A 72,089-nucleotide genomic window follows, 5' to 3' on the forward strand; every position below is an offset into this window, starting at 1 on the left:
TATATCCTTTTTTCTTTTGCTTTTTTATTTGTTTTATATAGAATTTTTTTATCAACAAAAATTAAATTTTATACTTTTAGATTATAAAAATTTTTGTTCCGTTCGTGTGTCACCGAGGTAAAAGGACTCCTTTTTGCAACTGCTCAATTTTGACGGAGAGCTATGTGTTGTCCTAGGAGAAGAATGGAACACCTCAGTAGTACAAAACACAACAGCAGAAGCACCTGCAAAAAGTACTCCAACGCTCAAGTCAGAATTAGATGTTAAGAAAGCAATGTAAAAAAAAATAAAGCATGTTGTGTGACATGTTTTCTCCGAGCTGATTGGTTCCTTTATATAAATGAGTGAAGTGTTAGCTTCCTTTTGTTTGTTTCGATCTTTTAGTAATATTGTGGGTGTCGTTATTAATGGTAACGAACTGTGGAGGATGTTTGACTAATTTAAAACTGTAACCGAGTTGCGTGATTGGATTTTCCTGCATTATGATCTCCGAATTGTTTGGTTGGTTTTGATTTTGATCCTATTTCCGAGTTTATAGGGTACACGTCAATTTTAATATATATAAATTTTAAAAAAAATTAAATTAACAAAAAATGATTTGAAATATTATATTTATGAGATTTTTTTATAATAGCAAATATGTGTTTAACTCAAGGTTCTGAAAATCGGACTGGATCGGCCGGTTCATTTGGATAAACTGAGAACTGGTCATCTGGCCGGTCCAATCTACCTGTAAAACCGTCTTGTAAAAAATTGATTAAAAAATCGGTCAAATCGGTGCTTAACTACCGAACCGACCAAGTTTTATCAAGCTCCGATTTTCCACCCAACCACCAAAACGGCATCTTTTGACGCCTTTAAAAAAAGAAAGGGGCTGAAATGAAATTGAAGCTGCTGACTCTGAGTGAGCCACCTTCTCCTCTTCGAAGAGTCCCAAGTCACAACCCTAATTTCCTCTTCGAAGATAGTCACTTCCAAAGCTCCAACAAACGCCACCGTCACCTCCAACAAACGCCGGATCGAAGCGTCACCGTCGCAGACGAGGCATTGTTTGGTCGTCGGCCTGTCATCCTGGTCGTCGACATCGTTTGGTAGTTGTCGGGCATCTGGTCATCATCGTTTGGCCGTGCTCTTCTGCGGTGAGTACTCTAAGTCTCTAACATAACATCTTTGTTTTTTAATAAATTTTGTCTATTTGGTTTGGATTGCTGACTTGCTGAATTTTATTTATCTGTATGAATTGGGTTGTTGACTTGCTGATGTTATTGAGTTCATGGGTTTTTTTTGTTTTTATTTTCAATTAATTTTTTATTTAGTGAGAAATTTAGGGTAGATTCCAGTTTAGAGTTTCAGATGGCAGATGCAGAATTTTTTAGTTTTTCTTTTGAGTTCTTGTTTTGCTTTTCAAATTCTTCTTTATTTTGTTAATTATATGGATTAAAGATTCTGTAATTTTGAATAAATTTGATGTAAATTCAATTTTAGAATTCTGAATTTTGAATTTTGCTATATAAATTCAATTTTTCTGTATTGAATTCTGCTATATATTGAGTTTTGGTGAATTAACTGATGAATTACTGAATTTAATTATGTTGAATGCCATATGAATTATATGAATTGATATATTTATCTGGAAATCTGAATTTCTGTCATTCTAAATTTAGATGGAACAACCACAAAATTTTATTTTATATTCTACATTTTTTATAATTTTATTCTATATTTAATTAAATCGGTTCAACTATAGTTTAATCCCAGTGGAATCATTAAATTATTAAATCAGTTACTCAACCGATTCAATAATCGATCTGATTCTTGCAATCTTGGTTTAATATATATGTGTGTGTAGAGAGTATAAATTTTATGATTTATAACCATTAATTGACTATTATTAGTATTTTTAATAATTTATTAATATGAAATTATATCTAATATTTTTATATCATTAGATCTAATGGTATAAGAATATTTATTTTTCTTTTACTAATTAAGTACCGACTAAATTTTAATAAAAATATCGACTTTTAAATTTTTATATAAATATATATATGTTTTTCACGTTGATCTTTCAGTCTGACATAAAAAAATTTGTCAGCTAACCAATTTCTTACTACATACACAAAATAAAATTTAAATCTTCAATCTAATTTAAACAAATTAATAAATTATTTATTACACCAACCCAATTTTATATATATACACGCTGCGCTCTTCTACAAATTAGATCATTCAAAACCAAACTTAAACTATGGACAAGACTAAATTTCAAACTTATTAAAACACTCCGAACTTCCCTTCATATTCCTAATTATTGACGAGGATTTGACGAGATGAAAATGATGATGAGTCATGTGGAATGTGTAATTACGCGAACAACTTCTTTAGCTGGCTTCATTGATTTGGAGGATATCACAGCCATGGCAACGGGGGCTGAATAAAGAAGATAAGAGAGGATCCTTCCAAGCGTCAAGACAATCAAAATATGTGAAATAACGAATGTACGTGTGTTATTTATTTGGCGGCAACTTCATAAGATGTGGATGCCCGTTGATGCATGATGCGTAGAATAGGTAGAAGATTAGAGATTTTTATTAGAGAAATTAAAAAATTCTAAACAGTCATTCACAATTATTCTAAAAAAAAAATTATTTAGATTTTTGAATTTTATTTATGTGAGATTAATTAATTCTTTTATTAATTTTTTTGGATTAATAAAATATGTCTACTTAATACGTCAAACTTATTGATTTATCCGTCAAGTATCATCAATCAAGATTAACAGATTTTTTTTATTAGAGATTTTATTGTCTTTTAGAAATAATTATCACGTGTCGTTTAAGATTTTTATTTTTTTATATAGATTAGTTAAATTTACGGGGTAAAAATTAAGAAATATTAGTAATTCAAGGAAGACCTCTCTTGTTTGAATTGGCTCAACCAACAACCACCTTGTTCTGTTATTTATGTCGCCTTCGGTAGCTTGGCGATTTTCGACCCTTGGCAACTCAAGGAACTGGCCCTTGGACTAGAACTTGCCAATATTATTTTATATCATCACACATGCCACGCTATTATTCCACTTCTATATTTTCGCTTGCAAAACGCTATTGATTAATATACCTATATCATGAGTAGTTAGAAGATATATGCATGCATGTTTACTTAAAAGAGTTGAAATTAATTATAATTCGTTACTTGTTTGATGATGTGATAAGTTACTTTTATTTCTAGTATGAGAATCAATGTATCTGTAGCATAAAATATATTCTAGTGTGATGCTCGGCTTAAAGTGAACAGAAAGTAGACATTGAAATAGATCAACCAAATTTCTATATATCTTCATTCTAAAATAAACACCAATATCTCATTAATTACAGAACCTTATCGAAAAAGTAAATACTCATTTCGGCTCCAGATAATTCTTTTCAAAGATATTAATAAAAATATATTAATAAAAGTGGAATAATAGCATTAAAAGAGAAATATTACGAGATTAATATTTTTAATAAAAAATGAAAAATTAATTAATATTAAAGTAAATATAAAATAAAAAAAATTGGTGAAGAGAGAGGACACAAATTATTTTTATATTGGAATGAAAAATTATGTTGTTTAGGTTCATAAACGATAAAGATATTAATCTCAAATAATATGATTCTCTATTTGATTTAGAATGTAAAAATCGAATCTTTTAATATCTTCCGATTTTTTAAAAATAAAAATTAAATTATCCAATTTTTGAACTTTGAAATAAAAAAATAGTCACAATAAAAAAATCGAATCTTTCAATTAAAAAAAAAACCTTCATACAAATAAAGTAATCAGATGTTCTGATTACACATTCTCATAAAAAAAAATACCAACATAATCAATACAATTGAATTGCTCATAACTCTCATTCATAATAAAAAATTTGAGTCGTGAAAAGATTGTAACTAAATTTTTAACAAAAATATGTATTATACCTCATTTTTTTAAAATAATTGTTTCTATTATAGAATGAATAATTTTTATTTTTACCCAACTTTAATTTTTCCTTTATTATTGTTCTTGCCTGATTACAGCCGAACTATAAATCGTCCCCGAGCAAAGGTAGGCTGAGCTTATCCTCGAGTTGTATTACTCCACCACCAGCCAGCAGAACCAAAAGGAAGAGGGGGGAAGTACCTGCAAAAGTACTTCGACGCTCAAGTCAGTTTAAAAGAGTTATTCTTAGAAGTTAACGGGTCAAGAAAGGTCTACCTTTACCGATTCTTCCTGATTGCTTTTTATAACCGAGATACTGTAACAGTCATATTTCTTAATTTACCGTTTAAGGCGTAACCGATGTAACTGATTATAAGGTTGTTTATTGCCATAAACTCGGCATAGGGGATTCGTCGGTTATCAAGATGTTCGCCGAGCTATAAATCGTAACCGATGTATAACGGTCGTATCACAGCCCCCAAGCTTAGCCTGGACGTAGATAGGGCAGGTTGAGCTTTGAATTTTGATTTGACCGAGTTATAGCTCGGCGTAAGGAGCCCCCAGTTCAACTTGACATATCGAGTGGGGTGCATTTATTATAGCATAGGAAAAGTTACCTGAACAGTTAATGATGATGCCTGTCTTTTCAATGCAGGTGCAAGTTCCAAAGTGACATTTATGCCATTGAAAGTGGGTTTGGACGGACGGTCAGGATTTAAACTTTGGAAATGAAACATTTTCTTAAAAGAGTGGCTAGGAAGTGATGTTGAGTTACTTTCGTGTGAGAGTTTTAGTCTCTTTGTCTTCTGAAGGCGGTTTTAAACTATGAGTAAAAGAGGTTAGAACTTCTGCTTTCTCTCTTCTCTTCATTTCGTCTTTTCTCCGTCTGATAAGTAAAATGGGTGATTCGAAAGTAAAGCTACTGCCTAAGGTGGAAGATGATGGGTCATATGGTTGGGTTGGTGAGGATGTGAAAATTAGGGCCTCTTTGTTCTTTGATGAAGAAAGTGTTAGAGCAATATCTTTAGAGAAACTAACGAGGCCCGGTTTTCACATCGAACTGATTCCGTGTAACCGTGTGGATAGGGTTTATCACAGAAGAAACGATTTTGAAAGTTTTTATTTGTATAGTTGTATCCTTGAGGAGTTGTTTGTGAAATTGCCGTTTTCAAAGTTTGAATGTAGTGTATTGAAGCAGATGAACTGTGCTCCGTCCCAGGTTCATCCTAACGGATGGGCTTTTATAAAGTGTTTTGAGGTATTAATGGAGTTCCTGGGTATTGAACCTGAGGTAGAGCTTTTTTCTCACTCTTTCAAGCAAAAGGCGTTTGGAAAGGTGTCTGGGTAAATTTGAACAGTACACCCGGATTTGCTGTTTTTAAATTATACAAATCCTCTTTCAAAGACTTTAAAGAGATGTTCTTTAAGGTGAGATCGGCGGAGAAGGAATTTCCGTTCTACTTGGACGAGAATCTCGGCGAACAGTTTCCTCTTTTCTGGTGTTGTCATCCTAATCATATTTTGGGTCCTGAATTAATTTCGCCGCGGAATGAATGTATTATCAATTTTTTAATGGAAATGGTTGATTTGGGCGGTTTGATATCTGTCTCTAACTTGTTGCCTTGGGAGGAAAATAGGGCTTCGGTGGTGGAATATTTGGGTAAGGGTTTGTTGATCATATGTTCCGTGCTAAATTCTGATTTCTAAGAGTTTTGTTTTGTTGTTTTCAGGTGGTAGATATCCTGGGGTTTCAACGTTGAGTATGAGGGCTCGTTTTAAGTTAAAAAACTTTGAAGGTTCTTCCTCTAACCCGGAGAAAGTGGAAGGGGAGGTTGAGGTGAATCAACCGATTCCGAGAAAGAAAGGTATCGTGTTTAAGAAGAGAAAGTCGGAAAACTTGGAGGAGGGGAAGAAGATGGTTGAGCTTGACGAATTGGCGAATTTTATCGTGAAGCAAGAGAAGCTCCACTCGTTTGAGGAAGAAGGTGATGGTTCGTCACTGTGGGACAAGAATTTTCCTTTTAATGTGGTGGCGGACGAAGTTGTGCAGTCTGCTTCTGATATTACTCGTATTGATGAAGTAGGCGATCTTGGAATAGACCAATTCATGCAGGTCTGCTGTGTTGTAAAATATACATATTCTTTTTTTTTTTTGAAGCAATTAATTGGTTTTGCAATAACGCAGGTTTTGGGTTTTCGGCTGGCCAGCATTGGTCGGAGCCAGGAAAAGAGACATAGAAAAATGTTACAGTGTGCATCTGAGAGCACCGAGTTAAAAGGTCAGCTTGAGACGAAAGAGAATATGCTTGCCGAGCTTGAGAAGGAGTTAGCTGCTGTGAAAGAGAAATTGAAGGTTGAGAAGGAGAAGCATCAAAGTGTTTCTGAGGCTTTTGAGAAGAAGAAGGGTGAATTGACTTCTATGAGTGAACAAATCCTTGAGGTTACGATGAAATTGAAGCAAATGGAATCTAGTCGGCAGACTGATGTCCTAGATGCTTTTGCAGAAGGTTTTGAGCGTGCGGTAATTCAGGCTAAGTTTTTGTTTCCTGGCAGCGATTTTACTGCCATGGATCCGAGTAAAGTAGTTCGGAATGGTGAGTTAGTTGACGATGAAGATGAAGCTGAAGAGGGGGACGATAATTTGGCTGACTAAGATATTAGGCTGTATTTTGGGTTATCTTTTTGTTTGTTTTAAATTGGAATGATGTTATTCCTGTAAGAACTGTTTGTTTCCTGTTTGATGACTTACATACGGTTGTTTTGGCCATTATGGTTTTGGCGTTGCTTATTTTGTTATCTGATATGTCTGTTGGATTAGGACGTGGTTAATCCTAATTTTATTTGTTCCCGTTTGAGGGTCTGATTAATTTGACAAGCTGATTGATGCTTTATCAGCAGCGGTTTGCGCATGAGTTATCAATGCGACTTAAGGTTTGGCCGATGATATATAGATGTCTGGATTGCCAGATTTTAAATGGGAGACAATGTATATGAAATATATAGAGTTGTATATAGATATTGTAAAACAAATTTTATTCAGTGCAGTACCTTTACATTTGAGATAGGTAAGCTAGCCTCGTTAAAACCTTCTTGAGCAAAACCATATATGGAAAAATCTCAAGTTAGGAAAAAGAGTACTAGCGTGCTGCACCTTGTTAGCTGTAGTATTTCTTCAATGAGGTAACATTCCAAGTGCTAGGAAGTGTTGTTCCATCTAATTCCTCTAGCTGATAGGCGCCTTTACCGATCACTTGACGTACTCTATAAGGTCCGTCCCATGTTGCGGCGAGCTTGCCGTGGGAAGGTGGCTTGCGGGCTGTTTCAGTTTTTCGTAATACCAAATCTCCTTGGTGGAATGATCGTGGCCTGACAGTTTTGTTATGACGTTGAGCTATTCGTTGTTGCAATGCTTTTTGCCGAATTGTGGCTATAGCACGGACTTCCTCGATCAAGTCAAGCTCGGCCCGGCGTGCTTCGTCATGGGCTTCATGTTGTGTTCTCAAGGAGTTTTGTGATATCTCAACCGGAATCATTGCCTCTGAACCATACACCAAGCGAAATGGTGTTTCCTTTGTTGTTGAATGTACCGAAGTATTGTATCCCCATAAGATCTCCGGAACAAGCTCGGCCCAAAGGCCTTTAGCGTTATCGAGCTTCTTCCTTAGAGCTTGGAGGAGGACCTTGTTGGCAGCTTCTGCTAAACCATTGGATTGAGGATGCTCTACTGAAGAAAAGTGTTGTTTAACTTTTAAATTCTGCAAAAAAGTCTGAAAATTATGGTCTATGAACTGGCGACCATTATCAGTCACAATATGTTGAGGTATGCCGAATCTACAGATTATGTGTTGCCAAACAAAGGATATCATTTGTACCGATGTAATTCTGGCTAGAGGTTGAGCTTCAATCCATTTGGAAAAGTAATCGATTGCCACAACTAAAAATTTTACCTGTCTGGGTGCCGTGGGAAAAGGTCCGAGGATATCAATTCCCCATTTATGAAATGGCCAGCTTACCGTTGACTGGTGTAGCTCTTCGGCTGGAATACTAAGCACCGGGGCGTGCCTTTGGCAGTGTTCACAAGCTCGGACTTTTTTCTGGCAGTCTTCCCATATGGTCGGCCAATAAAAACCTGCACGGAGAATTTTCCGTGCTAAGCTTCTGGCGCCTGAGTGTATTCCACAGATGCCCTCATGAACTTCGGCTAGGGCTATTTCGGCCTCGGATCTGTCTAAACATTTTAATAATGGTCGAGAGTAGCCTCGCCTGTATAATTCGTCATTCAATAATGTAAAAAATGATGCTTGTCGTTTAAACTTTTTAATGTCTTTTACTTCTGGCGGAAATTTAGCATTTTTGAGATATTGGATGTATGGCTTTTGCCAAGAATCCTCGGATTGAAGGTTGCCGATCATATTTATGCTCGGCTCCTGTAAAGTTGACTGCAAAAGTGATGCATTATGTGACTGACTAGTAGCTAACTTAGATAGTATATCTGCCCTGTGATTCTGATCTCTTTCTATGTGGGTAATTTCGATTTTGGAAAAACGAGTAATCAATTTATTAACAATTTCAAGATATTTCAGTAGAATAGGATCTTTTGTCTGGAAATGCTGATTTACTTGTTGAACGACTAACAAAGAATCACAATAAACATGTAAGTTAGTGACTTGTAATTCAATTGCTAACCTGAGCCCTGCAATGAGGGCTTCGTACTCGGCCTGATTGTTACTGGCTTTGAAGGAAAACCGAAGAGAATGTTCAAATATAACTCCCTCAGGGTTTTCCAGAAGTATTCCTGCACCTGCTCCTTGTGGGTTTGATGCTCCATCAACGAATAGCACCCATTTCTCGGAACTTTCATTCTGGGTAGGTCCTGTAAATTCAGCAACAAAGTCAGCTAAATACTGTGACTTTATGGACGACCTAGGTTGGTAGTGGATATCGAACTCGGAGAGTTCGATGGACCATTTGATCAACCGTCCGGCAAGCTCGGGTCTGGCGAGTATTTGGCGTAATGGCTGAGACGTCCTAACATTGATCGTGTGGCTCTGAAAATAGGGACGAAGTCTTCTTGCTGAAAAAATGAGGGCGTAAGCCAGTTTTTCTAACTTTGGGTAACGGAGCTCGGCGTTCTGGAGTGATTTGCTCACAAAGTATACTGGCTGCTGAGTCTTATTGTTTTCTGCAACAAGGACAGCACTAACTGATATGTCAGTGATAGATAAATACAAATATAAGGGCTCACCGACTTTGGGCTTTTGTAGAACAGGTGGTTTAGAAAGGAATTGCTTTAAGCTTTGAAATGCCGATTCACAGTTTTCATTACAGTGAAAAGCTGTGTTTTTTCGTAAGCAGTGGAAAAAACTCGCCGATTTTGATGCTAAACATGGCAAGAATCTGGACAGTGCTGCTAGTCGCCCTGTCAATCTCTGCACTTCCTTTATGTTTGTTGGACTGCTCATATCTAAAATTGCCTGACATTTCTCCGGGTTGGCCTCAATTCCTCGGCTAGTCAGAATAAATCCGAGGAATTTTCCACCTTGGACACCAAAGGCGCATTTTTCTGGGTTAAGTCTCATGTTGTAAACTCGGATTTGACGGAATATCTCAGTAAGATCGTCGACATGGCTTTCTCCGATTTTTGTCTTGGCGACCATGTCATCAACATACACCTCAAGATTTCTGCCGATCTGTTGGTCGAAGACTTTATTCATCAGCCGTTGGTATGTTGCTCCTGCATTCTTTAAGCCAAAGGGCATGACGTTATAGCAATAGTTACCATATTCAGTAATAAAAGCGGTTTTTTCTTGGTCTGATGGATGCATAAAAATCTGGTTGTAACCAGAATATGCATCCATGAAACTCAATGTACCATAGCCACAGGAGTTATCTACTAAAGTATCAATTGAAGGTAAAGGATATGCGTCCTTTGGACATGCTTTGTTTAAGTCAGTAAAATCAACACACATACGCCATTTACCGTTATGTTTTTTTACCATTACGATGTTGGCTAGCCAAGTCGTGAATCTGATTTCCCGTATGAAGTTTGCATCTATTAGCTTTTTAGCCTCGTCCATGGATGCCAGTCTTTTTTCTGCGCCGAGGTTTCTTTTTTTCTGGGCTACTGGTCGGGCTGCCGGATTAATGGCGAGCTTGTGCGTGATAACAGAAGGGTTAATTCCTGGCATGTCCTCTGACGTCCAGGCAAATAGGTCGGCATTCCGTCGTAGGAAGTTGATGAGTTTGTCTTTCTCTTCGCCCTGTATGGTTGTGCCAATAAAGGTGAATTTGGTTGGGTCATCTGTCAAGGTAAGCTTTATCAGCTCTTCATTGGGGAGAGGGCGATCTTGAAGGTCGGCTCGAAGATCCAGGTCGGTAAGCATTGGCTGTTCTGCGCCTATGGAGTTTACACGTCTGTCGCTGTTTCTCTTGATGGGCTTTAAACTAGTGTTGTAACAATGCCGAGCATCTTGCAGGTCGCCATGGACGATGGCTACTGTATCATCCTGCAAGGGAAACTTGATACAAAGATGAACAGTAGATATAATTGCGGCAAACCTGTTTAGAAAGGGTCGCCCTAAAATAAGGTTGTAAGGGCTGAAGCTGTCAACCACCAAGTATTGAATATCATGTGTTCTGGATGCAGGCTGTTCACCCAATGTGGTTTGTAACCATATTGAACCCATGACTGGGACTCGTTCCCCTGAGAAGCCGACCAGGTCTCCTACAGATGGTTGTAGAATGTTAGTACTTAATTTCATTTTTTCAAATGTAGTAAAGAATAAAACGTCGGCGCTGCTGCCTGGGTCCAGCAGTACTTTCCGAACTATTAAATCGCCCAGCTGGATAGAGATGACGACAGGGTCATCAAGGTTCGTGTCATGAGCATGATAATCGGTTGGAGAGAACGTTATCTCAGGTGCTCTTTGTGTCAGTTGAGGATTGTTGATCGTATCCGTCAGGGCGAGCATGGCTCTGTATGTGCGTTTTCGTGCCGAGCTTGTGTGTCCTCCTCCTGCATAGCCCCCGGAGATGCAATTGATCACGCCTCGGGGTTGTGTGGGAACTTTCTCCTTGTCTTTCGATGTAGTTGTTACCGAGGATGGTTCCGCGGCAGGGGTGGATCTCTTTTGCATGTGACCTGCAATGAATTTGTCAAGGTGTCCCTGCCTCGCTAAACGTTCGAGGAGATCTTTAGCGATCACGCACTCATCGGTTGTATGACCGAACTTCTGATGGAACGTACAATATTTGGATTTATCAACATTTTTTGGCTCTGGATAACTCCCGGCCTTCCGTGGAGGTTTGATTAGCTTGGAGTTTAATATCTCCTTGATAATGTCATCTCGCTTGGTGTTGAACTGCGTGTATGACTCGTATCGGGGTATTGGCTTGAAGTTCTTTCTATTTTCTCGGGGCCTCTCGTCGTCTTTGGCAGTTGCCGACTTTTCTGACTTCCTAGCTTGACGGAGTTCTTCGATGTCTATCTGTCCTTTGGCCTTCTCGCGGAACTCGGCCAGGGTTTTTGGTTTAGCTACCGCGATAGCTTCCTGGAATTTTCCTGGGCGGAGCCCACTCTTGATGGCATGTAGGTGGACTTCAGGATGAAGGTCGGGGATCCTCATCGCTATCTTCGTAAAACGGGTGATGTAGTCCTTTAGGCTTTCTTGAGGGCCTTGTTTAACAGTTGTCAAATAGTCCGAGTCGTGTAGGTAAATAGCGGACGCTGCAAAATGATCCTCAAACTGTGTTGCCAGTTCTTGAAATCGGGAAATAGAATCTGCAGGCAAAGAGCAAAACCAGTCAAGTGCAGGACCATCTAAAAAAGAAGGAAAACAACGGCATAGAATAGGATCAGATGCACCGTTAACGATCATAATTGATCGGAATTTCTTGATGTGTTGTTTTGGGTCTCCCAATCCATCATAAGGAGTTAATGTTGTTGGTAGAGTAAACTGCCTAGGCAGCTGGAAATTCATGATGTCTGCCGTGAATGGTCCTGTGGAATTGTCAAGCTCGTCCTTATCGGTTTCGGCTCTTTTTTCGCTGTCGTGCGGACCGCCGCCTTCCTCATCCTGAGGTGTCTCCGAAACATGTGTGCGGTGTTCCTCGTCATTATTCCGCTCATTATGATTGTTACCATGTTCAATGCGGGCGTTGATTAATTGCTCGATCTGTTGTTGCATCCGTTGATTTTCGTTTCTCATATGCTCGTTGGCCTCAGCCATGCGCTGATTTGCCTGCTGAAGCTCAGTCACCATACGAAGAAGCTCGGATGGGGTGGGAGGAGGTGCGTCAGCCATCGTCGAGGTATTTGGGGCCTGAGAGAAAGGGACTTCAAGCTTCGGGCCCCACGGTGGGCGCCAAATGTTCTTGCCTGATTACAGCCGAACTATAAATCGTCCCCGAGCAAAGGTAGGCCGAGCTTATCCTCGAGTTGTATTACTCCACCACCAGCCAGCAGAACCAAAAGGAAGAGGGGGGAAGTACCTGCAAAAGTACTCCGACGCTCAAGTCAGTTTAGAAGAGTTATTCTTAGAAGTTAACGGGTCAAGAAAGGTCTACCTTTACCGATTCTTCCTGATTGCTTTTTATAACCGAGATACTGTAACAGTCATATTTCTTAATTTACCGTTTAAGGCGTAACCGATATAACTGATTATAAGGTTGTTTATTGCCATAAACTCGGCATAGGGGATTCGTCGGTTATCAAGATGTTCGCCGAGCTATAAATCGTAACCGATGTATAACGGTCGTATCAATTATATATAGTATTATCTATAAAATAAATATAAAAATATTAATCGTTTAATATTTCTGCTTGAGAAGAATCCCTCTGGATGATGGCGCCATTTAGGTTGAAATATTGATATATTCTTTTATCCTATTTTAAACATTACACTATCCATTTCAATTGGTCGAAGGTTAACAATCAAATCCAATCTTATCAATAAGTCGACACTCAGAAATCAGAATATAATATGCATTATTAGGGTCATTTTACTCTGTACTCTCTATTCTGATGATCTTGTTTGTATCTAGAAATCCACGTTCTAAACGAGTTGAATTAATGAATTAATTAGTAGTGCTAGCAATTAGTATATTTTGTGATTTATAATTATTAATTAATTATTATTAATATTTTGAATGACATAAAATTATATTTAATGATATAAAATTATATATTTTTTATAATTAAATATTGATTAAATTTTAATAAAATACTGACTCTTTGAGACTTTTTCTTAAATGAATTATGCATTTCATTCACAAATAAAGTACACTTTATATCGGGTAAAATTGGAAGACTTTTGTAGCTGTGTAAGGCTATTTTCTCCAGTGACTAGAAAATGCAAATTAAAATAATATTGTCATCAGGTGTTATGTAGATCATTTAATTAAAAATATTCTCGGTTTACTTAAATTAAGATTAAAATTTTTTTTAAATCTTCTAAATTTTAAAATTTTATTTTAGAGGATAAAATATAATTTCTCACATTTGAATAATTTTTTTATATTTTTTTGTTCTATTTATGAAATAAATAATGAAAAATCACACTTTATTTTTTAAAGTAAAATTCAAAATTTAAAGAATTTAAATAAAAAAACAATTGGTAATCACTTGTAATTAAAAAAAATATTATTTTTAGGTTGAACAAGCTACACATAATATGTCAAATTTTGAGTTTGATTTAGATTCGGTTATCTAAATAAAACGGCGTTATTAAGCTATGTTGTATTCATATACTATTGCTAAGTACGTTTAATTTATACTTGGGTTCTTATCTACTCACCTCATTTAAAAATTTTTAAAATTTCCTCTATCTCTGGTTAGTGATAATCTATCTATCATCATCTAATAATTTATCCTCCTAAATATTGTTGTAACGTCAAAATGAAAATAAAAATAACTAAAATGTTTAATTTACGTTAAAAATATTACCTTAAAATAGTAATCTTCTGCTCCCAAATAGTTTACTTTCATGTAAACCAAATATATAGATTGTATTTGATTAGAAAATTTTATTATTATTATTATTATTTTGTTACGAAAACATAAGTTTTATATACCTTGTGTGTTAAAGAAAAATTAAATGTTAAAGGCTTAATAATTTTTTTTAATTATTTGTTTTTTCGTCCTTATAAAATTTATTTTCTGATTTTAGTCTAATAAATTAAAATGTTAGTTGTTTTAGTCGCTCATATTAGTATAAGGTTTTAAAAATTGAACCGATTATTAAACCATTTTAGTTATCAATAATTTTTAATTTGTTGGTTCGATTGATTTTATCGTAGTTTAACCGAAATAATAATTTTATAATAAAATAATAAATAAAATACAAATAAACACATTAAAATATAATTATAATTTACTTATATATATTTATCAACAAAATATTATTGATAGTTAAATTCACTGTTTGTATTTTCTTACAAATTATATAATCTGGTTTATTGAACAAATAAAGAAAAACTCAATTCGAAACATATGCACAAAATAATTAAAGGATAGAACAATGCTAATACAAACTGGAATTCTCGCACTAGAAGGCCTCTTCAAACCCACACATTCAACACATTATTAAAAAAAGTACATACCTTACATTAAATCAATCAAACATTCTAATTTATCTTGATAAATGTTCACTCTATCCTAAGAATATATAAGTCAAGCACCTCAATCAAACAAATAAAAAAAATAAGCATGCAACAGAGTTAGAGCTCATTTAATTTTCATTTATAAGCTGTAATATATACTATAATAAAATCTTCACAAAGAAGTTTTTTAGGAACATAAAAATTTTAACAAAATAAACATAAATCAAATAAGTCTTTTTACAAAACTAGCATAAACTCACAAGCTCAGATTTAATAAAATGATCACATGGGTGAAATCCGCTACACCTTAAAATCACTGCAGACTACAAAAATAATAAAATTAAAAAAAAATAAAAATATTGCATTGAAGCAGAATAAAAAAGTTGACATAATCAAATTATAGAAGAGTGCTAAAACATAATCAAAATAAAATTAAAGACAATGAAATCACAGAATATCAGAATCAAAATTTAAGAACATCATTGACAATCACAGATTAAGATCGAAATATCAGTAAACCACATATTAAGAATCCTAAAAATAATACTTTCAAGAGCACAGAGGTGTGGGAGCAACAACAAGGTTCACAGATTAACTAACAATAATTATTCAAAATTATTCAATAATTATTGAATCCAGTAATAACAGCAAGGTTCACAAATTAACTAACAATAATTATTCAACAATTAGTCAATTTTAGTTACAAAAAAATTAATACCTAAAAGCTAGAACAAAATAAACTGAGAAAGAGGGGGACATGGCACGGCCAAAGGGCTAACAAACGCAGTGGAACAGAGCTGGCACCGACGGGACAGTGGCTGCACGACGGAGGTAGGAGACGAGACCAGTTGCAGTAGCGATGGTGATTCGAAGTTCACACTTCACACGGTGGTTGTACGATAGAAGGGAAGGAAGTTGCAACGATGGCTTCAAAGTTTGAAGTTGCGACGGCTACGATAGCAGGCCAGTGGCTAGACGGAAGTGAGGGAATGAAGGAGGAGCTCGATGAGAGGAAGGAGAAGGAGAGTGACTCGAGGTTGAAGGTGAATGGGTGCTGCTGCGCGTTTTGGAGTGAGGGTTGGTTAGGGTTCCTCTAAGTCTAACCAAATGGCGCCATCTTGAGAAAAAATAGAAAACCGGCTGGATCTTGATTGACAGTCCAATGGCAGTTTCTCAAACTCTCGGTTTTGACATCTGCCCAATTCGCTTTTTCTATCAGTTCACAGTTCGACTGGCCGATTCGAACTAGTTTTCAGAACTTTGATTTGTATATTTCGTTAAATAATGACATGACAAATTGAAAAGTGACATCGTAAGTTAAATTGTTGATGTGATAAAGCATGTTACATATATTAGAGGTTAGGGCTACATAAGATGCAGACTAACTTGGACCCAATTAATTTGGGCTAATTTTGAGCATACTTAACTAAAATCATCAGGTCAGACCCAAAACCAACAAAAGTTACTTGATCTCATAATTCAATTATGCTAGGGTCCAGATCGGGTAACTCGGTCGAGCCCAGTTGAGAATACGGATTAAGATTATAATCTATGGTTGAGCCACTCCACTTTTCTTCTTCATCATTAGCATAGTTCCCTCTCCCCTTTTGCTAGTTCTCTATCTTTTATATGCTACAGTACCTCTCACTCAAGCTCTCGCCACTATGGATGCATGTCTCATTGCCGCTTGCTGCTCATCTTTTTTCATTTTCTCATTCAGATATGCTCTCATTGCTTGCCACTTTTTTGAGTTGTCACCGCCTCTGTTCACCAATATTATGTGTCGTCGCTGCTTTTACTCTGCGTTATCATCATTGCTTTCATTTTGTTTGTTGTCACCGCTGCCTTTATTCTGCATCACTAGCTTGTGTTACTCCAAATCTAGTTCACGTTGTCGTTTCCGTTAATGTTGCTTTGGGTTGTACTCACTGTTGTCACTACTGGCCATTGTCTTTTGTGACTAGATTTGGTATTTGTTCGTACTTTTGCTGAGGATACGAGCTTGAGATATCGAAAGGGTTGGAGATCCTAACACTACAAGAAAAACATTGAATACTGGCGCTCAGTCCCAGCACACGCAAGCAAAAGTGGCTGGGACCAGCTCTGGTCCGAGTCCTCGACCAGAGGTTGAAATGGAGGGTGGAGGAATAGTCCACGAACATTCTCCACTTCTTATTTGATTTTTTGACCAAGACCACGTTAGACAACCAGGTCGAGTGGTCCAGTTATCGGATGAACCCAGCTTTTAGCAGGCTGGCCGTTTGCCTGGCCACATCGTCAGCTCTTTCCTGAGACATTTTTCTTATTCTTTGTGCCACCAGCTTGGCTTCTGCTCTCGCAGCTAGGTGGTGTGACATGAACTGGGGGTCGATCCCTGGCATGTCGGCCGGTGTCCAGGCAAACAGATCGCATTGGCTCTGATCATTTCTTCCAAAGGTTCTTTCAGGTTATAAGGGAGGTTTCTGTTCACGAAGGTGAACTTTTCTTCCGAATCGCCAATCCTGAACTTCTCGAGGTCCCCTTCGGGTTCTGGCCTGGGCTTGTCGTCGACCCTGGCATCTAGATCGGCTAGGAAGACCCCGGATGCCTCTTTGGATTTCCTTCTTAGGGAGAGACTGGCGCTGTCACACGCAATCGCCGTTTCCAAATCTCCCCTGATGGATCCAACCGACCAATCGTCAGCAACAAACTTCATCATCAATAGCTTTGTACAAATCACTGTTCCGAACTCATTGATAGTTTTTATTCCCAAGATGAGGTTGTAGGTTGTGAAGTCTCTCAGGACCATGAATTTCGCCATTACTGACCTCTTCCCTCGACCTCCTCCTATGGAGACCGGTAGGGAGACTACCTCATCAAGCTTGATAAAGTTATCACCTAAGCCGACCACACCGTCCTGGTGGGTTCTCAGGTCGGTGTCTTGGAGGCCCAGAGCATCAAACACATTACAAAACATGATGTTCGAATCGGCTCTAGTGTCAACGAGGATTTGTCTGACTAGGCCGGTTCCCACTCTTGCGGTGATTACCATAGGAGGGTTCTCTGGTAGATTGTGGAACCATTGATCCTCTGGTCTAAACAATATCGATGGGATCCTCCTGAGGCAGGGCGCGGGGACCGATAATGACACAGCCAAAACCTTGGCATCTTTCTTGCATGCCAACTGTGATCTGAAGGCAATGTCCCTATGAATACAACGTTCACAATTGCTAGGCCACGTTCACTGTTCTCCTCGGGTTCCTGCCTCACGGCGCGGTCCTTGATGTCGCCAGATCGGTCACGATCCCGCCTCCTCGGTTCTTTTATGAGGTGTGAGAATTCTGCCAACTTGCCTTCCCGGATTGCCTGCTCCAGAGCATCTTTCAAAACGAAACAATCTTGGGTCTTGTGGCTGAAGCCCTTGTAGTTGTCGCAGTAGAGGTTTTTGTTCCCTCTAATTCTATCCTTGAGTTGTTGGGGCTTCGACAGAATGCCTTTGTCAGCAATCTGCTGATAGAGTTCGACAATTGAGGCTGCCAGGGGGGTGTAGTTGGTGAACTTCCCTACCCGGGGGAAAGGCTTGAAAGCTTTAGTTGGCGCTCCGTCCTTGGAGTGCTCCCTAGTTCTTTCTCCACCTCCGGGCTGACGAGCAGGACTGTAGGTGGGCTGCCGTTTGTTGGCAGCCACGACTTGACTAACCTCCTCATCGTTGATATACTCCCTAGCCACATTTTGGATTTCTTTCATCGTCCATACGGGCTTAGTGGTAAGGTGCTTTCTGAAATCTTCGTTCAGTAACCCGTTTGTCAAGCATAAACTGGCCACCGAGTCGGTTAGGCTATCAATCTCCAAGCATTCATCATTGAATCTATTCAGATATTTCCTGGTCAATTCCTCGCTCCTCTGCGTCACCCATAGCAAGTTGATTGGGTGCTTCGCTTTGGCGATGCGCATGGAGAACTGAGCCAGGAAGGCACGGGTTATGTCAGCAAAGGTTGTCACGGAGCCCTGGGGGAGAGCGTTTAACCGGCGGATTGTCGGCCCTGCTAATGTTACGGAAAAAGCGCGACATCTTACTTCATCACCCACCCCTTCCAAATTCATCCTGGCCTCGAAGGTCGTTAGATGTTCTTGGGGGGTCTTGAGTCCCATCGTACCTCAGGTCCGTTGGCTTATCGAAGTGCTTCGGTAGTCGGACCTCGAGGATGGAGTAGTGTAAAGGGGTTGCCCCCATGATTATAGGGTGTCTCTATCTCCTTGAGTCGTCTTCCCGGTTTTCTTCCACGGTGCGTCTTGCCGAAGCTCGTGTGTAGATGATGGGATCTTGCCGCCTTCTCGGTAACTCCCTGCTTTCCCCTTGGCTTTCTGATTCTGATCGGTGGGTCGGGGTGTGTCTGGAATGGTCCCTTCGGGGACTTCTCCCTCTGGACCCCCTCCTCTGAGGAAACCGGGAATGGGGATGATCCTGTTTCGAAGCTGGTTGATAGCGCTCTCTGCTTGCTAGCTTCTGCTCCATGTTTTGCACCATGTAGCGCAGCTCCTGCATTATTATGGCACTGTTGCTCCCCGTCCCTCCAAACGGGTGCCTCTCCTGGGAGCGCAAAGGGAACTCAGGTCGCCGCAGGGGGATCTTGTGCGCTCACAGGAGGAAGCCACAGAGGCTACCCTACCCGTTCAGGGAGGCATTTCTTCCCCACGTGGTTCGCCTCCATCCCCTGACTCTACCAGACTCAACAGAAAATCCATTCAGGCCAGTCCCCACAGACGGCGCCAATGTTCAGGACCTCGGACTTTGGAGGGGTCAGTGGTGCTTTCGGAGCATGGTGGTTGGGACTGGCTTGGATCCGGATCTAGTGGGGAAGAGCTGGGACGAAGCGACCTACCGAGCAGTGATTGTGAGGAAAGGGGGGAACGCCACCTGCAATGACACTCCAACGATCAAGTCAGAGTTTGTACAGATAGCAATAGAAGCAGTGAGATAGGACGTACCGTGGGAGAGGGGTATGACCCTCCCCATATATACCCTGTTAGTAGGGCGGGTCCCATAGGAGAGGTCTCTTTCCTGGAAGTTTCCTCTCCACAGTTGTCGCATGGCTGGCTGCCAGGGAATAGGTGTCCGGGTCATAATCCGGGTGTGCTTGTCGGATCGCTTGCTAGCGCTTCACCGGGTTGGTTTGTCGGGCCGGGGTGCTGCCTTATGTAGGCCGGGCCGGAACAAAATCTAAAAATAAAAACCATAGAAAACGTAGTTTTCAGTGCAATACAGATAATATAGAAATCAGTTCTTATGTTGCAGCCTCCCACACTCTGAACTAGTATAAGATTAACAATAACACTGATAACGGTCAATTTTCTAGCCGAGAAAGATTCTGAAAGAGCAAACTTGAGTTCATCCGGTGTCCCAACAAGATAGTCCTTTTTACCAAAAAGTTCAATCTAAACATGGTATCCTGCTTTCGAAACAAAAGAAGTTGGAGTAAAATCATCTTTGTGAGATCCATTCATCTCTTTGGGGTTCTTCGGGCACTTCCATATACACCTCCATATACACATCACTAAAAATAAGAAATGAATAACTATATTTAACACATTTTTATTCGCAGCTTTTACATGCAACATCTATATAACATATAATATCAGATATACAACATTTCAATCAACCATGGATGTATTGAAACCATTATGATAAAAAACAATGAATAATCTTACCTCAATGAAGTTAACAATGGCATTCAAGTTAGATCCAGAGCTGACAATGCTTTTAAAATCAGTACATTGTACCTGGGGAGAAGATAAACAAAAGCAACCAAGTCTCGGAACAATTCAAAAGTAACAAAATATCTTTTTTTATCTTATTGAGGCATACAACAGTTTTAACTACAACTACAATCCTAATCCACATCATTTAATTGTAATAATTCATATAGAATTAGTGACATTAATTCACATACCCAGGAGGATTCTTGGCATCTTCATCATTTTGAGAGGAATCACCAACAACAACAGAAAAATCAGGTTGATGAATCATAGTGGTGACAAAAGTAGCATCTTTTCCAAAAACAACAATGGTATTACCAGTAGCAACCGGGGTAGCACCAGTAGGGGAATTACCACAAAAGAACAAAAATTAAAAACCCTAAATCCTTGATTCAGTTTTCTCACACTCAAATTTCACCATTTATCCAGAAAACGGAATACACGAATGAGAATTAGGCACAATACAGTGAAATTTAAAACCCTAAAGACGCGAAATTGAAAAGACTACTTAAGAGAATTTTGTAACGTGAAGTGAGAAAGGATGCGAATTGGGGATCTTTGAGAATGTTCTTCCACTTCCCTTCCCCCAAATATTATAGCCCGTGCCCTATATCATGAAACTTGCTACTATGATATATGTCTATAGTAAAATCCAAATCCCCATCACTACATTAAAAAAAAAAGAGAAACAGAATCCTAATAAAATAGCATGATCACAGCAACAATAATTAACAATCAAGAATAATCCAAATTCATCATCAGCAAAATTAATTTGTATGTCAATTCACCAATTAACAAAATTCCTATACATAAATATCCATGTTGTAAACTCTAAATAAACCATTATATCAAAACAATTCAAAAATCAATTCAACAAATAGATACTCAACCAATGCCATATTTAAAAAAAAAATAAGATTAGCATAAACATCAAGTTTCAAAGCTGAAAAAGAGGCCTTTTTTGTCACCTGTTTACAGACAGTTCGAGTACAGGGAGATCGAGCAAAAGCACAATGCGAGGACGGGAGGCCAGGCGCTACGAGACTCGGCTCCATGCGGCGCAGCGACGTCAGGCGAGGCAAAGCACCGCGAGGGACGGCGACGGCTTGGACGGGCAAACGGCGTAGAAGACCTCCGAGCAGAACAAAGCAGAGCAGACCAGCGCAGGGAAGGAGGCGACGTACAGCAGACCACCAAGCATCTGTTGTAGATGACGCCATAGACGGATGACGACGACGAACCGACGTAGGAGACGACAGTAGACGCGATCTCTAGGGAGCAACTTAGGATTTTTTTTCCTTTGGGATAAAATGCAAGGGGTGCTTTTGGTATTTTAGAAAAATTAATGTTTGTTCAGCTAGCTACTCCAACCAAATGACAAGAATATTCGTTTTGTATTAAGAATATTCTGTTATCTTAAACGTTATTCTCACGGCAGGGACTTAATTAAAAAAAATTAACATATAGAGACCCAATTGAAAAGAAAAAAAAAAGTATATGGACCTAATTGAAAATTCGGTGAAAGTATAAAGACCTGCAGAGTAATTAAACCAAAATGTTATCAATTAAATTGGTCATTATTATGAATTAATCATATTTGTCCTTCAGTTATTCAATTAACAATTTTCGTCATCAATTGATAATGTATAATATTAATTAATAGTATATATGATACTTAACATATCCAATTTGATGTTGATCAAATATATTTTAAAAATATATTAATCTAGTCGCTATATTATATTAGGAATATAGTTTATGTAATTAGAAAAAATAGATTTTTATAAATATATTTTATTAATATTCAATTAGACATGTGTTAGGTATTATGTATATTGTTAATTCACGTTTCACAACATCATTTGTTGACAAAAATTATTAATAAAGTGATTGATTAAATATGATTAATTTTTAATTTTTAATGGGTCAATTAATTGAAAAAAAAATTCAAAAATAAATTAAAAAATTATTTTATTTTTTAAAAATTAATTTCACTATTAACCCATAAAAATAGAGTAATTCTCTACATATAAGTAATTTTCAATACAAGTCATACAAGTCATTTATATTCACGCCGTTTCACATTTTTTTTGGTGCCTCTTCTTCTTCTTCCTCTTCCTCTTCCTCTTCCTCTTCCTCTTCCTCTTCTTATTCTTCCTCCGTGTCTCTTTTTCTTCTTTTTCGTAATTTTTCTCTCTCGTTATCATCGTCATCAACACCACCTCTTCCTCCCTATTTTTTTATTGAAATTTCTTCTCCTCTTTTCGTTTTCTCTTTCTCCTTCATCAAAATCACCAGAAAAAACGAAGAAACATTATTCAATGTACTATTTTCTAGATTTTTTTTCTAGATTGTCTCTGTCATGTGTCTCATCCTTAACCAACAAAACATTAAAAGATTTCAAGAAGAAATATACTGTCTCCTCCTATATTGGGTGTATTTCTTAAATCCTTTGGGTGTATTTTTGTAATCCTTTGGGTGTATTTTTGTAATCGTTTGGTTTCTTTCTGTAACTGTTTGAGTGTATTTCTGTAATCCTTTGGATGTATTTCTGTAATCGTTTGGGTGTATTTTTGTAATCGTTCGGGTGTATTTCTGAAGTTCCATCATCTTCAAAACAATTTCAAAGGTTGATTTCAGAAACCATGAAAATCGAAAAAACAGAAGAAGATCGAAGGCAAAGAGAGAACGCTTTTCCATACAAATCATACAAGTCATTTATATTCACGCCATTTTCACATTTTTTTGTGCCTCTTTTTCTTCTTCTTCTTTATCCGTGCTTCCTCTTCCTCTTCTTCTTCTTCTTCTTTCTCTGTGTCTTTTCTTCTTCTTGTTCGTAAAAAAGAAAACGAAGATGAAACATGCGAAGATGATTCAGTAACGTGGATGTTAAACCCAATTTGTAAGACTTGTAAACAAAAATAATTTGTATGTGTAGCACTCCTCGAAAAAAATAATCTTCCGTAAAAGAGGAAGTACTAATGCTAATGGGAATCATTGGATAGATCGCAAATCTTAACTATTACAATCTCAGAATATATTTCTTCACAATTATTGGGGAACAATAATCAGCATTAGCAAATATGCCAAAATCTCATGGGTAGGTTATAAGATATATATCAATCTATTCGTTGTACATAAAATTAATAAAAAATTGATTACTTATATAATTTTAATATTAAAATATATATTAAAAATAAATAAAATAATATAAATATTTATATACAAATATATAATAATTAATTTAATAATTAATTTTTCATGCTTATATATTAATTTTTATAAGAGACATATACTTATTCAGTTATTTGACCGGTAATGGTATTATAATTATGTGATATATTTACATTTACATAAATATATACAGCAATATTTGTTCCCCGAGAAAGTTTTAAAATTTTATTTTTGAAGAGAACTTTTCTTTTTTCCTATTGCGCCTGTGGGCGGTTTGGGATACTTCACGAGAGGATTCGGTCAGTCTACGTATCTTAAATAGGAATAGAGGCCAAGGCAAAAAGGCTATACCCTTATACCTTATTATATGGCTATCCTTTCTTTTCTTTAGAATATATTATATTATAAATTTTCATATAATATATTACATATGGTTGGAATTGAATTTGTACAGTTCGTTGTGTACTTCACCAACCCTAACAATATTGTGACTTGTGATGCCAGGATCCGCCATTGCATTGCAAAGCATTTCTCTCTCTATCTTTTCTTTTTTCTTTTTGCAGCTTATAAATAAAGCTGCCATTCTTTCGCCTTCTTTCTCTCCCAACTCGCCCCACTATGTTGATCTCCTCTATCTTTCACGCACACTCACACCACATACACGAACCTTATCATCATGTATCTTTATCTTTTTTCCCTTCACTTCTATTATTATATTCATGTATGCGTATTAAGCCAGTCATATGATGACGACCATGGTATTATTGTTAGAAAAATTACTTTTTAACGGTTACTTATTTTATTTTTAATAATAATAAAAATAGTTATTAGTATATTTATTAGTAATTAGATATTAATTATTTTATATTTTATCGTTAAAAATTTTAATTTTAATAATAATTATAACAATTGTCAATATATAACAAAATTTTTAATGACTGTAAGAAATATATAATTTTTAACAACTATTTTTTAATAATTTATATAATTATTAAAAAAAATTTTAATTTTAATATTATTTACTTTTAATTATCATTATTATTATCACTAGAATCCATTTTATCGATAATATATATGACTAATAAAAATAATTTTAAAATTTTAACGTTATTCACTTTTAGTTGTCATTATTATTATAATTAAAAATTTAAATTTTTTAATTATATTATATTATTTTTTAGAAATAACATTCTATCTCTCTTTTTTCTAAATTTTATAATTAGATAATTATTATTATTTGTACATAATATAAATATATTAAAATTAATTACTATAAAATTAAATAAAATGTTTAATAAAATAAAATCTCTATAGCCTCTTTTATTAATAATCATACAAGTTTGCAAACAAGATAAAAACGAATTATGAACAAAATATACTTGTAGCACTTAAAATTTATGGACATTTCTTATAAAAGAAAAGTGATACACAATATATAAAAAATTTGATCCTAAACATTATAGAAAGAATCAATTTAATTGAATTTACTATTGATTTACTACCTTCTAAATTTTATTCTTAAGTAAATCGAATCTATTAACATCGATTTACATAAAATTTTACTAAATTAAAGTTGTTCAATTCGATTTATATAGAAATATAGATAGAGACATACATATAATGTTATTCATTTTGAAATTTTTGTGTAATATAAGTTCATACTTAGTTTAATTAAGTGTTTTATTCTTAAATTAACACAACTCCTAATAACATACTTAATTAAATAAATTTAACCATTGATTTAACAACAATCCTAACAATATGTTAAACTCACGAAATAATATAAATAAGAACTCTGTTAGAATATATAAGAGACAATGAGAAATTTTAACAATGAATACAATAGATTTTAAATTTGACTCAATACACATAAAAAAATTCAAACAGTTATTTTAAAAAATTAACCATCTCAACCCTAATTTACCAATAGAATTTACCCAAACACCCTCTTTCCCCCAACCGTCTGCTACCCCATCCTCATCAATCATCCCACATCTCTAGTGTTAGAAGCTTCCTTACCGGCCATCAAACAACCATCGACGTAGTTATTAAAATAATCATCCGACTATCTAGTGAAATGACCATCTAATATTTGTTAATTGTATATACTTAAACTGAATCGAACAAAATAACCATCCAATTAAGAATTAAAATAACCATATATATACCTAATGAATTGAACATTCAATGATAATGTAAGACGAAATAATAATTAATTAGGATCAGTGTCGAAGGCAGCAATCATGGCAATGTAGTCATCATATGAGCTTTCAAGACCAAGCCGCTGCAGCATCCGTTGTAAATCCTTTGGGATGATACCTGACGATGATGATGAAGCCTCTGTGTTCTCCTTCTCCCACACGAACATCTCAAAAGCTTTTCTAAGATCATCATCGCTATTGATGGTCATAAACATGTCGGCACGGTCTCCGAGATCTAGGGGATAGCAGCGAGTTTTGGGGATGGAACGAAGGTTGAGAAATTATACGTTTAAATGGAAAGTAACCGTGTATTTAAATGCTAATCTTAAATTTTAAATTTTAAATTTTGAAATTAAATAATCTGGTATTTATTTTTTTTCTTTTTTAAATTTATTGTACACATTATATACTAATATCATTGTCTTCCAATACTTTTTCTATAAAAAATAAAATAGCCATACCAATAACAAACCAATCTGATGATAATGGCTACTGTCTCTCTTTAATAACATGGTGATAGAGACAGTAGTGACGACGATGTGAACAACAACCTCGATGGACAGCGGCAGTCACAGCGGGTGCTCCAAGCGCAGTGGCGACGTCAGCGACAAGCTCCGACGCTGGCCACAATGAGTGTTACTCTTGGCAGTGTGAGCAGACTAAGAGAGAGAAGAGAGAGAGAATGGCATCAGACAAGTGAGAGGAAAAAGTTTCGCGTTTGAATTCAGCCCAAATTTATTACCGTCGGATTAATTCAATGGTAACGTTCTTCGTGTTCTCAAAACGCAACGTTTCACTAAACAAAGTTACTATCGAATTTACTTGCCAGTAAATTCAAGAGTAGTGAGAACGCCAAAATTTCTTTTTTTTTCCTTTCAAAAATTACCGTTGGAATATCAATTCCGACAATAATATTTTAGGGTGACAAATAATTTACTGTCAAATCGGACGATAAATTTGACGAAAAATTCGCCACTAATGTTCGACGATAAATCTGATAGAGCGTTTTCTTGTAGTGAAAAAAACTAGACTAAAAAAATCGAATTAATAATTAAGTGATGGCAAAAAATAATAAATTTTAATGGCTCATAAGATTTCTTATAAATAAATAACTAAATAAACCATCGAGAAGTAATACCCTTTGGCCCTTCGCAGAGCCACTGGACTGAATACATACCTTAAATCTGTAGGGAGGAACTTTACTTCTGTCTCTGCTGTGCGCATTTTCAGATGCTTTTTTTTGTAATTATTTTTCTTTTGAAAAAAAGTTGATGTCGCTGCTGAAATATACTTTACATACATATACAAGATTAATATTATACCAAAAATGCGTAGTTTTAATTTGGACGTGAACATCAATATATTGCACCATCAAGTTATTATTCGATTAGTGACAACCAAACAGGAATCGGAAAGAAAAGGCAAACAGCTTTTGATTCATTTATTGTTTTATTGGACTTTTCTAGAGGAGACCCATCTCTTAGTTGTATTATTGACCTTATATATATGTAGAATATTTTTCTCCTAACAATGAAATTTTGTTTTATAATAGATTTAACTAACTTTTAAGTCTAAGAGTACATATTAAAATTATAAATAATTTTTTTTATTAAAATATAAAATTTAAATTTTTTTATTTTATTTATCAAATAAAAATATTTAAATTTTTCATTAATAATAATTTTATTACATTTTTTTAAGACATATATTAACTAAATCTATAAATAATTAGCTGCATTATCAAGCCAAATTTGATTTATCTCAAAATAATAAACTTGTGTGCATTGTTTCATGTATCGGCCATCCTACTAATATTAGAAAGATTTATGTCAATATAATTGAAGAATTATTAAATCTATATATATGTGTGTGTGCGTCATTGCCAAAAATCTGATCGATCTTCTGACTGAAGGTATGAAATGATGAATATGAAACGACAAAAGAGCAAGAACGGAGCATGGAGCACCGGATAACACTCGGGATCGGACCTGTTAGGGTATCTGATGATAGTTTAATTTCGCTTTCTTTAAGGGAGATTTCATAAGGACAACGACGATCGAAATATTAAGAAACAATCTTTTTCAGTTACTTGAATGATTGATCAGAACTTTCAATTCTATACTGATCTCACAATTGTGTAGCTTTATTAGGTCTAGGGATCGCCACCAATATTCAATTAATCAATTCCACGAACCGAAAGAGGAAGAAAAAAAAAATTCTATCGTTTTATTATGTATTGGCTTCTTTAAATAAGCTTTAATGACTAATATAAATATAAAATAAATTGAATAGGGAGAGCCAAGGCGCGTGGAATGAAGACCAGCTGAGAAAACCACATCAAGGCTTGGGTCTGGAGTAGTGGAATTATGTTTTATAATTTTGTATCTGTTTACTTTTTTGTGATATGATAGTCTTATATGTCCTTAGTCTTTTTGTCTCTCTGTTACACCCATGCATTCCATCAGACTTGACTTTTCTTCTCTTTCTATGGACTCAAGCTCTTTGTTCATCATCTATTAAATAATAAATAACTAAAACTTGATTAATAATTGCTGATGGGTAGTGGGGAAGGGGTATGTAATTACTTGCTAATCAGTGGTACTCCATCTTTTTCTTAGTTGAAAAATATTTTACCAGAGATTTCTTTTTATACAGTATAAAATTCTTACTCTACATTTATTATAATCAGTTAATCACTCATTCATTTTTTTACACTATTCTTTAATTATTTTGTATTATTTTGTCAATTAATGTGAAAAATAATTACTCTTTGTCTCCATAGCACATAAAAAGAATTTCTCATATATATTTTACTCCCAAAAAGAGTTAATTGGAAGGTATTATAGAATTTATAATGTTCAAGCCAAATTGTGCTGGAAGATTTTATAAGGACTTATTAATAGACAACATTCATTAAGGCGCCACTGAATCATTTCAAGAAGGATTTAATCACTTATATATAATTATATATACAGTAGAACATTTTAGAAACTTTACATTAAATTAATCTTCAAGAGTTATAAGATAGTATTTAAGTCGTCGTCGTAAGTACTGTGATATCATCAATTTATTGTGATATATATTCTTTTAATATTTAGTAAAAGCATGTCTGTATGAAGTAATTCTTAGTGCGTGCCTTAAATGATTATACATTATTACTTGTAGCAAATAATTGATTAACTCTCCATTTATTTTGTTGGTATAGACTATAGAATACTGTCCCTTTTCGTAGAACTTCTAGTACTTCCTTAACTATAATCATATTTCCCTTTCTAGAATTGGATGCGAATCTTAATTGCAAAAAATAAAGAGGTCCCAATCGGATAAATTCAACTTTTCTCACAACGCAGCAGATGCTCCAATAGATAGATAAGGCACAAAAAAACTCATATATATATATATATATATATATATATATATATATATTGTTATAATAATAATATAAAAGTATGATATTTTCTTTATTTTTTATTTATAAAATATATACTTTCTTTAAGATTAAGATAATATATTCTTTAATATATTATTTATCTAAAATAATAATTATAATATTTTATTACACAATATAAAAACATTTTTAGTTGATACAAAAATATTTCATTTGAATTTTTATATATTTTATGACTAATGATAAAATATTAAAAAATAAATAAAATTTATTACATTAGTTATAAAAAAGATATTACTATTTTTTTTGGTGACTATATATTACTATATAGTACTAATCATTTATCACTAATTTATATTCATAATTTTATTATGATAATTATTGAAGAATGTTTTAGTTAACTGGACCAAAAATAGATTATTTTAAATTTAAAAAAAAAATATACATTTTATAAATAAAATAAAATGTCATTTTTTCTTAAAAAAAGTTGTCATAGTTAATATTTAATAGATTTAATTATTTTATTAATTTTTATAATTTTATCAAATTTTTAATTAGATTCTTATATATTTTTTTAATTAAATTTTTATATTACTTTTAATTTTATAATTTAATTTTTCTTAGTGTAAAATATATTAAAATTAATTGAATATTTTTACATAAATTAAAGATATCTATAATTAAGAATCTAATAACTAGATCTTTGAAAACATATTTTTTTAAAAAGTATATTTTATTAATTTTAATATTTTTGACATAAAAAATTTAATTATAAAATTAAAAATAATATAATAACTTAATTAAAAAATATAAAAATTTAATTATAAATTTAGTAAAATTATAAAAACTAATAGAATAATTAAACCTATCTGATAATAATGCATAGTATACATAGACTTTTAATATATATAGGCAAAATTAATTAATTGAGTAACTCTTCTATTTTTACCATCTTCTACTTAATTGTCATTAAACTCCCATCACTCCTTATATTATTACCCAACTAGAGATTGCATATATAAAAGAAAAAGTATAGGGTACTAATATATTATCGGTCAATTTATTCTCAATAATAATTAATTATTATATTTTAAATACATATATAAGGAGATATATTCAGAAGATATATTTACAAAAATATTTTTATTAAACACAATTATAAAAAATATATTTTTATTAGACACATCTATAAAGACATTTTTATTAAACACAATTATAAATAAAAATTGGTAGAAATTAGTAGAATTTTTGTTGGTAACATAACAAAATTGTATATAAAATTATAATACTAGAAAGACAATAAAATAAACTGAATTTATTTTATTTAATTTTATCAATTATTATAATAATTAATAAATATTAAATAAAACAAATTTTAATTATTTTTAGTTAATTTTTTTATTATTAAATATTTTTTATATAAAATTATAATAAATAATATATATATATTTTATGGTCCACGCACCTAGAATCAAATATCACATAAAACAAAGTTAGAAAAGTAACCATCATGAAACTAAAGTGTTATATTATATCTATACTAAAATCAGTTATTAAAATGAGTCGTTAATATAAAATATATATTAAAATATAAAATATAAATTAAAAATAAATTAAATAATATATATTTATACAAAAATATACAATAATTAATTTTAATGTATAAATAATATTTTTATTGCAAAGGGATATGCATGCACAAATTTTTTTTTCTCAAGCCGTACCAAGGACATGTCTTTGTTCTCCGTATGCATGCATAGATGTTGATTCGATATAGAGTAAGAAAAGTATTGGATGAATCACTTTCAATCAAATGATCAAAGGAAATTTGGAAAACCGACCCAAATATCTCATAGAACATTCTCATCTTTTTCTCCTCCGGCCTTTTGTCTTGAGCCACACTGCTCTGATCTCTTTCTTCATTTAATTTGATGAGCCATGCCAGATAAGCAACACCGTACCTCCCTCAAAAACCCTATATAAATAAACCCATTTGGCCATCCTTCAACCACACCTCATACAAAAATCATAAGTACCAACCATATATATACGCTAAAGTAGTCCTCCTTAAACCAAAACCTTTTATCCCAAATTCCGTGGCAACTCATTATTTGGCATTGTTATATATCTCGATCAGGCTAGTTGCATTAATAGTTAAGAATCACAGAGAAAAATAGAGACTAGCTAGTAGAATGGATAGGGTGACGAAGATGGCATCAGAGAGGGCAGTGGTGATCTTCAGCAAGAGCTCATGCTGCATGTGCCACACCATCAAGACCCTCTTGTGCGACTTCGGTGTGAACCCGGCTGTTCATGAACTTGATGAGATACCAAGAGGGAGAGACGTTGAACAAGCTCTTTCAAGGCTAGGGTGCAACCCTTCTGTGCCGGCAGTGTTCATTGGTGGCGAGCTTGTTGGTGGAGCCAATGAAGTCATGAGCCTTCACCTTAACCGCTCCTTGATCCCAATGCTTAAGAGAGCCGGTGCTCTTTGGGTTTGAGAGAAATTAAAGAAATAAACTAATCACCATGACATTCTCATCGAGCAATAAACTCAGATGTTAATTAATTACTTTTTATTATTTACTTGTTATGATCAGATTATATTATTATATGGCTGGGTTGGGATATATATTACAAAGTGCATGTATATTAGCATTATATGGTCTATATATGGTACTAAAAATAATAATAAGGCTAATAATTAACTTGACTGATCGACGTGTAGTTTAGCCTTCTTCCTTTTTTCTTTTTCTATATTAACTGTCTAGGGGGTTGTACTTTTAATTTCACGACGGAGAATAATAATATATTGGATGAAATTCCAGTACGATATTCAATGTTTTGTTTATTGTATTTTTATTGGCATTTAATTTTAACATAATTAATAACATCATGAATGGAAAAAGTACATATATATCTTTAGTAGTCGTGAAATATCTTTAGTTGCATTCATGAGTATCATGGTACATGCTAAATTGTCCAAATTAGTTATAAGTGCTCATCCTGGGCAAGTGGGCATTCCGAATTCAATAAAACAAGAAATCCGAATCATACCAGGTAAATGAAGTGCCTGTAGCTTTTTTTTTTTTTTTTTTTTTTTTGGGTGATTAAGTGCCTGTAGCATTTGAAGACAAAATAGATGACTCACACGATAAAATATATTACATATTAATTAATTTATAAGTTCCTTTGGTCATGTGAACAATTAATTAATTTATTACATATTATTATTTAGTAGAAATATAAAGTATTAATTAAATATAATAAACATCTACATTATAAATGTGATAATAATATTATCATTAATAAATTTTAAGTTATAAACTATTCAAAATTCATACTATTTGATATACTTATATATCATACATATATAAGACTCTTACCATTATTATTTCACTTCATAATTTATGGTTCGCCTAAGAAAAAATATTTACATCAATAAATGAAGAGGAGCCTATTTACTTAAAAATAATTCTATTAGATGATTAGGTGCAAAATAAAAATATTTATTATATTTTTAAAACAAATTTACTAAAAAAAATACTCTTCTTACTTTTATTATTTATACTTTTTTTATTATTTTATTATACTTTACATATAATTATATTTTAAAATTCTTATAATTATACTTATTTCAATATACAATTTAAATCAAAGAATTAATTTTTATCATTTTTCAACATTATTTTGAGTTTGTATCACTTGAGACATTATCTGATAGAGTGAATTAAAAAATATTAATATATATATATATACACAAAATATCCTAAAAATTTATATTCTTACTATTATAGATGTTATTAAAAAACTATATACACTAGGAGAAGAAGAATAAGTAAATATAAAAAAAATCCATAAAAATATAAAAAAATACAATTTTTGTGCTACAACATAAAAAATTATTAACATGTATTTTTCTCTTATACTATTTAAATTATTCTTATTAAAAATAACTTATTCAATATATTATATATAAACACACAATAAATATTCTAAAAACTTTTATTCTTACTATTATAGATATTTTTGAAAAACTATATGTACCGTGAAAAAGAAGAATAAGTAGATGTAAAAAAAAACTCACAAATATACAAAAAATAAAGTTTTTGTGCTACAACATAAAAAATTACTACAGATTCAAATTATAAAAAAAATTCATCAAATTCTATCAAATCATACTTATCATAAAAAAATTCTATCAAATTATAATTTAAGTTAAGTACGATTTTAGTCCCTAAGATAGAGGTTGAAAATTTTTTTCGTCTTCAATCTTTTTATTTTTTTGCCTACAAAATGGTCTAGAAGATTTAACTTAATTTTAAAATAGTCCTTTTTACCAAATTTTTAATTTTTATTCCGAAAATATCCATCACAAAAAAAAAGAAAACGAATTAAGAAGAGGGGGAAGGGAATTACGCTAGGGGGTTTGGTTCAAGGAAAAAGAAGGTGAAGAGAAGGGGAAGGGCCACCGCCGCTACGTCTTGCCGCCGCTACTCCTCTCCCCTTCGTGCTAACCCTAGAGCCACCACGACCCTCTCTCCTCTTTCTCTCCTTCCCTGTCTCGAACCAGAGCTCACTGCCAGTGAGCCTCCCCTGCTTCAACATCGCGGTTCTTCCTTCTTTTTCATTCACCTCCGCAAACCACCATCTCCACCCAGCACCGTTCGCGCCATCTCGCCCCTGCCTCCCTCAATCTCTGTTGCAGAAGGAACCAGAGCCACCAAAAAACTAGAACTGACGGCAGCTCCAACCCTTTCCCGTCATGCCCAGACCACCGGTGCTCCACTAGCTGTTGCACTATTCCTGCTTTTCTGTCACTGTTGCTATGACACCACTGCCTCTCCTGTCCCCTCTTTTTTGTTTTCTATTTTCATAATTCAGGTTATCATTTTGTTTTTAATTTCTGTTTTTGGTTAGTCTTAATTTCTTGATTTGATTATGGATTAGTTTAGCTGGATTTGGATTTTTTATTAGTGGATTTTATATGGGTATGATAGAATTAGCTTAGGTTATTAGGTTCTGAGAATGCTAAAAAATGTTTGGTTTGAATTGAATTGAAATTGTTGATTTGCTATAACTGCTGCTGGAATTATTTAAAAATGGTTAACTGTATACATGATCCATTGTTGTTGTTCTTCTTCTGTGTCTGGTTGTTGTTGTTTCATTGTTGCTTTTGCTTCAGCTTCTGATTCAGACTTTGGTTCTGGTTCTGGTTGATTTTGGGGAAGAAGGGAGAAGGGTATTTTCGTCTGAAAGACGATTTTAAAACTAAGTTAAACCTTTAGGACTATTTTGTAGGTAAAAAAAGGCCGGGAAAGAAAAAATTTCAATCACTACCTTAAGGACCAAAATCGTACTTAACCCTATAAATTACTAGTTCAATAATTATTCTAGATTAAAAATTAAATTAAAGATTTTAGATCAAAGTGCCACAACAATTTTTGTACTGTTTGATATAGAAGAAAAAAAATTTATTGGGTACAACTACTTTAAATCTAATTACATTCCATCATCTCAATTGAAAAATTTATACAACCTCATATTTATATTTGAAGTCAAAGTAAATGATTTTAACTATCCTCTCAACCATACATTACCAAGGCATTTGTTTCGACAAAAAGTACTAAAACTCAATTACTATTACAACAAATAAAATAGGTAATACAACAAAATTTTATTTTTTCCAAAATATCATCTTTATTGCTCATTTATATTCTTTATTGATTATAGGAACCAACTTTACCGACACTAATGTCATCAGACCTAGATGATAACATACAAATTAAGAGATCAAGGAAAAAAAAAGTAACCGAATTTAAGACACATTTTCAGATGAAAAACATATATACATATATGGAATAACAAAAGGACAATAGATTAGAAAATGTAGACAAGTCGACCGTTCAGAAACATCATGCCTCTACAAGAATATATGACAGAAAGAAGAAAGAAATAATTTCAACAACAATCAAAAACAAAAAAAGAGTACAAACACCATATAAAAAAGACTAAGTCTGTCAATTATAATAAATACAAAAATAAAAACAACAAATAAAGATGCAACTTTATACAATTTCAATATCAAAAAATTTTATATTACAAAATATTTTAAATAAAAAAACATTAAATTTAATATTGTTTTGTATGTATTTTAATTAATTTTTAAATAATATAATACTTATTAAAATATATTATATACTATTATTAATTTACCACCCTATATATTACACTAGTCTCATTCTAATTATGTATAAATTAAATATAAAAACCATGTATATACTATGATTTACAAATAAAAAAAAGGGACAAATATACAATGCAACTTGCTTTATGACGATTGAATATTATTGTCTTTCAATCTTTTTATATTTACAGTTATATACTTATATTACACATTTAAATTTTTTTGGTAATTAAATTTAATCAAGTTGGTCTAAATTTATTAAAATCAATTTCATTAATGAAACGTGAATACACACTTAAATTACATGAAACAGTTCCTGTATTCCTCTCTTTCTTCTTATTTTTTGCGTTTCTCCTCCTTTTTTGGGTTCCTTCTTCTTCTTCGCATTTCCTCTTTTTCTTTGTGTGTTTCCTTCTCATCGTCGTCGTTCTTTTATTGTTGTTAACTTTTTTTTTCCTCATCTTCTTCCTAGTAATTTTGCATCATTATAAGTTCATTTTCTTCTTTATTTAATTTTTTTATTCTTATTAAAGGAGTAAATGAGAAGATAAAATAAGAAAAAAATGAATAAGAAAAGAAAAAGATGATAATGATGATGATGATGATGAAGATGAAGAAGGAAGAAGAGGAGCTCTCAGTTATCATTAAGTAATTTTGGTACATTTTGGATATAAATAAGGTAAACTTTTGGTATGTACTTATTTTGAATTGAGTTTGTTTGTGTCGTCATGATTAAGTAATTGCGGTCTATTTTAGATTTAAATAAGGTGTACTTATAGTATGAACTTGTTTTAAACTGAGTTTGTTTGTGTGTCGTCATCATTAAGAAATTTCGGTGCATTCTTAATTTAAACTATTATACATAAAAAAGAAGACAACGATGACAATAATGATAATGAAAGAGAAAAATGAGAAAAATGAGAAAGAGAAGAAAAATCAGCAACTTCTTCTTCAAGTGTGTTAAAAGTTATCCAACCTTTGGATAAACGGACACAAAAAATACCAAAAACTTATAAGCACGACACTGAAAAACAATTCTATATTACACCAAATTGTGTTTTAAAGTGCACCGAAACTACCATTAAATGTAACATAAATAGATTTATCGAAAAACAATTCAAAACTCCAACATTCTATTCAAATTCAAACCTTCAATCATGAACACTGATTTTTATAAAGAAAAACGAAATTATTCAACTCATAGACAAAACAACTACACTAGTATCAATTACTAACGAACTACATTAACAATGTTCGAACCAAACCTCATTCACTTAATTCGTTTCAAAACAATAATCTAATTTGCCTTATTTCAACGGACAATGTGAATTTGTATCATTCATTGTCTTCGAAAACGAAATATTTGTTAAAATTTGATTTTACAGCTTGATTTAAAAAATTTTGATTCAAAATTTCAAATCAGATCAAAGGTATTGATCGTAAACGAAGAAAATGTAAAGAATGAAGAGAATACAAAGAAAGAAGAAAATGCAGAAAACACCGAAAAAAAAGAGTACGTAAAAAATGTTAAAAAAATTTGAAAAAAACAAAATCTGTATAAAAAAGACAGTTACATATAGTCGCGCATTAAGTGAAAAGATTATTAAAAATAGTGGCATATAAAGTTAAAGTTAAATTAAGTTATAGCAACGTTTATTGGTTAAATGATAGAATTTTATTATTATATTTATAGGTAAATTAACCTCACTATTTATTTTAACATTTTGAAATTTGAACCACCCACGACGAGAGTTCAATCATAGAGAAAACCAGATTTAATGATTAAGCACTTCACCACTCATCTTTGTGCATCCATTATTACTTCATTCAAACCAACGGTCATTTCTAGTGTTTACGCATCCTAGAATCGACCACCGTACCAAATAGCAGATCCTACGGTACGATACAATGACCTCAACACACTCCCAAAAAGACAAGAAGTTGCTCCAAAGTGTTGCTTGCTAACATGCGCATTATATCCTGTGTCCTACTCATGCCTTCTCTGTTATGTTTTTGTTTTTTCTCTGCCCTTTTTACTTTACCACTTCCATTTCCTGTTACGCCATATAGCTCGGTTTTTGTTTGATTTTATTTCGGTTGGAGTTTCCATATTACTAACAGGACATCATTTTCTGAACCATTTTGGAGTTTCCCTCTTCTCTTTTCCGAAATCAAAGAGCTGTTTCTGGTTTTACTCTTATTCTTATCTTTGGACTTCGGTGAGCTTTCTTATCAGTAATAACTAATAAATTTATTGTTCTTTCTTAGCAATAATAACTAAAAAAGTTGAGGGTTGACTCTAATTCTGCAAGCTGAATAGTACTTGTTTTATGGGAAAGTGTAAAGGAACAAGCTTGGTTCCTTTTGGCTTTTACTCTCTGACACTCAGGATAATGTGATTACCCCATTTGTGGATTTTCCCCCCTTAGGGTTTGTTCTTCATTTTGTGTTTCTGATTCACTCAGTGTTCAGGTGCCTGGTTCCTCATCCGTGCTTTGAGCTTTGAAGATGTTTGGGTTCTCTCGCAGGCGCATGAAACTTGGCAGGTGAATATTCATTCTTTGTTTTTTCCCCTTCTAAAGTATGATCTTTTTTCCGTTGCATTCCATTGAAGGGAACAACTAGTCCTTTCTGATTTTGAGGTTTGCGATATGTGGGTGTTCTTTTCAGCAGATTGAAGGTGCAGCTTTCTGATACTCCCCAGGGAACTAGAAGTCCCATAAGACACCCCAAGAGAAATGGAAACTCCAATGTAGGTTTCTCAGTTTCATTTCTTGTGTAGGATTGAGTTTGAGGAAGTGAATGTGGCCACTATGGATTATGTTTGAAGTGGGGTAGCTTATTTTAGGTTTTTAAAATAGTCAAAAGCTTTTGAAACGATATTTGAAGAAAAAACGGTTGTTTTCCTGAAATAATGTGTTGCCAAACACGCCTTAAAGTTGTCAGCTTCTTTTCAGGGTGATGGGGTTGCAGGGACACTTGGTCATGCTGAGGAAACTGAGTTTTCGCCATCTGCTGCACCCGAGATGAGTACTTGTACATCAGCCAGTTCAGAGAACTGGATGGTGTTGTCAATTGCAGGGGATAAGCCCACTCCTAGATCTTATGTATGTAATTTTGTTTCTTGTTTCACTTTTATGATTTCTATTTTTTAGCAAACAACTGAAATGTTCGTTTTCTTGTGAATAGCATGCGGCAGCTGTGATTGAGAATAAGATGATAGTGGTTGGTGGTGAATCTGGAAGCGGATTATTAGATGATGTGCAGGTACGGGAACTTTTTTCTTGTTTTGGAAATGGGCTGGATCAGTGGTGGCATAAATCAATTATTGGTTAGTTCATCGTGCAAAGTTCATTTTATTTTCAGGTGCTAAATTTTGATAGATTTTCATGGACAACAGCATCATCAAAGCTCTACTTGTCACCAAGTAGTCTCCCACTGAAGATTCCAGCATGCAAGGGTCATAGTTTGGTATTTTACTTCTAACCTGTTATTACTGCTATATGATTTTCTGGTTGAGCTTCACTTTGTTTTTATATTAATGCTTCACTTTTAAGTCTTTTAAAAATGATTGACAATGATTTGGTTATTCTCTCACCTTTTTTGTGGTTGATGATAATTTGATCAGGTTTCTTGGGGGAAAAAGGCACTCCTCATTGGAGGGAAAACTGACCCTGGAAGTGACAAAATTTCCGGTACAGCATATCCTTTCAACTTGTATACCTTTCAACTGGTTCATGTTGTGGAATTTTTCCGATTATTCTTTTACTTTTTGTAGTATGGGCATTTGATACCGAGACGGAGTGCTGGTCGCTCATGGAAGCAAAGGGAGACATACCGGTAGAAAGTTACACTTGGTCATTGTTTGGTCTTGCTACCAAATTACAATCTAAAAATCTTGCTCATCACATTATCACATAATGAATCGTGATAATACATCTGTATCAATTAAATCTGTTATGAAAATCATTCTAATTTTGACTTGCAACTTAGTGGAAGGAATGCCTTTGTTTAATTATCAGGTTTACACAAAATTGTATGGGAAAACATGAGATTAAACAATTTCAAATTAAAGTTTAGAAATAAAATTTAATGAAAGTATGTAAAAATAATTTTTCTTACACTGAAATATCTCTAGGAAGTAGTGAAGTACTGATTAATTCAACTTTTTGCAGTGTGCTCGCAGTGGCCACACTGTTGTCAGGGCAAGCGGTGCCTTAATATTGTTTGGAGGAGAAGATACAAAAAGGAGGAAACTGAATGATCTACATATGTTTGATCTCAAGTCCTTGACATGGCTTCCACTTCATTGCACGTAAGTGTGTTTAGGCTTCATAATGAGTTTCTTCTGGTAACAATGCAGTTTGAAAAGAAAATTTAGACTAATGTGACTACTTGCAGGGGAACAGCACCTTCTCCAAGATTCAACCATGTTGCAGCTCTTCATGATGGAAAAAATCTTTTGGTATTTGGAGGAACATCAAAATCCAGGACATTGAATGACTTATATTCACTTGACTTCGAAACAGTACGTGAGCTTTCTATATGGCATTATTATGCAGCCGAACTTCCTGATTCCTGGGATGTTTATAATATTCATACAGTTTGATGAAAGTATATGTTCTTCCCTCAGATGGCATGGTCAAGAATAAAGATACGTGGTTTCCATCCAACACCTAGAGCTGGTTGCTGTGGCGTTCTTTGTGGCAGTAAATGGTATATCACAGGGGGTGGAAGCAGGAAGAAACGTAAGTTTTAATCTTTTAGGTCACTCTGGGAAGTAAGCATTCTCAGTTGATTTATATATCACTGCATTCTGAGTAGATTTAGATATCACAGCATATTTGCTTTCTGCAATTAGTTTTACTTCATTGCTCATACTACTTTTCCTGCTTTATATTTGCTGTAGAAAATTCTCTTATTCTACTTCACGTCAAATTTCTATTTTCCCTTTATATTTTGTAGGACATGGTGAGACTCTGATATATGATGTTATAAAATCTGAATGGTCTGTGGCAATTGCATCACCGCCATCTTCTATCACTATCAATAAGGTGAGCTTTCTTTTTTCTTGTCACAGTCATATTTCTCTGTATAATTTTTAAATTATTTATTTGTATGAGTACATTGATCACTGGTAACTATGTATAGATAGGAAAAACATCCATGATTTTCAACCATAACCTTTGAGTTTAAATTTACTTTTTTTTATTATTTGACTATAATGATTTAACTGTGGTTTTGCTTAATTTGTTAAATTTAGCTATTTGTGACTATAACAAATTTGTTTCAATGTGGTGGAATATAGTGCATATCCTGAGATATAGTGATTAAATATGAAAGAGTGTTTATGATATATGTTACATTATCAGGGTTTTAGCCTGGTACTCGTGCAGCATAAGGAAAAGGATTTTCTTGTTGCATTTGGAGGATCCAAAAAAGAGCCATCAAATCAGGTATGACAAAAATACGAATGTTTACTGTCAAGTTAATTGTGATTCAACTAACTTCTCCATGATTACGACAGGTGGAAGTGCTGATAACAGAAAAGAATGAAGCAACCCTGGCAAAACGATCTGTTCCTGCTAAAGGTCCAGGTTCTATACTACCGGGAAAGCGTTCATCATCCACCGGATTGGCCTCGCAGCATAAGAATGATCCTTCTCATCTTCTGATTGATTCTGTTTCTCGACAAAATCTGGCATCTGCAATTGAACATGGTTCTGGAAGGAAATCCCTTTCAGAATCCTTGCTTGTACAAGATTCAAATTCTATCCCAACCAACATTTCCCTTCGCAGGCAATTCGATCATGACGAAGAATACAATGCAGATGTTAGGATTGACAAGAATTCTGAAGATGAAAGTCCATTCCCTCAGGTGAAAAGATATTTTGACTTAGAGAATATTTTAGCTTGTATAATGTGGCTTGTATAATAACTATTTCAATTTCAATTTTGTTATACACTTAAGGCAGCAGAACACAGGAAAAATCAAAATGACCATGGAAATCAGATAAGTGGCATGAAGGTCAATATGGATGAACATGTGATGGTATCTGGAAGTTCAAATCAACCGAATCAAATCTTTGGGAACCTTATCTTAGAAAGTGATGATGTGTCGGTCACTGAAAACAGCAAATCCGGATCGCTGTGCACTCCTCCAAACATCTATAATTATTACGAAGCTAAAGTGGCCACCTTAATAAGGAAAAACGGTATTCTAGAGGGACAATTAGCAGCTGCATTGGCGAGCAAAGAAGCTATTGATAAAAGTTTAGCATCAGCTCTCAAAAGCCGGCAGGAGATGGATAAGAAATTATCTGATACACTGAAGGAGATGGAATTACTGAGAGAGAAGCTGGCTAGTGTAGAGTTAGCCCATGAAGAGGCTAATAGCCTCTCCAACATTGTTCACTCTGATAATGTAAGGCTTGAGCATGATGTAGCTTTCCTCAAAGCTGTTTTAGATGATACACAGAAGGTATATTATATGGAGCTTTATTTGATGGAAGTGCTGTATGCAACTGTCTTTTATTTTTTGAATTTTTATTTTGTTTTATTATTTATTTTTATTAGGAGTTGCACTCAACAAGAGGAGTTCTTCAAGGAGAAAGAGCCAGGGCATTCCAATTACAGGTACATCCTTGCAACTGATTAGCACTACCACTTTCATTTGATAAACTTGTTATTCTGTTTTCAGAAATATTCCATCTCTTTCTTTTTCATCTGTTACCATCTCTTTTTGGTACATCAAATTAGCATATCTGGATGCAAAATGTTACAATAACAGATAAAAATGAGTGGAGAAAGTATAATTTAGGGAGTTAAGCTGCTGATGGTACTGAAGTTCCCAGTGCCATTATGCTTTAAAATATTTCATCATTCTTCCTTGGTCTTGTTCAAACATGTCACCACCTTGCTTCGCTACACAGGTTGAAGTTTTTCATCTCAAGCAGAGACTGCAATCAATGGAAAATCGAGCACCGACTCCCAGGAAACCTTTCCATGTGTAGTGAAAAGGTAATTTGGTGTTTAATTTTGGTAAGAATTTCAGGAAAGGTACATCTTCAAAATTGTTTTGATGGACAGTGTATAAAGGTATGCATCTTCAAGACTTGAGCCCCAGCAAAGGCGCAGTTAATGGAAGAATTAGAATTCGGCTCCTAAGATTCTATTTGTACATGTTTGACTTGGTGAATTCATCTTCCACAGTCCTTTATAGGAATAAATTTTTGTTAACACTTGAGCCGTAGGAAAAATATCATGGAGAACTTGCATGTATCGTCTCTTCTTTTATTTCTGGGTATTTTATTTACTTTTAATCATTATTAGGAATATTTAACTTTTAGAAGGTGGAGAAAAAAGTTAATCGGAAAAATTAAACAAGTCATTGATAACCACGTTGAAGAGAGAATTTAATTTTGATGGATTATATTCCATTTTTTTTATTCGGCTAAAAACATTAAAAAATAAGATTGAAGTGTTAATTTAATAGTAAGAGTTAATCGAAATCAAATTCAGAGTATAGAGGAGAGGAGACAATAATGGCACCAAAGAAAATTTCCCGTGCGCATAAAGTTAGATGAATAAAGATGTTACTCTCACTATGATTTGTGAATAAAACAATTTAGATACAGAATACTGCGGGTCAGAAATGATTTTACAATGAGGTATAACACAATAAGCTTCCATCAGAGACATCATTGGCAGTCAACAATCCCTTCCACTGGCTCTGGACATAAAATTGCACCACATAATTTAGAGTGTATGCATGCTGTGTGTTCTGATGTGAAACCCTTGCTCCAGCAAAGACTTGGTTCATGCAACTCTCTACATTAAACTAACGGAAATTTTCCTAAACTATATTTCCAAGGGTTACTTTTTCTCACCATAATTGACTTCCTTTGGACACTGGTCCTCACAGAAGTTCAGCATCATCTTGATCTCCATCTGCATCTTCGACATCATTGTCTTCATCATCTTCTGGTGCATCCGGATCTACTCCCTATAAAAGGATGCAGAATTACAAATTTTAACTTCATTCAGACCCTTAAAATATCTTTAGATTGATATAATTCTAGACTAGAACATGCATCTATTTCAGATATAAAAACTAACACAACGCAGCAGGAATGATTTTCAAAGCTGTGTGTAATTAGTAGAGATATATAATGAACAAAAGAATCAACAACAACAAAGTCTTATCTCACTAAATAGAATCAGTTACATGGACCAAACAAAACCACTGTGTCCTATTATATATCATGTTAATAGTGATTAGTGAGACTATTTACACATAGTTCTTTTATCATAATAATAATAAAAAGAAAACCTTCATCTGCTTCTCTAAACGCTCTAAACCTCGTTTTGCTGCTTCGTTCTGAGGGTTTAACCTGCCAAATATGTGAAGGTAAGAAGAACAATTTAATCAAATTTAATCATGATGAAAAAGGCATGCATCACAATCAATCATTATGAATATCCGAAAATAGCGTCATAGCATCAATTGTCAACTATAGGGAACCTGCAATGTTAAGTATGGGGAGGAAGAGTTTGTTAAAATGCCAAATTTATGTATCAAGGAACATCACAATCCAAATCCATATATCATTAAGAAAAATCACAGCACACTTCTCCCAGTTATCCCACCGTTGTTACAACATTAAAGCGCCATCTAAAAAGAAAAATCAAGAAATAAAATGCAGAATTTACATATTGACCTATGCATTTAGGACGAAACAAACCTTAATGCAGCCTGATAATGTGACAACGCCTCCTGCAGCATATTAGTGGCAGCAAAAACTTGAGCCAGTTTCACGTGAAGAGAGTCATCTGCCCAGTCTTTAAGGTATCGCTCAAGCAGAGATACGGCATCTCCATTCCGGCCCTCAATAACATGGAGTTCAGCCAATGCTAGTGCAGCTCCAAGGTAACCAGGTTCCAGCCTTAAAGCAGACTCGTAGAACTTTTTTGCCTATATCACATTAAATGTCACAAAGATATTGATATAGTAGTATCCAGAGACTTTAAATTAAAAGAGCTGATAACTTACCTTTTCTCTGCCACCAGTGTTACTGGCATGCACATCGCCTACTAACTTTAAAGCCTTTGCCGATTGAGGCATTGCTTTCATTGCTTCTCTGGAAGCATATAAAGCCTCTTTGATTTTAGACAGAGCCAAATATGTGTGAACCAAACCTAGAAATCAAGTCAAAGCATGTAAAGTTTGTATTTCCATAATTGGCACTTTGCAGTCTCATTGCAGGCAAGAAATGCATCATGCAACTTTTAATATTTCAGATTATAAAATAAACCTTGATATGAGCGAATATCAGGTCTTAATTCTTGAGCTCCCCGGAAGGCAGACACAGCTGCTTCTGCCCGTTTCATTGTTAATAATAGATTCCCCTGCATAAACTCAGTGTGTTAACTCAAATTGGTAAAATTGATGTAATTAAGTTCTACAAGCGTAGATAAGGTCAATAGATCCCCAACTGCTCTAATGCACAACCATTTTAGTACCTTCATTATATACCCTGTTATGTGCCTCTCATCAATCCGAATACTCTGATTACAAAAAATCAGTGAATTGTAAGCAATATTGTAATAGATAAATTCAGTCCTCCGCACTTGGAAAGAACTACTCACCTGCTCAGCATATGATAAAGCTTTTTTCTCATCTTTCCTTTCCCATAAAACAGATAGAGCTACAAAAACCTCTGGTCTTGCAGGATCAATATTCAATAAATCATGTACTAACTTGTTCAACTTTGAATAATCAGACCTTAGCTTTAGAAGCATTGCATACTCATCCATGTATGTTACGATGTATGGATCAATTGAGCGGGCCTGTGATCACAAAATAGTCAATATAAATTAATAATTACAGCTAGAAAATGCATGTAATAAGGAGGTTGGGAAGCAAGGAAAAAATCAGTGGTGTTAAATCAGGATCATAAACTACAATTCGATATTCACCTTCTCAAAATTCAAAATGGCCTCTTCATTCTTTCCAATAATAGCTTCAACCTTCATATACAATATACATTAGAATTTACATGTCAAGTGATCAATTCAAGTATAAATTACATAAAATTAAGTTAAGGAAGGGAAGGAGAGCCTTGGAGTAATGGTTAGGCTGTACACCCTTTGGGTGTGGCCTTTTTCTAGACAATGTTAGATGCTTGTGCACCACAGTGGCCTTTTTTTTCTTTTTGTCAAGTTATTAAAGGAAGGACTGTCTTTACAGGTCATTTTGGAAAGCCACTCTTTCCAAAAAGTAGAATCTAAAAAGTAAAAAAGTGAAAAAAGATGCATAATCTGCAGGGTAGAAAGGCTATAGAATGCAGCAAATCTAACCTTTGCCATCTCAAGCAGTAAGTGTGTATTATTTGGGAAACGCTGTAAAAGATCTGCAAAGATTTCCAAGCCACCTGCAACATTGGGAACAAAGTAAAACTGCAAGCATGAGACAGAAATCACATGTAAAAGCCGAGAACTAAACTATAAACATATATGAATTTTCCCTTTTGTATAACAGGTTTGATCAAGACAAGAAAACATAAAAGCCATTGCATTGAGTTTCTATACAAGAAAACAGTATAGACACAAGTTTATTATTTTGGGTTACATAAACTGGGCCAAAGTTTATATTGTGAAACATGAGACCCTTCAGCTCCAACATGGAAGCATGAATCAAAATTTCATAAAAGGATAAAATAAAATAGCACACCTTTGTAATCATTTGAAGCCATGCAACACTGAGCTTCAACATACCGCTGCAAGAATGAATAGAGAAGAAAACAAATTTAATTTGGTCTAGACTCACTAGCATTCATCTCGTTAGTCAACAAGAACTCCTTTTATTAAATTTAGAGGCTTATAATAAAACGGAATCCCTATATACTGTTACATGGCAGCAAGAACTTTGAAGTGCAGTACCAAATAAGGATTTGAGCTACATTGTTCAACTTACTTGAAGCCAACGAGTTGAGTCAATATGATCAAATGGCATTCTTCCACTTCTATTAAGATTCTGAAAAATGTTTCCAAATTAATCATAATATTTGAAGGTTCTCAAATTGTAAATAAAATGAAATGGCATTCTTCCACTTCTATTAAGATTCTGAAAAATGTTTCCAAATTAATCATAATATTTGAAGGTTCTCAAATTGTAAATAAAATGAAATTTTATAGATCGACCAACATCTTTTCATATTTTAAAAGAGACCATAAGGTATATGGTAACAACAATGAATAACAATCAAGTTGGATCAGCGGATTGGATTTCATATTCGAATAAATCTCGTAATCATAAGAAAGTAGGCTTTTTTAACAATGGGTCTAGCAACCGAAAAAATTGGACAGGATCCAACCAAGGGAGCAAACTCTAGATGAATATGAAGCGCATAGATACAAGTTATGCTGTGGAATGAAAGATAATTCCAAATCAGCTTTGTCTACCAGCAAGGAAGCTGTAAGTTTAATGCCATAATTTCATATGGTAAAACAACATATAGTATTACTTAATCAATAAATCTGCTACAAGTAAACATACAGAAGAAATGTCATCGTGCTAGTTAAGGTAGTCAAATGAGAGTAGTTAGCTCCAAGTAACTCATTCTTAGATGCACAAAAATAAGAATCTATAAAGGTCACCATGACATAAAATTAACAATCAAAGAGCACTTACTGGAATACATAGGATATTGCTCAAATTTAGATTAGCAGTTTTCCCATCTCTTTACCACAAAATAAATATAAAAACAATATGGTCAAGTGCTAATCTGTATTTAGCTTAAGCTACATGAACTTTCTTCTTTCATAAACAAACCTGAGGAAACAATGAAATGATGTCCTTCGCAGAAGATCCCAATTCTGACAAAGCTGTAATAGCCTCAAGCATATAAGGGCAATGTCTGTCAAAAGGACAATAACAAAGAAGATCAATCTAATATGCAGTAGTGAATTAATTATACATCATATAAAAGATGAAAATGCTCATAGAGGAAGCAAAAATTTTAAAAAAGTAGGAAATGCTACAATATCACAAATGCTTTCAATCACTAGCTTACTTCACGTTAAAACACAAAATACAAAGGAGATTCGAAATGCAAATGATACATGAGCTTTAAGAGAACACACAAACCTCGTCCCATTCATTCTGTATGGAACTTAATTTACAGACCTTAGACATTCTTTGTAAATAGCAACAGCAGCTCTACTATGTCTAGATACTCGATAAAGCTTCCCTAATAACAAATTCATTGGCAGATTTCTAGCTTTGCACGGAATTCCTTCCATCTGTAATGTGTGACAAAGCCCATAATAAGGATTCAAAAAAAATTGAAAACAAACTATTATCTAATGCAGAATTTCATATGCCTTGTTTCTGAATGAAAAATGCCACATTCAGAGACGACAAAATATACAAAGTAGTATAGTAATTTAACGGACATTATCTACGTAGTAAATCCCTCCATAAATTTAGAACAGGCATTCCTTCACCTCAAACAGGATTTTTTAGTGAGCAACTCATACACAAAGTTTGTAGAAAGGTAGAGAACAAACAAACCTCAACTAGAGCTGCTTTGTTCTCATTCAGGAAACAGTGGCAAGATGCAATTTTGAATTTCACCTGTTGAAAATATTGAAAATAAAACTCCATAAATAATCTACATTCAAAAGTCAAAAGCAAAATCAACATGCATGGGTTTGGTTTTTGCACTCTGCCTCACCTCATTCTCGTTGATTCCTGATGCATTGCAAGAATTTGGAGACGGCGACCTGTTTGATGGTATTGAACTCCGGGATAGTTGCACGTTCTGTTTGGGAACCATCTTGTTGTATTGCAAAGCTTGCTTGTAGCTATGCTGTTCATCAACATAATAGATTATGAGTTCACAACTTCCCTCCATTTCTAAAATGCTTTGAATAGAAACAATCAACAAGAAATGGTTTCAACTTCCAACATCTAGCCACACACAAAAAACGGAGAAAGATATATATAGGAAAGCGTCTCTTACAATAGCTCTACGATACTCCCTCTCACGGAAGAATGAATCCCCAAGTAGCACCTGAAAAATGGATAAGCAAGCAAGTAAACAACTTCAATAAACGTTTTAGAAGATTGAAAACTTAATAACTATATGGAGAGAAAAAAAATTAGAAAACTTGAAATTTGCAGAGACCAAGCTCTCAGCTTTGAGGTGGGGGGCGGATTCAGTATTTGCAGCGGGTGAAGAAACAAGAAAACAACTCTGTTCAAAACACCAACTTCGGATTACAACGTCGAAACAGAAATCAAAATATGAAAAAAGCAACCACTTTTATATGCAAATTTCTAACGCGTATTTGATAATTAAAAGGGGGGGGGGGGGGAGGACGACGGGAAAGAAATTTTACAAGCATCTGAGCAGAGTTATGGAGGCCATAGTCGAGGAGAGTGGCGATTTGATCCTTCGGAACTTCCATTGTTGTGATGTGAGCTCGATTTCGTCAGTGGTAGCGAGCCTCAACTCAACGCGCTCTTGTTTTTGAAGTCTCTTTACTCGCTAAAGGGTTTGATTCAATGAAAAATATTTTAAAATATTGATTAAAAATATGCTGGTAAATTATTAAACTAAAAAAATTAGTTAATTAAAAATAATAATTTTATTAACTTTTAAACATTTTTCATATTTAATTTTGTGTTATTATAAAATAATTAATTAAAAATCAATATCCGACTCGATATTAATTTGTCGTATAAATTTTTTTTCTTTCTTATTTTATTTTTGAATTTAGTTAATTATATCTCTAAAAGGGTATTTTAAAAATATAATAATAATTTTTTATGTATTTAATATATTAAAAATATAAAAATATTTATTTTTCAATAATTTTTATAAAATATTGTTATGGTATTTTTAACTTATGCCATTAAGACATAAATTAGCAAATTTTTTTATTTATTTTATAAATATATCTTTAATTTTCTAATTTTTAGAATTTTAAAAATATTTATTGTATATTTATTTTATGACTCATTTTTTTATATAAATAAATTAAATATTTTATTTATTAATATATATAATTTCAATTTGATAAATATTTATTAATTTATGTAATATTATTTATCTTATTTATACTATAAATGAAATAATTATGAATGTATTTTGTTTATCGTCTAAACGAGATACATCACGATTTTATTTGATTTTATCTCGTTTACAAAAAAGATATATAGAATTTGAAAAAAAATATATTCTGTAAATGAAATATGCGCATTATTATAAAAAACATTCACAAGTATTTATTAGATATTATTATATAATTTTACTCAACTACTAATATATGTCTACGATAGTTGTTAATGAAACCCTCTTGACAAATGAGGTTAAAGTCAATAGACACATTACTCAAGAGGTTACTTTTATTTATAGTTTCTTTTTTATAGTATTGCTCCACTTCTTTTCGCGACAACAAAATCACACATAATATTTGGAAGAGTATTGACGCTTCACTGAATTCAAGTATTTTCTTTAATCAACCCCTACTTCTTTGGCAGTTAAAGAATTTATCATCTCAATTACATTATCAAAATGTTTCTTGGCCTATATTGTGTTACTAGTATGCTATTCTTTCTTTAATATCATCGTAATAAACATATATTTTAGAGGAACAATGCATTAGATGAAGATAAGATGTATGATTTAGATGTGTAGTTAGCTAAAGAATTTAATTCAGCACATGAGAAGATAGCGCAAATGAGAAAAAAGATTGGATGCTTTGCTAAATAATAGATCAATTAGATCCTCCAAAAATCTTTTATTAAGTTTAATTCCGATGGTTCTATTACAAAGAATAATTAGGTGGCTTAGAAAAGTACTTTAAGAGACCATAAAAACAAAGTTTTAGTTTGTTATAGTACAAATTTAGATAGTTATAGGATAATTTTGGTAGAATTTCAGAATATTTTATTGAATTTAAATTTGACACTAAATTTTGAATATGTGAACGTTTGCATAGAAATAAATTTTAAGGTAGCAATTAGTTTTAGTCTTTAAAAAATTATCGAATTATACTCTATAAAAATATTAGTTTTGGCTATCAAAAAATGTTACAGTAAATTAAGTCACCCGAGCATTCATCATGAGTTTCAAAAAATGAATATTTGTACGAATACTTGTTGCTTTTATGATGTGTGCTGCAATGGTGCCTTAGGTAAAGAGAAAGTATCCTTGCTGTTTTCATTTGCTCCTCAGTAATCTTGTTGAATACCCTAGTTTCCTCTGTTATGAAGTGGATAATCTTTTTCTAGAACATTCATACATAAACATAATGGTACCTATAACATTCAAAGCGAGAGGGTAACGACCTTTATATTATTCTCTATGCTTCTGTATTCATACCATTGCCATTTTGTTCAAATTTATCCTGTAATTTGGACATTGGCATCAACTCGCTGTTGTAATGCTAAACTATATTTACCTCCCCAGGGTTTAGATGATATCACAAATTACACCTCTTGACTTGTCATCCTTTACATTGACCTCCCTTTTATGTTGGTGAATGCCTTGTTTAAAAGAGGAAGGGGGGAGGGTGTTAATGTCACATTTTTACAAGGTATTGAGTGTCTGAGTTGGTAAGTATCATGTTTATAAAGGATGTTAGTGTCACATTTTATAAAATATAAAGTACCCAGTGTCAGATATCATAAATTTTAGAAAAGATCCATATATACTCTTATAAACAGAAGGATGTTATCCGTAATATCTTTTTATCTCAAAGACGATCAGTATGGGAGTGGATCCTCTCCAGTGGAAAAAAAACTGGATGGTATCCAGTGGAAGATCTCACCATTCAATACATTCTCTCTCTCATTTATTGCTGGTCCCACTTGTAAAATTAAAGGTGGGAGATTACACTTTATTCTCTCCAATGACAAAAAAAATGGAGAGGATCTATTTCCGTATAACTTCTAGTTTTAAATATATGTTTTCTTAGCTTTTTGTGAAGTTGGGATGACCTTGAAATTAATGTAAATTCATGTTCAATTTCTGTAGGTGCCTATGCAATCAAAATTCAAAATGATGTTAATGTTGTCAAGTTTGAAGATGGTATGAAATTAGTCTCACATCAAAGAAAGCAAGAAAGATTGAGGAGTTTATAAGATAAAAGACCCATTAATTTACTACTTTAAAGTTTTGAGTTAGATGTGGTGGTTTTTCATCTTGATTTCTCTTCAAAATCTCATGATGGTGGGCGCTTTACTTCATTTTCGTTTTTTGTCAACTTCGACAGATAGTGTCGAAACGAGCTTGTATCATAATCTCATTCGGTTATCTAGTGTCTCGATTAAATCGATGTATTGCAAAATGGTATTGCAGAGTGAATTAAAACTAAAGAAAATAACGGAAAAATAATGAAAATAAATGTAATAAAAGATACAATAAACTTAAAATGAATGAAAATAACGAAAGAAATGATGAAATAACAGCAAGAGAAATAACAAAAGAAAATAAAATTCAAAAGAAAATAAGAAAATAAAAAAGAAAAATAAAGAACTTGAAAGAAAATGGTAATGCTATTCAACACTCACATGCACAAGCACTTCATTTTTTTATGTGTTAGTGTGACTGGAAATTTATGCAGAATTTTAATTTGGCTTTGGAGTAGGTTGGAATTGATGCTTATTTTGACTTCAATCTTCCTATTTATAGAGGAAGGATTCGACAGTTGTTCTCCCCACGTTCACTCTGCAGCTTGTTTCTTACTTTTCGTCCCATATTCTTCATTTTAACTTGATGATCAAGTAATAGTTAACTCAACTTGAGGATCAAGTAAAATCCTTAATGTTCAAGAAAAAACAGTAACTACTTTTCAACTTGTTTACCACGTGCTGAAATCCTCAACTTCGAGTTCGACTTAGACTCTGCTTATGCTGAAATCTTCGACTTCGACTCTCCTGCTAGCCTTGATAACCTTCGACATTGACTCTCTTGCACTATCTTTCTTCGACTTCGATTTGTTCACATCTCCATCTGTTACTAGTTCCGACTCTTCAAATCGATACAATCTGTATTTAAAACTCTATAGTCGAAACTCATCTAAGTCGAGAAAACTATCTAGCACCAACAAATGTTGGCAATCTTCGATTTCGACTCTTCTTGCTCAAGTCTGCACATTGGACTGGCTCTTCGACTGAATTTTTAGCTTAATACACATTACTGTCGAGATATTATCACAATGTCCAAAAACTCATTTCAAAGGCCACACTAGTTCTCTTACTAGTTTCACCTAGTTATTCAAATTGACACAATACTTATAACCACTTTCAAAGAGTCAACATTACCTGAATCGAAATATCGATTTTGAGTGCCAACAATAATAAAACAATTTTGTAATATTGTCATATTGAAATCAATTTTGAATGTTGACATCAAGTCATCGATTAAAAAAGAAAAATGGCACCTGAATTTAAAATGTTTGCTAGACTGCTTTTTCCCCCTTTTTTAGGGCATTTTTTTGGAAAATGAGGGGGTTCTTTTTGACCTAACAGTTATATAACTGAAACGTTTGAACGTTTGGTGTGCATCAGTTTTTAAGAACCACACTTATGTGATGATTTCTTTGGTGTTCTTTTCGGTGTTCAACTTATTAGAGCCAATTATAATGGTGTGAATTGAGTGGCAGTCATAATAAGCCAAGTGATACACAAGCACCACAAAATTCACCGAGTTCTCTAATGATTTGAAAAGACCATATTAGATAGGTGGTTAAGCAAGTGTATCTTCATTATAATTTCCATAATAATTATCAATCAGCGACTAGTTCAGTCTTTTATCTTTCCATTTTCGCATCAATGCCATCATCCTGTTCTATGCAATTATTAATATGATAAATTAAAGAATAATGTTAGGGCAACAACTTTTGTAATTTGTAGCCATCAAATAGTCATCAATAATGATTTTAATGGTGTGAGATTGGTATGAGATTTCATCTAATAATTCATTTTTCTTTGTTGGTTATATGCTAGTCAGAATTTAACAAAGTTGCTGACCCTCTAGATTTTTCCTAAATTAAATATTGACATAGAATTTTGTTCAGCTCAATATTTTAACTTATCATATCAAAATTTAATCTGCCACATTAGATCATGTTAATAGTTAACGAGATAAACTAATCACAAAAAGCAAAAGCCAAAAATTCATAGTTTATAGAAACTAAATTTATTTTAATCCTTTAGTTATAAAATTTAAACCGAAAAAACAATTATTTAATTTTTTGTGCTTTGACAACAATAAAATTTAAATTTAGCATTTTATATATAACACCTAAATTTTTATTATCGAACTCTATTAGTACTCTGATCCATATCTATCAAATATAGTTCAAACGAGTTAAAGAAATGTTTTCGATGATTAGGATAATAATAATGTCTTGAGATAGACTTCATGTACAGAATACTTTTATGTACTGTATATTTAGGTATGGTCTCTGACTTTTTAATTTTTTTTTTTATATTTTCATAAAGAGTATAAGATCAGACCATGACATAGTAGAAGAGGTTCACCATCATAACACAAATATTGTAAATTAACCTTCTAAGTTCCAACCAAAGATGCCAAGTTGAGATAAGACTAATATTTTTATCTTCTACAAATTTAGAAAAATATCTGAAGGTACTACTAACATGAGATTTATATTGAAAGTGATAAATTTTTTAAAAAGAAAAATGAACAATTTACTGCTTCAAAAATATTATAAAAAATTAATTATCATATATTGTATATAAAATATATGTATTATTTAACTCATTTTTAATATATATTTTATATTTTAATATATATTTTATTCAAGTGATGATCATTTTGACGATAGGGATGATAGTCGAAGCTCTCCACACTCACTCATCAAAACGTGTCATGCAAGGGAGAGGTATCCAGACCCTTATAAGGCATGCTTCGTTTCCCTCCCCAACCGATGTAGGACCTTACAATCCACTCCCCTAAGGGAGCCCAACGCCCTTGCTGACACATCAATCCGGCCTCTAACTCTGATACCATCTGTAACAGACCAGACCACCAGCTAGAACGATATTGTCCGTTTTGGCACACAAAGTCTCACGGTTTTGTCTTTGACGATAGGGATGATAGCTGAAGTCCCCCACACTCACTCGTCAAAACGCGTCATGCTAGGGAGAGGTATCCACACCCTTATAAGGCATGCTTCGTTTCCCTCCCCAACCAATGTGAGACGACCTTACAATCCATTTGTTCTGAGGAGTTTTAATGACTTTACAAGAAAAAGGGACTTTGATGGAATGACGTCGTTTTGTGATGTTTTTGGAAAAGGTTGAAAGAATTGGTTTCTTAGAATGAAATTGAGATTGGTTTTGGATTTTAAACTTGGTTTGGAATTACATGATTTGGTTTAGAAACTTCCTTTGAATAACTCAATTTAAGGAAACAATGATTTTTAATAATCTTTACTGAATTTATGGAAATAAGGGTGTGGATACCTCTCTCTAGCATGATATTGTCCGCTTTAGCACACAATACCTCACGGTTTTGCCTTTGACGATATGGATGATAGCTTAAGCCCCCCACACTCACTTGTCAAAACGCGTCATGCTAGGGAGAGGTATCCACACTCTTATAAGGCATGCTTCGTTCCTTTCCCCAACCTATATGGGACCTTACAATCCACCACCCTAAGAGAATCTAACTCCCTCGCTGGCACATCGATCCGGACTCCGACTCTGATACCATCTGTAACCTCTGCACTTCAGCTTTGAATTTTGACTGGTTGGACTCTAGAATCATTTCAACCCTCTGCATTGATGATTTTTGTAAATTTTTCAAAACTTTAGTTTTGACGGCAGTTATTGCCTGAGCCTCCTTTGTGGGCACTCCGTGCCATTCAAGGTCCCTAGTCTAGAAAGCAAAAGAGGTTGTATCATCACAAGTGTATCACCACCCGCTAGCACAATATTGTCCGCTTTGGCACACAAGACCTCATGGTTTTATCTTTGACGATAGGGATGATAGCCGAAACCCCCACACTCACTCGTCAAAATGCGTTATGCTAGGGAGATGTATCCACACCTTTATAAGGCATGCTTCGTTCCCCTCTCCAACCGATGTGGGACCTTACAATATCCCTATAAAGGTGTGGATACCTCTCCCTAGCATGACGTGTTTTGACGAGTGAGTGTGGGGGGCTTCGGCTATCATCCCTATCGTCAAAGGCAAAACCGTGAGGCTTTGTGTGCCAAAGCGGACAATATCGTGCTAGCGGATGGTCTGGGCTGTTACAGATGGTATCAGAGTCGGAGCCCGGATCGATGTGCCAACGAGGGGGATGGGCTCCCTTAGGGGGGTGGATTGTAAGGTCCCACATCGGTTGAGGAGGGGAACAAAGCATGCCTTATAAGGGTGTAGATACCTCTCCCTAGCATGATGCGTTTTGACGAGTGAGTGTGGGAGACTTCAGGCCTTGTGTGCCAAAACAGACAATATCGTGCTAGCGGGTGATTTAGACTGTTACATACATGTAGTATAATTATTAGTACTTTATCATTGTATAACATAAATAAATACTTTTATGAAATAAAAGACACCCAATTATCACTCAACGAAAATAAAAAGACAAAATCATATATTTGTCATTACAATAATATTAGAAAGACAAAAAAATAATTAGAATTTTTTTTATTTAACATTTATTAATTATTATAACAATTAATGAATGTTAAATAAAATAATTAAATTCTGATTATTTTTAGTTAATTTTTTTGTTATTAAATATTTTTATTGTCACTAATATGTAATTATGTATCTCTTCTAATATTTTAGATACTTCATCCAAATCTCTCTCTCTCTCTCATTTTAGGCATTAGTGTATCATTTAAGGAAATCAAAATTAAGAATTCAGTTTTAAGATTTATTTACTAGGATTTTATTCTTTTTTAAAAAACCATGTATCAAATCCCTCACAATTCTAGGAATAGCAATGAGACGAATTTTTTTCACTATCTAACTTCATCCCATCCTATTTTTTCTTGTATAAAACTGACCTATTATACAACTTACTATAGTAAAAATCTACATCATAATTTATCTACACATTTCGCCTCACGTCTAACCATTCCTATATGATCTTTAAAACCTAATATACAAAATTAAATTTTAAAATTTATAAAATTACGAACATCATCTAAATATAAATTAAATTATAAATAAGAATCATATAATATTAAAGATATATATATATATATATATATATATATATATATATATATATATATATATATATATATATATATATCGTAACGGATAAAAATAGATACACTTAGAATTTAACCTTATCCTGTCCCAATAAAATCCGTACTGAATTGGATAATTATCCGTCTTGATCGAACAAAGACGAATTGTATACCAACATATATATAAATTATATTGTCATCCCTACTCAATTCTCTTTGTATATAAAATTATAAATATAATCATGGAGCAACTTCTGAATAATTAACAGTACAATAAAGACTATCATAACTTCATAAGTCATAACCGTATATTATCAAACAATGTAGGAATTCCAATAAATTCTACCTTCTTATTTTTATGTTCTCCATTTACTTCTTTTGATTCTCTCTCTCCTTTTTTTTCTAGACTTACTGAGACAACACTTAATTGGAAGCTATATATTGACCATATAAAGCGAAGAATGAATATATATATATAATTCGAAAAGCAAAAATGATCATATCTTGTGTTTTACAATTTGGTCGCGAAGTGGTAGGACAAGTGTGGCATTTGAACAGTAGGAGTTGAAGCATCTCTAATGCTAACATGGGATTATATATTAATTAAAGTTGCTTACTAGAAATAAAAATCGGTCACTGAAACTCCATTATTATTTGACTATTTTTCGTCAAAGTCCAAGTAAACATAGTTTACGTACCCTTTACCCCAAATCCCGGTGGACTAACTAATAAAAAGTGTGCGCCATTTATAAAAGGTTGGTGCACGCCAAAAGGGCAAAAACCATCCCATAGAAGGATATATATTGAGAGAAAGACACCCGGCTTGAATGAAACTAATTAAAGTATGAGGGAAATAGATAGCGGAAAAAGCCATCAAATAAAGTGCTTTGTTTAATTAATTAGCTAATAATGTTGAAAGCACATCTATTTAATTAAGGGATATGTAATTGTAAAGTACTCCAACCTTGTAAATGTTTGAACCTTTTTTGCCGACCAAACTATAGTAACTCACATCTTTCAAGATGTTCCTTGACTAACCTTTGTTCTTTCTAAATGTTATGTTCCAAAGTCCAAACCTTCCATAAGAAGAATAGCACACAACCTCAGTGTTGGGACAGATGATCGGGGGAACTCAAAATCCGGAGTTGTAAAATTGGCTAGTAGTGTTTCACATTAAAGATTGCAAAATTGACTTGGTCAATTTATTTATTTTGATCATAATTATTGAGTTGTCAATAATGTAATTTAAGTTTTAGAATATTTATTTATGTTGAAAATAAGTAGTACGAGGACAATCCAATCAATCATGTGTCAAATAATTTGTTATTATTATTATTATATTAAAATGTTAATATAATAAGATCCATGATTAAATTTAGAAATTTATCATTGTGATAGTAATCATAATATTGAGAGATAAATCTTTTATAATTTAATCTAAATTGTTCTTGGTCATAAAATTATTAAAAAAGGACATTATAATCCAAAAAGATCAAAATATATATAATGGTCTTTATTGGATGAAGATTAATAGATCACATTTATTAAATATATATGGTGCATATAGAGATATGACCATTGAACAGACTTACTTTGAGAATTCCTAATGATTATAATTACCGCATATTTGTCAATAGGATATTTTCAAGATGAACATAGTAATAGAGTTTCTTTTGACTTGCGACTGTCATAGTAATTAACAATATATTTATTATACTTTGATTTCGAACACCTAATACCCTAGGGTGCTAATTGAATGGATATTGGGTATGATTTAAATACTTGTACAATTAATGATTAGTCAATAATTTAATAAGAATCCGTATTTTTTTGTTTATCTTTTATTGCAAACATTGGACCCTTTTTTTATGATAAAAGAAGAACAGATATAGATAAATAAGAATTAATCTAAAACTTGAACTCTGATACTAAATGATAAAGAAATAAAAGATAAACAAAAAGATAAGGATTCAAACTGAATAAAAAGATACATTAAAATTGAAATAAAAATAAAAAGGATAAATTAAAATTGAATACAAAGAGAATCACTCTACTTTCTATCCAATTTCTTGACACAACAAGAAAGAGATTCCTCAACCTAACTTGTCAATGTCATAGTTTGGGAATTGAATCAAAGGGACTCCTCAACCTTCTACCCAATTCTCCAATGCAACAAGAGAGGGACTCCTCAACCTCAATTGTCGACACTATGGTTTCATCACGAAACCAAAAAGGGGTTTTCAAAACCTGTAAATCATTTTGTATTACAACTACAATAGCTAAGGAGGTATTTATAACTTCTTATTAGGTTAAAACAAAGAAAACCCTAAAGCCTATAAAGATAAGGTCCAATCTAGTAATTAAATAAATAAAATCAAAATATATCAAATTAAATTAAAACATTCTAAAAATGTAAACTAATATCTTCTAAATAACACTTGAACTCTTCATATCATGAACATTTGAAGCATGTATCACAACATCTTTCACTACCAACAACTCTAAAGTAGTAGTTTTTCACTACAAGAAAAATGTTGGTTACCGTTGAATTTACCGTCGGGTTAATCAAATAAATCTATAGCTAAATACCTTGCTGTCGGATTTACCGTCATCCTGTAGGTGACGATATAAACGGCGCCAAAAATCTCTTAACGACGAATTTTCCATCGGTATTTTCAATGGATTATCGAGCTTGGGTTGGTGATTACGTCGGATTAATCTGATGGTACATCCGCCAGTAGGATTTTTATTTTTTATTTTTTTGGCATAGTTTAGCCACAACTAACAGTTAAAATAAAATTAAACTTCTTGTTAACGAAATTGTTATTAGAAATCTAAAATTAGAAGCAATCAATAAATTATTTTATTGAAAATAATGGTATGAGTACAATAAAATGTTACGGAAATAGAATAATGTAACCTAAACAAAGAAACATGCATAAAACCTTAATCCCTACGGATTCTGATAATCATTGTCGTCGTCGTTGGAGGCGGCGGCGTCGTGGTCTCCTTGTTGAGACGGCGAAGTAGATGCTGCCGTCGGTGCCCCACGAGCAGCGCCGCTGCCTCCAGCGCGCATCTACTGGCTGTACTCTTCCATGTGCTATCGCAACCGCTCGAGCTACTCTAACTTCTCCGTCAGGTCCGAGCTGGCAGCAACACGTCCAAAAATCTCTTGATACCTCTGCTCAGACTGCCTCCTACTGTTAGTGAAGCTCGTGTGTTAGCTTCTACACCTCCTCCCTCAGGTCGATAACCTCCTGGGGATCAGTAGGGCTGGTGGCAAAGGAAGAGACAGAGGAAGCCGCCAACGTGGAGGAGCGGATGCCACTAGGAAAGAATGAGTCCAACCCAAAGCGGCGATTCTTGTGGGATTCAGAGGTGGTCTCACACCAAACCCTGTCGGGATCTACGACTGAGGTCTCGGAGTCGCCTTTGTAGGCTCTACTAGGGGACTGAGATTGCTTTGTCGCGGCCTCCAACCTCTGCTGATACTCCTCCTGCGTCACACATGTTAGTTGTGATTAGAATAGTAGTTAAATAATTGACTTTAAATGAAATTAAGCTGAAATATAGGATTAATGTAAACTCACATAATGGGCCGCCGACCATTCATCAACAAATCTCTCCTTGTTTGCCTTCAAAGTGTGGGTATACTTAAATGTCTCCGCCAGTGTCGCCTCACAATCCAACGACCTAAACTACAAATTAATATATCAACTAAATAATAAAATAAACGAACAAATTAAACAATGACTGACAAATATATATGAAGCAGGAAATCTCTATTCTAATTTTGAAAACATAATTTGAATTTTTTTCAATTTAAATGAAAATCCTATAAAAATTTTGATAAAGTCTCCCCTGAAATTCGGATTTAGCCACCTTTAAAGGATTCCATCCAATCAAATTAACATCTTTATTTTCACAGTCAAGTATTTTCCAAACAATTTTCCAGTAAATAGTTAAATAATCCAACATTTTTTAGCAATCTCAAAACCTAATCTAACCTATCCTCACCACTTGGAAATTAAACACCATAAACTCTACTAACTACTTAAGTAACTTCATAACGAAAAAGGAAATTAAACACCCCAAACTATAATAACTAATTTAAATAACTACTATATCATAAAATAATGACTAAATTCTTACCAGTCTCGTCTTCATCTTCATGAAAGTTGTCGATCCACCCGTATACCTCGACGACCTGGGCAAAGCCTTATTGGCGATGTTCGTCAGACATTGACACTTGAAGGCTTCGTTATCTCTAAAGTGAGCCTCTAGGTCACGCTTGATGTTTGGACGGATCCACTTCGTCAAGTGGTCTTTCCCACATAGCTCATCATATGCTGAAAATGTTTGGCTGTCTGGTGTCGTAGATCTTCTAGATCATGACGTTATGCTTCGCATCCCATATGAATTTCAACTTCCCAAAGTGATTCACCAACCTTAGTTAGTTAGAATAAAATACAGTTTAAATACTGTAAATCAATTCTAACCAAATTCGATTCTTACTGCCCACTTCTGGAACCAGTGCTTCCTGGTCTTAGCTGGGATCTGTGTGTAGGTCGACCACGGGTAGTCGTACATGGACTTAATGACCTCCGACATCTCTTGTGTGCAAGAATTGGGGTTCAGTGCAAACTTATCAGAGAACAAAATGCACATTAGCAATCACATAAGATAAACAAACTTAACATAAATAAACTTAAGATAAACAAACTTAATATTAAAAACTTGAAGTAACGACTACATGCCATTTGGTCAAATCCTCAGCCAGATGATGGGCGGTGGTGGAAGAGCATCCTACTTGGGGGCATTGGAGGAATCACCCACCGCAGGCTCTATCGACGGATTGCTGCATCTGTAGGGGGAGTAGCAGTAGGAGGCACCCAGTTCGGGTTTGGGACCATGATAAATTACTGGTTCGATTGACTCGTCTGTGATGTCACAGGGTCGACGAGGTAGTGGGGATAGAGTGCGATGACTGGGCAACCCTAGAAAATTCGGCAGAAGTCCGCCCTCTACCGCGACCACGTGATGACCCATTCGACCTACCTTTACTACCTGTCGTCATGTCTGTACAGCAAACATATTAGTAACATATTAATAACACAAGAAGAAACTCAAGAAATAAATAATTCTAAAAGTGTTTTAGTTTAGTATTTTTTTTTTAAAAAAGGAAAGTTACATAACAAACACTAATTGTAAAGGAGCATATTTTCTTTCATAAGAACTAAAATGAATATATACATATAATTTTGAAAACAATTAATCATAACAATTTCAAAAACATAATTTTAAATTTACCAACTCTTAAAGCATTCTAATACACTCAACACAGTAATTATATTAATAAAGCATGAGTCACAGCATAGAGACTGATGGTTTCAGTGGCTAAGAGAAAGGGGGGTTGAATCTTAGCCCCCTTTTTTAAAGCTAACACTTGCTGACCTTCGGAAGAGACTTTTCTGTTTTTGCTCGTCACTGGACACGAGCAACTTTGTTTTGTCTCGTCCCTTGCCACGAGACTTTTTGTTTTGTCTCGTCACTTGGCACGAGATAATTCTGGCTTTTGCTCCTGTGTAGTGGAAAACAGAAATGGAGTAGAAAGAGAAGAAGATTGCACCAAGATATATCCTGGTTCGGCTGCTAAGTGCAGTGCAGCCTACATCCAGTCTCCATCACAAACATGATGGAATTTCACTATGATCAATCTGATTACAACTTGTAAAGTGCTAACCCAACTTACAAGGGGATTCCCACAGAATCATGATACACAACATAGATGAACAAAGGACCTCTAAGACATCTATGGCTTTTCTTTTAATTTTGCACTCTCTGCCTTTTTCCGCTCTATGGCTTTTTCATACAAACCTCACTTGTTTGCCTTTTTCCATGAGACTCAAGACATGACAAAATTAAACAGAAAAATACAAAACAGAGAACATTGAAGGAGAAGAGAAATCTGTTAGCTCAGGTAGCTCTGAGAACTCTGTGCCTTGCACTCTCAAATTTTCTCCTTGCTTCAAACAGTGGCTGTTCCCCCTTTTTAAAGAAGAGGAAAGCCTCCACACTTGAAGGCAAAACCGAACCAACTTTCTTCCTCCTTCAACAAACACAGAACCGGTTCGGCCACACAGAGAGAGAAGAGATAACCATGCTAAACCCAACATGCAATTACCTCTAGTCCTTTCTTGATCATCACCCTACATCAATCCGAGCTCTCCATCCTTGGCTTCCTCTCCAAGATGGATTTCTGGCCCTTGATGCCTCATGATGATGATGACTTCATCTGCTTCAATCTCTGCCTTCAACCATCACTTCGCCACTCTAGCTACTCCCTGTGGTGGTTGATCAGAATCGAAGACAAGCCATGCTTCAAGAATCTCCCTCTTGGCCGAATCTTCAACTTCCCTTTTTGAGCATGAGAGGCTCAAGATTACCTCACCAAATCTAACCACATTTGGTAGTAATCTCAGCCACAGCTCATCTTTCTTTTGGTATGTTTTCTTGCCATCATTAGCTTGATGGTCTTAGGCGCATGCAACATCTTCCTTTCGGTGTTGAAGAACATTTCTTCCATTGTTTCCTGGACAAGGACCGAATAGAGAAGAAGAAAGAGATGAGAGAGAATGAAAAGAATCTGAAGAAAAGCAATGCAAAGAGGTTAAACAAATTAATTAGGCATAGCTTGCTTTTACTTCCCTAACATAGAGTGGCGTGTAAGTCATAATAACCATCAATCACTTCAGCTGAATTTTTCTCTCTCATGTTCCCCATGCATTAATTAACAATGTAATAGATTTTGAAATCCATCACATGGTTAATACTTGGTTCCGTTGGAAGCACTTGGCTTTCATTTCTCTTTGGTTTCGGACCAAGCTTAGAAACATTCATCACTTGTGAGACTTGGGCTTGTAGTGTTGAGATTAAAGCTGGCCCAATTGGTTAACATTTGCTTTCCTGATGAGTTGTGTAGCGGATCAAGCATAGGAAGCAAACAAGAAAGCATTTGGTTGGGCTTGCAACATTAATATTTATTCTGGCCCATTAATATAAAATTTCAGCCTCATAGTATAAAGCATGCAACAGGGCTAATTATTGGGCTTAAGTCAGAAACACATTTTTCGGCCCATCATAAAATCTGCACAACAAAATTATTAATTAAGCATATATGAATTAGGATTAAATTAATAATTTTGTATTTGAATATTTCAATAATGTTTGTTCATCATCAAAATTAAATAAGAGTTTTCCAAACTCATCAGAGACCATCAAAACATTCTAACTTTATAACATTCTAATTTTTCAAACCGTCATAAATTTTTATGTTAAGTGTGCTTAAATACTTGTTATGATGAAGACATTTATGCAAGTACAGCACCATATAACAAGCATGCATGGGATCACTATATGTATGGGCCAAAACAAAAAGCAAACTCAGGTATCAATGCATAAGAATAATAAGAAAAAAAAACATTGATTTGTGAAAAGATTTAACCAAAAGCTAAATTAAAACTTTTAGATGCACTTTTATAACAAGTGGTGTGCATGTATCTATGCTCAAAGTTTACATAAATTTAGCATGCCATTACCAGTAAAAACAAAAATAATTAGCAAATCAAAAGCCGACAAATATAGCATTTACTCGAAACCAGCAAGAGTAGTGTGCACACACCAGATCAAATGTCAAACGCCAAGATGCACAAAAGTCAACTTTACAAAATTCAGCATTAACCGTACAAAACTAATAGCATTTCTTAGAAATTTAGCATGAGAAAGGTAACAAATTGTAATTCCCAGTTAAACAAATTCAGCAAATAGCAGTAACACCATAAATCGCCACACAATCAAACAATTAACAACATGAAAATCAGCAACAATTCACATCAAATCAACAGCAATTAATAATGAAAAATATTTGAAGAACAAAACAAGGCAGTTTTGATATTTTACATAAATTAAAGGAACTGCCAAAAATAAATTTTCAATCAAACAAGTTTATCAATGATGAATCAACAACCATGCATCAAAATAAATCAAACATCATTATAAACCAAATGCCAAAAAGACTAATCATGATAAACAAATACAGTTCAAACAGCAATGACCATATTAAAACAAATGCAATAACAACATGCATTCTTTGAACAAGGGTAATCATGAATTTTCAAAAATGAAAATTTCAACCCCTGTTCCCCTGTTTTTCCAGCCCCTGTTTCGTTCCAATTTCAATTTTGGAACCTAAATTTCCTCCCCCTTTTGTAATCAAAGGGGCACCTGCACAAACCATGATAAACATAACAAAAAAATCAAGATAAAATAGCAAAAGTGTATCAAAGCATCCTAGAGATTATCCTAAAGCAGTGAGTATCAAGTCATGCTTATACAAAAAAGAGATTGAGCCTAATGGAGCCAATATCAAACAGAATAAAGACAAGTGCTAATCATCAGATAAATGAAAGTCTTCTTCCTCAGCGCCTCCTTCACTATCATCTCCCAAATCCTTGTTCAGGTGTTCCAGCATCAAATTAACCCGTTCCTTGCAGTTTTTCCAAGCTTTCTCATTTTCGTAAGCTTGCTTCCGGGCTTCTTTATGAGATCGGAACATCAGGTCTGCCATGTTTGAAAACTCTCCCAGAATCTGTTGAATGGATCTGATTGTTTTGGAAGATTCTGGCCTTCCTTCATGCTCACTGTCCGATTTTCGCCCTTTGGTTTCCTTGGTTGCTCCTCCTCCTCGGATTGTAGACACCTCATTTTCTACCTTCTCATTTAACAAATCAACTTTAAAGTACTCAAATATTCTAGTTAAAAACATACCATAAGGCAAGTTAGCCTTTCTGGTGCTTCTAACAGAATCCCACACGTGCCTAATCATGATGTAACCAAAGGAAATAGGGGTAGAGGTAACCAAAGCAAACAGTATGAGACAGTCAGAAAATGTTACTCGGTTGTGTGAGCCGCTTTGGGGAGTCAGAATATGAGTGATGATGCGGTGAAGCAAGGAATTGACTGGTCCAAGAGCTTTGTGAGTTGGAGTGGTTCCATGCAATCCGGAAAGGTTTGTGCAAATGTGCTGAAGAACAGTTTTGTGAGAAATGCCGACTTGTGTGTCCCATTTCTCCACCATGTATGCTCGCGGTCCTTCATCCTTGAAGCCCAGGGCCGCTCCAATTGTCTCAGCATCAAGGGCTATTTGAACCCTTTTGACATAGGAATGAAGGGTGCCATCAATGAGTCGCATATTAGCATAGAATTCTCGAACAAGACCTGGATACACTGGCTTTTTGATAAGGAGCAGAGGCTTCCAGTTGAGAAGATCAAACAGAGAGGGAATGTTGGTGCTCTTGAGGTTTTCGAGACTAACAAGATAGGTAGTGCACAAATGACGTTTCTCCATAACCTCTTGTGAAACTCGAAAGAGGTGCATGAGTTAAATCTGCTTAGATCAAAATGAGAGTGAGACTTGCCATACTTGTCTCGGAATTCCATGGATTCCAAGTTTGGTGGTTCAGTGGTGTCATTGAGTGCAAACCCTTGATTCTTTTGTGAGCCTTTTCCGGGGTTAGACTTCTTTGGTGATGAGGGTGGAGGTGAAGGAGTGGGAGAAGTGTGAGACTCTTGCTCTTCTTCTTCAACTACGGGCTTCTTGTTCTTTCCTCGGCCTGAACTTTTGTGGGCAATCACCTTTTTTCTCATGGTGGTTGTTTGTTTGGACGGTGGTGAAAGAGAAGATGATGAGGTTGAATGAATGTGAATGTGAGTGTGGGTTTGAGGCGTTGATGGTTTTTGAGATAAAAGAATTCTTTCACTCTTTCTTGGCGCGGTTTTCATTTTCATGGTAATGGAAGAATGAAATATGAGAGGGTTGATAGCCGAGTTGAGTGGGAGAGAAGCAAGGTGGGTGATGCATTAAATGTGGCTTGAAGAGAGAGAATGATGGAAATAATGATCATTAGTGGGCGGTTAATGACCATTATGGGGTGGTTATTACCCAAAAAGATGATTTCCTTTTTAACTTTTGAAATCTAAAACTGAAAAGTGGTTGCCTTAAATCAAGGGATTAGATGGAGAGAAGGATTTGATTTGACAATAACCACTTCCAAGAAGATATGGTGACACAAGGAAGAAGATTCTTATTTGTATGGAGAGGTAATTAACAAAACTGTTATTGTGGGGTCATGGAAATTTGGTGGGGCCCATAAAATTTTGAATTCTGTGTTGCCTCCCCCTTGACCACAGCTCTTCAATTGTGCCATTATTTTCATCTCGTCCAAACCTACGAGCAAAACTGAATAGAATCACAAATTCACAGATTTTCAATGAAACTTAAATCAAGCATTCCCAAACTTTTTCTCAAGGTACAAAATCTGTCTTCACAGAGAGGTTTTGTAAAAATATCAGCAATTTGGTCTTCAGATTTTACAAATTGAATATCAATAGTACCCTTTTGCACATGTTCCCTAATAAAATGATATTTTATCTCAATGTGCTTAGTTCTTGAGTGCAGAACAGGATTTTTTTGAAATGTTTATAGCACTCATATTATCACAAAATAAGGGTATACTATTGATTTTTAATTTGTAATCTTCCAATTGTGTTTTTAACCAAATTAATTGTGAGCAACAAGCAGATGCGGAAACATATTCGGCTTCAGCAGTGGATAGAGCCACTGTGGCTTGTTTCTTGCTTGACCACATGTTGAGTGAGCTTCCAAAGAAGCAACACATGCCTGAGGTGCTCCTCCTATCCACCCGATCTCCCGCATAATCTGCATCACAAACCCTACTACACAAAAGTCATCAGATTTAGGATACCATAATCCATAATTACAAGTTCCCTTAATGTATCTAATGATGCGTTTAACAGCCGTAAGGTGGGATTATTTTGGATGTGATTGAAACCTTGAACATACACCCACACTTTGGACTATATCCGGTCTAGAGGAGGTAAGGTACATGAGTGAACCTATCATTCCCCTATACCTTGTTTCATCCACATCTTGGCCATCATCATCCTTTTCAAGTTTAGTGTTGGGATGCATAGGAGTGCCCATTGATTTGGAACTTTCTAGGCCAAACTTTTTGATAAGTTCTTTTGCATACTTTCCTTGATGAATAAAAATACCACTAGGAGTTTGCTTAATTTGGAGGCCAAGAAAGAAAGTAAGCTCTCCCATTAAAATCATCTCAAACTCACTAGTCATGAGTTTTCCAAACTCTTCACACAAGGAAACATTGGCCGAACCAAATACAATGTCATCAACATAAACTTGAACAAGAAGGATATCATCATTAGATGTTTTAATGAATAAGGTAGTGTCGGTGGTTCCCCTTTGAAAATGATTTTCCAACAAAAAGGCACTAAGCCTCTCATACCAAGCTCTTGGAGCTTGTCTAAGACCATAAAGAGCCTTAGTTAATTTAAAAACATGATTTGGAAATTCTTTATGTTCAAAACCGGGGGGTTGAGCCACATACACTTCCCTATCAATAAAACCATTAAGGAAGGCACACTTAACATCCATTTGAAACATTTTGAAACCCTTATGGGCAGCATAGGCAAGAAGCAACCTAATTGCTTCCATTCTAGCTACCGGAGCAAAAGACTCATCAAAATCAATACCCTCTTCTTGATCGTAACCTTGGGCCACTAATCTAGCCTTGTTACGAACAACTTGTCCATCCTCACCAAGTTTATTTTTGAAAACCCATTTAGTACCCGTTACCTTCTTACCATCAGGATGAGGAACTAAAGTCCAAACCTTATTCTTGTCAAATTGAGCAAGCTCCTCTTGCATGGCCTTGACCCATGATGGGTCTTCAAGAGCTTGTTTGACATTGTTGGGCTCTATTTGTGACAAGAGAGCAAGATTGTTAGGCTCGGTTTGTCTTTTGGTGGAGGATCTTGTGGTTACACCTTGAGAGGGATCACCAATGATGAAATCATGAGGATAACCTCTCATGGACTTCCATTCTCTAGGCTTTCGGACAGGTGTTGAGCTTTGATGAACTTCTGGTGGTCTCACTGTTTCAGTTTCTCGTCCCTGCTCAGGAGACAAAACGGAAGTTTCTCCTTCAATCTGACGAGACAAAATGGGACTGGCAGATTCTTCATTCTGGACAGATTTAGGATTTTCTTTGCTTGTTCCGGCTCCTTTTTCATCTGAATCATTATCTATCACAGTACTGGGAATTAAGTTAGAATCACAAAAGGTAACATGTATGGATTCCTCTATTGTCCTATGCTCTTTGAGATAAACTCTATAGGCCTTGCTTGTGGTGGAATATCCAACAAACATTCCTTCATAGGATTTTGGATCAAATTTTCCAAGGTTTTCTTTATTGTTAAGTACAAAGCATTTACATCCAAAAACATGAAAATACTTAAGATTTGGAGGGGTTCCTTTCCATAGCTCATAAGGAGTTTTCTTTAACCCTTTTCTAATGATTGTTCTATTCAAAATATAACATGCTGTGTTCACAGCTTCAGCCCATAAAAATTTGGGAATTTCATTCTCACATAACATGGCCCTAGTCATTTCTTGAAGGCTTCGATTCCTTCTTTCAACCACCCCATTTTGTTGGGGTGTTCTAGGGCATGAAAAATTATGAGAAATCCCTAAGTCATCACAGAATTTTTCAAAGTCTTGGTTTTCAAATTCTCTTCCATGATCATTTCTCAAATGGGCAATTTTCAAATCCTTTTCATTTTGAATTTTCTTGCAAAGGGTGGAAAAAGCATAAAACGCATCATTCTTATGAGCAAGGAAAAGTACCCAACCAAATCTAGAGTAATCATCAACCACCACAAGACCATAGTGTTTACCTCCCAAACTTTGAGTTCTAGTAGGACCAAAAAGATCAATATGTAACATTTCCAATGGCCTTTTGGTTGAGATTCCATCTTTTGATTTAAAAGAGGATTTTACTTGTTTGCCCAATTGGCAAGCATCACAAGTAAGATCCTTATCAAACTTGATGTTCGGAATTCCTCTAACCAAATTCTTTTTGACTAGCTTAGAAATTTGGTACATGCTAGCATGACCCAACTTTCTATGCCAAAGCCATTTTTCAGATTCAAGAGAGGTAAAGCATGTTACATTTTGTTCCTTTAAATCCTCAAGAGTTAATCCATACACATTATTACATCTTTTAGCTTCAAAAAGAACATCCCCAGTTTTCTCACAAACCACTAAGCAAACAAGTTTCTTGAAAATAACTTCAAAACCCAAATCACACAATTGACTAACACTAAGCAAGTTGTGTTTCAATCCATGTACAAGAAGGACATCATTTATACAAGATGAGAGATTTTTACCCACTTTCCCAACAGCTACTATTTTTCCTTTTGCATCATCACCAAAAGTGACAAATCCTCCATCATATTCATCAAGCTTTATGAAGAAGGCTGTCTTTCCGGTCATATGCCTAGAGCATCCGCTATCCATGTACCACGTGTTCTCTTTTCTTTTGGATGCTAGGCACACTTACAAAACAATGCTTAAGAGACCTTAGGTATCCAAATCTTTTTGGATCCTTTAACGTTAAACCATCTTCTATGTCCTAAGCCATTGTAATCAAAAACAACTTTACAAACTTTGTCACCAATCATTCTTTCACCAAAGAAACATTGGATAGGAAAGTGTCCATTTCGATTGCATAGTCTACAAAATCTTGGAGTTGCTGTTTTGTTAAAGTGAGTTGGGTTTTGATACTTTGTATCATTTGAAGATGAAGCAATATTTTCAAAATGTGATTTTTCAGATTTATAAAAGCCCAACCCAGCTTTATCATAAAGAGGTTTTTGACTAGCCAAGATTTGATTCAAATTTTCAGAACTTTGGGTGAACTTGGCTAAGTCTTCCTTAAGTCTGTTAACCTCTTTAAGCAACTCTTCATTTTGCTTAAAACAATTCACATATGCAAGGACTGAATGGTCACTTTCACAACTTTTAATTTGGGCTCTTAACTGCTTATTTTCAACAAGATCACAAGCAGTTTCGGCCTCTCTCACTTTTTCTTTTAGAAAAATGTTTTCAGCTTGAAGAATGGTGACTCGTTGTTCAAGTTCTTGATTTTCCAGTAGAAAGCATCTTATTTTTTCAGAAAGGTGGTCTATCATAAGATGAAGATCTTCAGTGTCAGGGTTATGAAAGACTACCTGATGTACATGATCTGCCATAAGGCACTGTTGGGACTTGGTTTCTGATTTTTCATCATCATCATCTGAGTCATTTTCCAAATCTTCCCATGAAGCCATTAGTCCTTTCTTCTTTCCTTTTCTCGGTCTTTCTTCCTTCTTCAACTTGGGACAGTCAGATTTGAAATGCCCCATTTCCTTGCAATTGAAACAGGTTACCTTGCTAAGATCTTTCTTTGTCCTCCTGGAGCTGCTGCCTTTGCCTTTGAGCTTTGCCATTTTCCTGAATTTTTTTGCAAACAACACAAACTCATTTTCAGAAGAGTTATCACTGGATTCATCATCCAGAGGGTTAGTCACAAAAGAAAATGCAATTCCTTTCTTTTTTGAATCCTTTTTCAAATAGGAGTTTTCAAAAGCAAGTAAGTTTCCTCTCAAATCATCAAGTGTCATAGAATCTAAGTTACTACTCTCAGAAATAATTAAGGCTTTTGTTTCCCACTCTTTTGTGAGACATCTCAACACTCTTCTCACTAGCACAGATTCTGAATGTGTGATTCCAAGAGCATCTAAGCCAACAGTGATGATATTGAACCGTTCGAACAGTTCATCAATGGACTCTCCTTCCTTCATTGCAAACATTTTGTATTCCCTGTTTAACATGTCTGTCCGAGTCTTCTTAACAATGGTAGTTCCTTCATGAGTGATTTGCAACTTGTCCCAGATTTCCTTTGCCGTTGTGCATCGTGATACTTGTCGGTATTCCTCAAAGCTGATAGCACAGTTGAGCAGATTGGTTGCCTTGGCATTTAATTCCACCGTCTTCCTATCTTCCTCGGTCCAGCTTGCTTCTGGTTTAAGAGAGACTACTCCTTGAGCATTTGTGGTAGTTGGGAATTTAGGACCTTCCAAGATGATCTTCCAAAGTCTGTAATCCACGGCTTGTACAAATATCTTCATCCTCTCCTTCCAATAGGTATAATTTTTCCCATTGAAGAGGGGAGGTCTGTTGCTTGATTGACCTTCAGCCAGATTGTATAATAACACATTTGTGCCACTGTTTTCTGCCATGAGGATCTTTACTCCAAGCTGCAAAGCTTGATCTCTTTGAGACCAAGCTCTGATACCAATTGATGGTTTCAGTGGCTAAAATAAGGGAGGGTTGAATCTTAGCCCCCTTTTTTAAAGCTAACACTTGCTGACCTTCGGAAGAGACTTTTCTATTTTTGCTCGTCACTGGACACGAGCAACTTTGTTTTGTCTCGTCCCTTGCCACGAGACTTTTTGTTTTGTCTCGTCACTTGGCACGAGATAATTCTGGCTTTTGCTCCTGTGTAGTGGAAAACAGAAATGGAGTAGAAAGAGAAGAAGATTGCACCAAGATATATCCTGGTTCGGCTGCTAAGTGCAGTGCAGCCTACATCCAGTCTCCATCAC

At 34.4% G+C, this 72,089-nt stretch overlaps 4 protein-coding genes across 10 annotated transcripts; 2 read left to right on the forward strand and 2 right to left on the reverse strand.

The window, feature by feature from the left end:
* Positions 1 to 16,906: 16,906 nt before the first annotated feature.
* LOC112718399 (uncharacterized) lies at positions 16,907 to 18,696 on the reverse strand. Its single transcript, XM_025770168.1, has 2 exons — positions 17,770 to 18,696; positions 16,907 to 17,728 (listed from the first exon to the last, which is right to left on the reverse strand). The coding sequence occupies exons 1-2, from the start codon at positions 18,694 to 18,696 to the stop codon at positions 16,907 to 16,909; spliced, it is 1,749 nt and encodes a 582-aa protein (XP_025625953.1).
* A 12,359-nt stretch (positions 18,697 to 31,055) lies between these two features.
* On the forward strand, positions 31,056 to 31,904 carry LOC112718098 (monothiol glutaredoxin-S2-like). The gene has a single exon (XM_025769999.2). It carries the CDS (start codon positions 31,257 to 31,259, stop codon positions 31,563 to 31,565), a length of 309 nt encoding a protein of 102 aa, XP_025625784.1. The 5' UTR covers positions 31,056 to 31,256; the 3' UTR covers positions 31,566 to 31,904.
* A 5,140-nt stretch (positions 31,905 to 37,044) lies between these two features.
* LOC112714302 (acyl-CoA-binding domain-containing protein 4) lies at positions 37,045 to 42,532 on the forward strand. Of its 7 annotated transcripts, XM_029289482.2 has the most exons (18): positions 37,057 to 37,470; positions 37,724 to 37,797; positions 37,922 to 38,003; positions 38,209 to 38,358; positions 38,441 to 38,518; positions 38,618 to 38,722; positions 38,880 to 38,946; positions 39,030 to 39,091; positions 39,427 to 39,566; positions 39,653 to 39,779; positions 39,885 to 39,999; positions 40,217 to 40,305; positions 40,624 to 40,707; positions 40,779 to 41,129; positions 41,223 to 41,732; positions 41,828 to 41,887; positions 42,184 to 42,271; positions 42,341 to 42,532. In XM_029289482.2, exons 2-17 carry the CDS (start codon positions 37,760 to 37,762, stop codon positions 42,262 to 42,264), a joined length of 2,139 nt encoding a protein of 712 aa, XP_029145315.1. In that variant the 5' UTR covers positions 37,057 to 37,470; positions 37,724 to 37,759; the 3' UTR covers positions 42,265 to 42,271; positions 42,341 to 42,532. The 7 variants fall into 7 exon arrangements, with proteins under 7 accessions (XP_025621659.1, XP_029145315.1, XP_025621660.1 ...); XM_025765874.3 differs by having other exon boundaries at positions 37,045 to 37,470; positions 42,184 to 42,532; XM_025765875.3 differs by having other exon boundaries at positions 37,058 to 37,470; positions 37,925 to 38,003; positions 42,184 to 42,532.
* Positions 42,533 to 42,829: 297 nt separating this feature from the next.
* Positions 42,830 to 48,839, reverse strand: LOC112714304 (anaphase-promoting complex subunit 7). The gene is made up of 18 exons (XM_025765876.3): positions 48,656 to 48,839; positions 48,442 to 48,510; positions 48,277 to 48,327; positions 47,989 to 48,123; positions 47,826 to 47,888; positions 47,439 to 47,554; positions 47,085 to 47,169; positions 46,227 to 46,286; positions 45,984 to 46,029; positions 45,611 to 45,684; positions 45,230 to 45,280; positions 44,900 to 45,100; positions 44,774 to 44,818; positions 44,566 to 44,659; positions 44,304 to 44,449; positions 43,996 to 44,225; positions 43,584 to 43,644; positions 42,830 to 43,256 (listed from the first exon to the last, which is right to left on the reverse strand). Exons 1-18 carry the CDS (start codon positions 48,722 to 48,724, stop codon positions 43,170 to 43,172), a joined length of 1,683 nt encoding a protein of 560 aa, XP_025621661.1. The 5' UTR covers positions 48,725 to 48,839; the 3' UTR covers positions 42,830 to 43,169.
* Positions 48,840 to 72,089: the final 23,250 nt, after the last annotated feature.

This window comes from Arachis hypogaea, chromosome 10 (assembly GCF_003086295.3).
Source record: "Arachis hypogaea cultivar Tifrunner chromosome 10, arahy.Tifrunner.gnm2.J5K5, whole genome shotgun sequence".
Lineage (NCBI taxonomy): Eukaryota > Viridiplantae > Streptophyta > Magnoliopsida > Fabales > Fabaceae > Arachis > Arachis hypogaea.

Bases quoted from the DNA above. Each gene is read 5' to 3' on its own strand.
- LOC112718399 (XM_025770168.1), bottom strand. From the start codon at position 18,696: ATGGGACTCAAGACCCCCCAAGAACATCTAACGACCTTCGAGGCCAGG. The intron at 17,729-17,769 runs GTGAACGTTGTA...TTCAGATCACAG, and splicing joins GTGAACGTGGCCTAGCAATT to TTGGCATGCAAGAAAGATGC.
- LOC112718098 (XM_025769999.2), top strand. From the start codon at position 31,257: ATGGATAGGGTGACGAAGATGGCATCAGAGAGGGCAGTGGTGATCTTC.
- LOC112714302 (XM_025765874.3), top strand. From the start codon at position 37,760: ATGTTTGGGTTCTCTCGCAGGCGCATGAAACTTGGCAG. The intron at 39,567-39,652 runs GTAAGTGTGTTT...GACTACTTGCAG, and splicing joins TGGCTTCCACTTCATTGCAC to GGGAACAGCACCTTCTCCAA. The intron at 39,780-39,884 runs GTACGTGAGCTT...TTCTTCCCTCAG, and splicing joins ATTCACTTGACTTCGAAACA to ATGGCATGGTCAAGAATAAA.
- LOC112714304 (XM_025765876.3), bottom strand. From the start codon at position 48,724: ATGGAAGTTCCGAAGGATCAAATCGCCACTCTCCTCGACTATGGCCTC. The intron at 48,328-48,441 runs GTCTCTGCAAAT...TCCATTTTTCAG, and splicing joins ACCTCAAAGCTGAGAGCTTG to GTGCTACTTGGGGATTCATT. The intron at 45,101-45,229 runs GTGAATATCGAA...TTGTGATCACAG, and splicing joins CCATTTTGAATTTTGAGAAG to GCCCGCTCAATTGATCCATA.